The following is a 72,089-nucleotide window of genomic DNA, read 5'->3' as shown; positions in this document are numbered from 1 at the left end:
TTAAAGGTTGGTCGTCACGTTGCTTTTAAGTAGGTAGTCGGTGATGCAGGTGTAACTTTACATTGCATTGTTGATTATTCTTACGGTGCCTGTATATGTTCAAAGTTAAAGTAGCTACTCGCCCCCAAATCTTGTGATTTCGTTTTTACACCCACCACACTATTTTCTGTATTTCTCTAAAATGCCGATATTGAATAGAAGTCTGCGTTTTGGGGTTTAATAAATGCATACATCCGAAGTAAAATGTGTATATCGTTTCTCCCTTCTGCCATTGATTTTGTGTGCGCATGTAATACTCATAGCTGCAATTGACCTAATAAAAAAAACTATATAGTTGGACGTGGTACGCTTTTATAATCCACTGAGTTTTTCGAGACACACAGCCAATAAGATCATACGTTCTCTTTAGACATAGTCGTGATAATAATTGACAAGGCAGCTGCTTTCAACCAACCTTTACTTGGAGACAGATGGATCGGGACAGGTATGTGTCCATGCCAATGTGAACAGCCTTTGAATGTCTGCAGGTTTTCGCTCTCTCCTTGTTCTTGATTGACTAATTAGGTTACAAATTGGTTAGTTTCTACCCTCACCTGGTTGTGTAGGAGTGAACTGGGAACCAATTTATAGGGAAAAACCAAAAACCTGCAGACACATGGCCCCGTGGAATGGTTTGGACACCCCTGCCCTAAAAGTAGCCAAGGAAGTTTAGAAAACTTCTTTTGATTTCTGGATCGAGAACCAAGATCAAAGCTTGAAAGAATCTGCTGCATGTTATCAACAGTTATCACAGCAAATTATTGTCACTTAATTCCATTTGCTAAAACAGATCCACAAACCTATCTAGCGATTAATAACCATGTCTCCCCCTTCAGCTTCAAGGTATAAGTGTCCAGCAGATTTTGTGCCATTTACCCACAAACCCTGTGCCAGTACCTTTATTGACAATGTTTGCGATGACAACATTGAATTATGGCTCATCAAAGCTCCCAGCAGTTTCGACATCAACAAGTAAGCGGCCATCTTTCCGTAAACTTGAATGATAGAGGAAGCCACATGATTCCCTTCTTTTAACATACAGAAAATTGCTTTCACTCACCACATAATATCCTCTGTATCCCCCAGTTGCCGCAGTCTGAGGATGCCTCTGTCTCGGCTGCAGACTGTGCGCGCCCCGGCCCAGCAGGTGCAAGGCGGTAGTGAGCCTGTCGGGCAGATCTGCACTGTGCTCGGTGGGCCACTGGGGGCCGTTGACCTCCGCCTCCTCACCAGCCACTGCCAAACCCCCAACACCATGGTGTGTGCCCCGGCCTTCAGCGGCCTTCTCAACATCGGCGAGAGCTTCGGCGACTGTAGCACCAACCAGGCCCCCATGGCCATCCCGGCGACCCCGGCACCCACAATTCCGCCGGGGCTCAGGCAGCGCTTCCAGCCCTTTGGGAGCAAGACCCCCACCCTCTCCGGATCGGTGGAGGATACAGCCAGGGCACCGGAGACACCTCTCACGGTCATGCAGGAGCCAGGGGAGGAGAGGAAGAGCAAGAAGAAAAAGAAGAGAGACAAACGACTGAAGATTGAGGAGTTGGAGCGGGTGGTAGGAGTGAAAGAGGAGCGGCTAGCCATGATTCTCAGCCCCGAAGAGCCATGCACAGCTCCTGGACAGGAAGCTGATCTCTCCGAAGAAAGGAGGAAGAGGAAAAAAAAGAAGAGAGATAAAGACAGAGGGGAGGCAGAGGAGGGTGGAGATTGTTTGTTTAATGAAATTAAAGAAGAGACGATAGAGGTTAAAGTTGAACCAATAGACTTTGCGTACGGTGATGTTGGGGATTCTGGGAAAAAGAAGAAAAAGAAGAAAAACAAGTGTGATGACTAGTTTAATGTTGTTTTTAATGCTCATGTAACTGTAACTCAGTTCAAGAAATTACTGTGCTAATGTATTTTATTCATCTCTATTTGTTTTGGTGCGGGAAGAAGTCTAATAAAACCTAGACTGTAACACATTCTATAGAGGTCAGATATGTGCTGCTTTTTTTGGTAACCTCACTATTAGCTTGTGATGGCTGCCAGACAGTATGCCTGATTCTCCTGCAGTGCTCAGTCTCCGCTGGCAGATGGCGCTGTAGGTCAGCAATTACTCCCTGATTACTGGACACATGAGGCGGGCTGTCTTTCAGCCTGTTCTTGCTCTGCACTGGAGTGTGGTCCTGATTTCTAATGAGGTCCAAAACACCTCTGCTGCTCTCAGACTCTGTCTCTAACATTCTACCACTACAACACCCCCTGCGTGTATGCATCACTCACTGGCGGTGGATGACACATCTCCCTCTGTTCTCGCTCACCTAACTGGACTAGAGAAGCTTGTGTTGGTATGGTGTTGTGGGTAAACAATGGACCAAAAACATATCCATCAATAAAAATAAACTTTCAGCAATCTGCAGCAAAATATTTTGTTTATATATAATTTGTATCCCTTTGTAGTTAATGCTCTCCCAGTAGCTCAACTGCAACTGTATTTTATATCTAGTGGCTAAAATATTTCCAAAAATGGTTGGAGGAAACCTGATGAGATTTCTGTGTTTCCACAGATGTGTGTTCGGGTGGAAAGGGATTGGGCTGGACAGCTTCAGGTGTGACAATTTGACCCCTAGACAGCGGGTTTATGCATTCATTCTTGTGAAAAAAAGTGTTTTCGTGAAACGGGTTGTTGCAGGGATCGACATTAATTTTGTCTAAAAGTAAATAATGATGATTTTTACTAGTAAAACTTTTTGTTTGGTCAAATCAACACACCCTGAAGAATGCCACACTGGCTCCTGTTCTGCGTATTCCTCCATAGCTCTCTGTCCCCGGCAGTTATATGCCTCAAGTTGCTGGTTATTTCTCTTCTGTTTCACCCGTTTCAGGAGAGTAGTTTGTCCTCCAATGACAAACCACGATGGACTCTGTCATTTTAATGCCTGTTCCTCCCTCCGCTCTCACCAGCGTTCCATGGGGCAGCTCTGGGGTCACAGGTCATGTCACAGCTGGCGCAATGAAACCAGTGCCCTCGAATGAAGCACCTGGATGCAAAGCCGAAGTGCAGTTGAATTTTTCTGTATGTTTCTCAGCTGAGCATGTTGATGAGTGGTTCCATTGAGAGAGTTTTGCTATAGGCGCTACAGTTTGGCTGAACAGTAAATGCTGTCTGGCAAAGCAGATGAATAATTGAATGCAGTCTGAAGTTTATATACAACGTGTCCAGACTGCAGAGGAGGATTGGGCCATGCGCGCCCCAACCAATGCAAATGATAAGATTTACGAAGAGGAGGAGTGGCGCAGGGTGGGGGGGGGGGGGGGGGTGTAATGAATTGGAGAACCAATCTTGCTTGCTGTACCCACCTCCCCACTCTCCCCCTTTCCCTCCTCCCTTTCTCACTGCAGTGACCCCCCCCCCCCCCCCCGCCACTCTTCTGAACCGCTCTGCTTTTCAACCAGTGGGCTCCAGCAAGCTTGCGGCAATGTGAGGGTTTCCATGGCAACGCCGACCTGTGAAGGACCACGGTGCTGTTCTGTGGAGAGGGGGGTGGGGCGGGATGGGGGGAAAATCATCAATGTCTTTTACATGAGCTCCGCCACTTTGAGCATGCTAACACTGGTCTCTCTAAAAGCTGCAGTTCCTCCCCCACTCCCGCCCTGTCTCTTTCCCGTCTTGTGCTCCTCTGCCACTCTTGTTTGACCCTCTGATGAATGAGCGCCTTACCTGACATTGGAGCAGAGCCCCACCACAATGCCACTCGACCACATCAGCCTCCTGGTTAGACTCTGTTTCCTCATCGTGACACGGCTCTCCCATTCACACGGCATAGCTGGTGTGTGTAGTGGGTAGATATATATTTAATGTATAGTACTTACAGTCATTGAGCCGCATTGCTGCAGCCTTTGTGGTGCAGAGGAAACAACCCGGTACTACTGATATGGAGTCTTTTGGAGTGTGTGGAACGCACCGCGTCTCGGGAGGATGTCTTTTCAATAGACAAGCCTGTACCGTTCATCAGATCGACAAGGCTTTGGCAAGCAGTCCTGTGATGTTTTGGGCTTGGTTTATTCAAGTTGCTTTAAATGATCTCTTTTCTTATTTTCATGGATTAACTGAATGCCATGAACATACCTGTTCCTGCTGCTGTGATAAGCATTCTGCACAAATTATATCTAATTTAGATAATTGATCAGTGTAGAATCCCCCCACCCCCCCCCCCACACACACAAAAACTAAGGTCCAGGGTATTTCTTTTTAAATGTGAAAATCGTCAATGGAGTCTGATCTGAGTGATGAAAACATGTTGCTATGCCACTGACAGACTAGTCAAGTCAGACATATGCTCTACAAGCAGCCTGGGCTCTTTCTGCTGCCAGTCTCCATGACAACCGCAATGCTCTTACCCCTATTGTTGTCTTGGACTGGCGTTCAATGTCCTGAAAGTGTTACTAATTCGTAAAAGCCTGCAACTCTTTCTACGGGCTTGCATGAATTCTTGGCTGTCATCCCCAGATGGCAGTTTTGACTTTTAGAACAAGAAGGCAGTGGAGATAGCAGTCCCCAGGGAGAGAAAAAACCCTGGCTTTGACCTTCACAGCAGCAGAGAGGACTGAGAGATGATCAGTGCATCAGCCACATCCTAGCAGCTACTGTTAAAAGAAAATCCATATAGTTTACCAAGCTACCAATTGCTTCACGCTGGAAGACATTTTTGATATTGAAGTTGCTTTGAAATTGTTATTCACTACATCCAAACTACACAAAAGAAGGTCATATAGCTAAATAAGGCTGACCTTTGCTTTTAGGGGACGCAAGGTGAGATATAATATTTCTACATGCTTTCATGTGACAGAAAGACCTGAAATGACACTGTGCTACAATTCTCCCACAGGTGTACCCTATAATATTTTTTTATTGGGGCAGGGAGAAATGTGTGTTTTAAAGAACATTTCATTCAATACTACACATTTTGCCTTGACTTAGTGTGTTTTAATGATATCTGAGTGCGAATGACAAACAAATGAGAGCCTCATGGAGGTCCGAACCCCAGGACAGCCTGCATGCCTGTCCTTATACAGCCGTGACTACAAGCTTAGATGGCTCCCTAGACTAACAACCAATCCAAATGTGGTTTGCTTACATGGCTAATTGCTGGACTGTTAGCGGCAACCAATTTTAGAACTTGCACCTGCTGTGTGTTTCTACTTATCTATGCTCAATCGCAATTTGTCTGTCTGATTTCCCCAAAAATGATCTACATGGTATGGATGCATCTCCATTCAAGTGTTCTGTATGTTGTACACTCGTGGACACAATGAAATGGCCTACTGCAGCTACCTAAATTCAGTGGAATGCATATAGTCACTGAATGAATCCCTGAGCTGACAAGATGATAACAAAAATCTGTGTTGTGACCTTGAGCAATGCATTTTACCCTAATTGCTCTTGTAAATCCCTTTACAGCTGAATGACTGACATCTACAATGTGTAGCAATCTCCTGGAATGTCACCTGGACCAGATCAGGTGATCTGCCTTAACACAGACCTTCCATGTCCATAAAACAAGTTGGGTGCTCCCACAAAGGACATTGGAATTTTTATAAATTACTATCAATATTCCTTAAAACAAATGAAATTAATGTTAAATATTTAACCTTATACCTAACAGTATCAGATTCTACAGGAGTCAAACCCCCTACTATTAATATAATGGTTGTTTACTGAATCCAAAATGATTTGCTAGCTCCTTTATTATCCTCAAAATGGTTTTTGGTTTATATATTTTTTTGCTGTTGTTGCAAGAAAGCACTGTGCAAACTTTATGGCGGGCGAAGTTTGTTGCGGATAGTTCTGTCTGTATGGCCTGGGGGACCAAGCTTGTCGTTTAGTCAGAGGTCAGAGGTGAGGGGGCATGGTGGTAGATAAGAAGCTTGTAACCCATTGAGGATAGCCACCGCTTCCTCTGCCAACCCTGCGGTGCACCCTTCTGCCGCTGGGCAGCAATATGCCCACACAGCTATGTCTGTCCAGCAGCTTACGCCCCCCCCCCCCCCCCCCCCCACACACACACACACACACACACACACACACACACACATATCTTCACCCAGTGTCTCCATGTTTTTTTGGGGGGTGAACTAGATAAAACTGGGAGAGTTAGAGAAAAATGGGTCGCCAGGGCTTTTTATACCTCTGTGTGTCTGATTTAACCTTCAAGTGCTTGCTGCTATTGCGGTACCTGAAAAAGCATTTTATGACTCTTAAGTGGAAATATTACCACAGATTATTTTTCCTTTCAATTTCAGTCTAAATATTTGGTGGGAGATACGACTGTTTTTTTTTTTTAAGCAAATAATTATTAGAATTGATTTAAATTGGTAGGATTACAGTAGGCCATTTTTCACCATGTAATGTTGAGAAACCAATCGTTAAAATAAAAATATTTGCTGTACTATAATCAGAGGGTGTCCCAGATACATGCATGTCAGTATGACAGGGATGGGAGCAGAAATGCATCTGGACTCCAACTATAGTTTCTCACATTGAGTTCTCAGAAAGCACGACCTCTAATCTGAGTTATGTAAAACAGGATTATGTCTACTGCCATTGCGAAAATAGTCCGTTTTTGTTACCCTGTCACTAAAATAATATCTGCACGCAGTTGACCTTTCAATCCTCAACCTTAAAAGTCAGTTCAGTTTCTAATGTATTTATAATTATAAGCATTTCTGTCAGCCAGATGTCAATTGTCTAAGTATTTAGGCCATTTTGTGTTGTCTCTGTCTCCAGATAATATATAGCATCCGCTTTATTTTCCTACTCACTTTATCCAATTTCATTATCCCGAGTTACTGAATAGCCATAAAGCTTATAATAACTTGGAGGTATTCAATCTAATGTTATAGTTTCATTGCTCCACTAATTTTTATGTTTTACTTAATTATTCAATTACCTACCCCAGTCGATTAAATCATTTCCTTTAGAAATGTTGTCAAAATGTACCTTCTTGTCCCCTGAGTTGCAGTGTTCCTTTGTATTACACTCAATTTGAAGTACTGAATCAACCACACAATCAATTGGTGGAGGGGATGGAATTAAAGGGAGAAAACAGTAAAACGTAAAACTGGAGAAACAGTAAAATGTTTACGCCCGCTTCCAGTCGGATGCAGATTTCTTTACAAATTGAGCTTTTCGTACCTTCTTCAGAACGTCACATACATTACACTAAACTAAAATACAAATGCAACAGTTTCAGTGATTAGACACTTCTTATAAGGTAATCAGTGCTGGTTTTGAATTTTGAATGGTGATTGGCTGATAGCCGTGCTTTATGAGACTGTATTAAATTGCAATAAGACATTCTGGTTTGTGATATATTGCCAGTATACCCCGGCTACGAGCTGTACTTAGGCACAACGCACAAGACTAGCTCTTAGCTGTGGTATATTGGCCATATTCCCCACCCTTTTGTGCCTTATTGCTTACGTAATAACATCATCTCACACCTAAGCCTTGTTGCTTCCTGAATGCCAGCCCCTCCTTACCTGTTAGCCCATAGAGTAAAAAACACACAACGGCCCAAGTTTGTCTCATGTGGAGCTGGCAACTACCCTATGGTTCTTTAGATATATAATCTTCAGTCTACTGCCTTCCAACTGTGCTCCTTAGAATGATGACACATTTGTGACACATTTACAGAAGCCTGAATACTAATGTGTCCGTTTAGGGTTAAAAGGTCAACCGGTGTGCAGGATGAGGTCTGTAACTGGACAGCAAGCGGTCGGTTGTTATTAAGGACTTTGAATCTCACCATGTCTCTATTGGTCAGTGTAAAGTGCCTAGAGGAGTAGCTTGCTGTTTCAGGAATTAAATCACAGTGATCGATTAGCATGCTTAGGATTATGAGTTATCCTAAGCATATAGGTGAGTTCATGTAACTTTTAAAATTCCTGTCTGCCTTGTTTTGTAATTGTTTAAATTAGCAGGAACAGCAATGTTACAACTCATGGTTCATAATCAATTAGTTTGTGATATTCTCTTCGGATGTGGTAACTGAACAAAGTTCAAACCAACTCATATTAAGCTGTTATTTGTCACTGAACCAAAGATATTAAAAGGACAGAAATATATGATGGAATTATTTCACTCACAAATGAAAATGTTTCTACACCGCATTTTCACCGTAAGTTTACAGGCATTAATTTGTCCGTTATTAGATGGTATTACAGTGCATCCCTTGGGATTTCTTCACATTTTGCTACGTTCATTAGGTCATTTAGATTTGTTTTTTTAATGATCTACACAATATAAAAGAGTGTTACTGAAAAATTTCTATTTCCAAACCAAATTTAAACAAAGAACTCCCGATTGTTCTCACACCCAAGAGTGTCAGTCTGGAAGCACCTATAACACATTTCACAACTGTCTTTTGTGCATTATTCTGGTTATCCAGAAGCGTAAACAGCAGACCATATGCCGTCTACTGTTTGTGTCCAAATTGATAAAGCTCAGCATTTAGGAATTACTGAAGGACAGCAAAATTCAAACCTTGTCCCTGATTTTCTAACTAATCGAAATCACAAGGGACCGAAACCCTCATCCCCTTTCGGAAAGCCATTCAGGTTCGTCTGTACCATGCAACTTACTGTAATTGTCTTGCTGACTAATAAGGCTATGTGCCCTAGGATGGTCCAGTGTTCTGGTCAAGCTGCTGTGGTGCGGGTTTACATCTGACCTACTGATCATTCAGAAAAAAATCCACTGTATTTCACCATTTTACTCTCCAATAAAGCATTAAATGCCTGAAAATATTTTGGAGAGGACTGAGGTGGGTTTTTCTTTACATTTACGTAAAGAAAAATTCAGCATTGAGTGTATATACTTTTATGGCCCTCCATGGGAATGAAATTGACAATCCTAACTTTTTAACGGAATTTATCTTAGTTCTTCCAATCCTCACAAACATGAGCCAGTGACAAGAGCACGTAGCACATTTTATGAAGCTGCCACTATACTCTGTTCACCTGTTTTATTGGTTTCAAATGTGTTGTTTTTCTTATTTACCACCAAGTAATAAAATGGGTAATGATGACAGACAATACATTATAAATATTTTGTAGAATTTTCTTTCACCTTAAAAATGTGATGTTTGTGTTAGGGGTTGGTGTAGACTTAAACTGGATAATGTACATGGCCAATAAGCCGGGTGCATTGTTAATGGAAAGATTCACCCAAAAACAATTCTGCATTTAATTAGTCTTCTATTGATACTGTCCAAATTGGTGCATCTTAGTATGCATTCAATTCAAATCGAGAAATCATACGTTAGTTAACAAAACTGAATAGGCATTCTGCCAACCACTGGTGCACAGATGACATGTACTGTATATATTCGACCGAATGCTACCGAGCTAGCGTCAGTTGCATTAGTAACTAATGACTAACATGATTTGTCATCAATGACCTGCCGCCTCCACAAACCAGCTGTGTCTACAGCATAAACACCAAATATACAACACAGAGTATACAAACAGCAGGGATACGTGGGGATGTCATTAGCAAAAGTTACCTCGACATTTTCGCCATTTCTATTTTTACTTGATTACATTATTAAAATGTATAGTCAGTGCAAATCTGGCGACAACTCCTTTTAAGCTAAATGAAATTAGGAAATTTGCCCTAACTGGCTCAGCTATACATTATTAGCTATTTGGCTAATTTCTGTCAAACGTAGCTAAAATGCAGCCCATTCGCCCACAAAAGGCCTTAGCTTTGGGACGTAGTTATTTGGGTCTTTGTGTGTCAAAATTATATTAACATGCAAAATTTGCTTTGATGTCTTGAATAACAAAATCGATTCAGTGAGTGTCGATTGAATTTGAGATACTAGCTTTAGCTTTGTCTTGCCGCAAAAATGCAGTAATGTTAAATATTTTTGAAAAATATTTCAATATTTTTTTGGAATTCATTTAATAAACCTTGTGACTATATAGTCAGTTGTTCTATTGAAATCAAATTACAGTAGACGAAAATTACATGAAAAAAAACGAAACAAGCAAGCTAGGCAAGTAGGCTTGTTGCCTATAGAGAAACATTACATTTCGACAGGGTAAGCATTGTCAGCGCAGTGCTTTCCCATTACAAATGTAAATACAAAGATATATTTAGTATAAGTTATTGAAGTAGAAATGTCATCCAGTCCACTGTTACTATGAATAGACGTTTAGTTTTCAGACACTCACTTTGACCGACGTGGCTTTCATTAGCCTCCCGCCCGATATGCAGCAGTTACATATCTCTATTTCTGACTTGCAAAACATTTCAGAACTGCATGAATTGTGGATTCATTGAAGAAATAATTAAATGTTGTGTGCGTGAATCTTTTCTTAAAAATATGCATGCGTGAGTGTGTAGATATACACAGACACAAATGCGTACACATGCCAGATATACTCTCCAAAACCATTGTCGTTTCAAATCTACTTTCAACCCACACAGGCTCAGAATCATATTAACATGCTGCTTTGTGCAGCTATCTTATAGCACCATATTGATACTCACCCCACACAGGATACTAAAATAATATCGCAGCATATTGCCACTCACCCCACATACGGAAATAATACAGCACCATATTGATACCCAGCTCATATAAGACACCAAAATAATACAGCACCATATTGATACTCATCTAACATATGACCGCAAATTTCATACAGCTCCATATTGATACTCATCCCACATAGGACACCAGAATAATACAGCACCATATTGGTACTCACCCCACATAGGACTCCAGAATAATACTGCACCATTGATACTCATCCAACATATTACTTCAAATTTAATACAGCAATATATTGATATTCATCCCAGTAGGACACCAGAAAAATACTGCACCATATTTATACTCACCCCACATATAATGCCAAATATAATACAGCACTATATTGATACTCAACTCATATAAGACACCAGAATAATACAGCACCATATTGATACTCATTCCACATATGACACCAAAATAATACAGCGCTTGTTAGGTTTCCCTTGAATACCGTAGAAAATGTATTTATTAAAGCATTTGCTCAAGAACAGAAAAACAACAACTGCAACATTGCAGAACATATCATGTACCATAAAATTGATAAAGAAATCACTGTACACGCTACAGTGTTTTGAAGTCACAGCTTTTGCATCGCAATTTAAATGTATTTATTCTTATTTATATTTATACACATAATAATCAAACATTCATTAAATTTAAAATACTTTTTGGAATAGTTAAGAATAAAAGGAGTTTCTTAACATAATCTGTAATGTTGGTTAGAAATATTACAACTGCAAAAAAAACAAACATTTTTTTAAAACTCTTACAATCATTGTTCAGTATTTTGCCTGACATAAATTGTTGAATCAATTTGATTAAAATAGTGATCAACCAGATGGAATAAATAAATATTTTGGTCTGTGGAATAAATGTATATTAACTGGCCATGAAGCAAAGTACCATATTTATAACATCACTAGTTACACCTGTCATCCTACCTTTGGATCCTATTACAATGTAACAGACAATTAAGTTCTGTGTAATGTCTGTGTAATGTTAAGTGTTACCAACATACAATAGCCAGCCCAGTTTCCACAATAAGGTACTTAGATTGCTTGGATTCGGTTTGCATGGTTGCTCATCAAAGATGGACAGCTCTTGTACTAGAGGTGCCGGGTTTTAGGGGAAGAGAGGTCAGTTGAGGTTTTCTCCAACCTTGGGGTTTGTTGTAGCTCAGTGTTTTTAACTTTATTTCCAGGCCCAGGAATTTGATTTCTTATTTAAGGAAGGTTACTTGTTAAATGCACAGAGGATGGGTGCAAATGGATGACCGCAACAACTGAATCCTGAAAAACAAGTGATGATTTAGTTTCAAGGTTGCAGTCTCATGACAGTCTACATAGGTGTATCTTTCTTCAATCATAGACAAAGTATTAGTTTCCTGGAAAAACATGCAATAAAAGTTGAAAACATTATAGGAATAGCTCCCAACATTGATGTGAGTCCTCGTCAACTGTTAGAACACAAACTTGGTCTTCCAGAGGAACTGTAAATAAAAATAGCATTTTCTTGTCAAAAAATATACATTCAAATTTCAGAATTATGTATGTTACAAATCATGTCCTTTTTTCTCCACTACTTTAAAATCTGATATATTTGATTGAGAATTATACCCCCAATCGCTATACAACATATTGCATTGAACATATGTTTATCTATTGACTCAAGAAGAGCGAAGGGTGGAATTTATGTAAATAACACAAACCCTGGATTAGTGCAGGACAAGTCAATCATTCATAGTAAACATAATGTTTTTGCACCCTGCCAAAATCTTGGTCAGAAACTTTTTCTCTCTCTCTTCTTGTCCCAACACCTCTTGATGGAACAAATGGCAAATATTTTCTGTCACAACATATTGCAATCATTATTGTTATTATATATATATATATATATATATATATATATATATATTCTGTACTGTAGCAAACCATGCTCTGAATAGCTGAGCACAATTTTTTTAAAATTAACTTCAGTGAGATTCAATTAGACAGTATAGTTGGGCGTGATATGCCAGAGGTCTGGCATCAGGTCTGTTGAAGTTGTAGACAAAGTAGAAAGCGGCCTTTAATGTACACACATGCATCACATCAGCTCAGAGGTTTTGAGTTCTCATGTACTTCAGCCACAGTAAAGCAGGTCTGGTTTACAGTCTAAATTCTGCAAAATGCAAGTTGTACTGATCATTATTATTGCAAAGAAACTAATTATTTTACGCATCAATTAATGCATCTGTAATGTACCTCCCTCCCAAAATTGCCGACATCAACCAACAATGGTCTGCCTTGGCGTCACATTATAAATCAGAAATTCAGTGAGTGTTGAATTTGGAGAGTACGGGCACATACAATTTCATGTGTTTCTGTTTTCTTATACCACACTCTTGGGGTGATTCATGTCACATAGTAGGAGTTAATGTTGACATTAGTTCCATGGTGCATCTGTTATCATGTGGACCCTACGGGGTTTGGTGCTGAGTGGTCTTTGATGTCGTGGCTCCAAGGTCTAGGAGCAGGTAGAAGAACGTGTGACAGTCTAGTCTCTCCTGACATCTTCCCCTCTCACTATTCTCTACATCTTGGTAGGAAGGTCTGTCTGCAAGCCAACGCTAGCATAATCTAAGAAGCAGTAAGCAGGGAGGTGTACAGAGATCTCAGCAACCGCATGCTAAACCGGAAGCAACCAGGCATATAATAACATCTATCCTATCTAACTCCCAAACGAGACTGTTTCATTCCACGAAACAGCTGGTCTGGGATTTACAGGGATTCTTGGGCTCCGGAAGAACAAGGGAATGGAAATCGAGCAGCGAGAATGAGAAGGAAAATCAATGCTGCCTCCGGCAGATGAGATGCACAATTTGTGAGATTGGCTGCATTGGCAATAATGAAGCACAAGCTGTCCTGCCACTACTGTTGTTCCTTGGCAGAAGAGATAGATGGTAGGTATATTGTGGGGCCTAATCTTTTATTGTAGCGGCTTCACCAGATGCCCAGAGGTTTTCACAGAGCCACAAATGGGCTTTACAATGACTGAGCGTCATTCCCATGGTGTGAATAGAATAGTGAAAACAATCCCTTTAATGTTCAGTTATTCCCTATTCATTTCATAACTTACCTCCACACAACTCCTTGACGTTCTGGAAGGACTGACTAAAATCTATCAAGGAGATGAACTAAAACATCTACTGCAACAAAATGCGCGTCCACGTTCTGTGGTTTCTCTTTTCCGTGGCCCATGGGGCTCTTACAAAATGTGGACTGATATTGTCTCATCAGATCGTTTAAACAGACTGACAAATTGCCTTGAATCGATGGCCTGGGAGGTTTATTCAGTAAACCATGAACCCTGCTTGGAACCCTGGAGGTACTTCTTTAGTGTATGAAAGGTTTGTGAGACATGTTTGGTTTTCAGAACATGCTGTGACTGTTAATAACTCTGGAGACTCCCAAAGCGCGTAGAGGTCCAAGCCCATTGGCCGGCGTTTTGCTTGGATCTGCCTGGATTTGCCGATACTACAGATTAGCTGGCCGTGGAGGCATGGTGAATGCAGGGGGTGGTGTTTGCTGGTTGGATGAACTGGTTGGTGCACAGGGATAGGTGGGGGATGAGGATGTCGGAGAGGAAAACCACCCCTATCTTGATTGTGTAATTTGCAAAGTCTTATGTCTACCGACTGAGGTCCCAGTTCTTCTGATTGTCTGGAAAACCTCTGATTGCTATCTTGCAACGCCTCTGATTTCCTGACATTCGTTCGGCATTAAAGCATCATCATGTCCAACATTGTTATTCATGTCCCCATTACCAACCGTAAACCCTCTTCAAATATCATTTATGAGTTTTTAATGAAACTCCACAATATCAAAGTCAACTGAATTAGAACTAGGAGTGTTTAACTTACCTCTTTAGGGATATTGTTAAATAACTATACTGTACATTTTGTTCAATATTAACTGTTTTCCACCGCTTTGTGTATCAGTATGGCACACCAATGTGTATGCCTTGATAAATTCATTAGTAAGACTAATGATGTCTACCTGACAATTAGCTTCAATGGTTTATTATACCCATTTTACCATGTACAAACGAACAAAACCTTTTACAACATGTTCTTGCATTCATTGGTCCAAATCCTCTCTTCCTGTTGATGTCAACACTGACACCAACCCTTTTCTTTTAAAAATTATTATTAGTGTCTAAATCTTGGACTAATTTAACAATAGACCATCCATTCTAACATAAAAAAAAAGAATTATCATTGCAAAAGAATAGTAACATGCAATGACAGATTTACATAAACTCATGTCACATTGAAATTGTCGTTGAAATGTCATGGTTTAGCAATACGTAATCATTTTGTTTGTCCTACACATTCCTTTTCAACAGCATTGGTCTCATTTAAGTTTTAAACAACACAGCAAGTGCCTGCTCCTTTAAGTGGGTGGACATCATCCCTCAGAAGAATTTAAAAGCAGCCATTAGAGGAACGCAGACATTATCATGGTCTTTGGGCTCCATAGAAAGCATTAGGGCAGAATGAACTGGCTAAACGCAGATTGCAGGATATAAAGGTAGATCTAGAAAAACACCCTGAGAATCACTATTTCTCTGTCTGTCTCTATTCTCTTGTCATTAGGTGGATCTTTTTTTCTGGCCCCCGGCAGCTAGAGAGGATGGCTGAGTTGGGAAGCAGGTTGACTGGCAACGCGCTCCTTTGGAGACATGGAGGAGACAGGTTAATGTGGATCTGGTCAAGTAGTATGTTATCGATGGAGAACATCACATGGTGCTGGTGTGTGGTAGGGAATGGCTCAGGAATAGGGTAGTGGTGGAGAGTGGTTTGGTAGGTGGGTGGGTGGGGTTATGAACGAGTCGACTCGGGTCACACGATGAAGTTCCAGCTATAACGTCAGGAGATTCCATTGGTGAATGGAAGCTCTCCAGGTTTTAGCTTTGGTGGACACTGGACAGCCACCCGTCAAAGGCCCAGAGAGCAGCCTTCCCATTTACACTCTCACTCTCTCGCTTTCTCTCTCTCTCTCTCACACACATACATACACACACGTACATACACACGCCATTCATACCGTATGGCCCCGCCCCCAGACTGAGCACATGGTTTCAGGCACAAACTTGCAATGTGTTACTTTGATGAAACTGAGTGTGGTGGGAGGTGAAGAAAAAGACAACAGAAGACAGGTGATGCTAAAATGAACATTTATAATGACTGTTGCTGTCGGAAAATAATAATCCTTAAAAAAAGATTTAATATATATTAGCACTAGATTGCCGACTTCACTGGTAATCCACAAGTCAATAAACACAACTCACTACTTTTTTTTTTTTTTTTACAAACACAATGCTACAGTTACATTAAATATTCAATACTCTTTAAGTCAGTTAATGAATGGTGTTAAAAGCAACCACTAAAATACTAAAAACAAAACAATAATTCACCTTTCCAGTCATTCCCTTGTCTTGTTGTGTTGTCATTTATTAATATATAATAGGTTGAAAATAAATAGCTCATGAAGTGTTATCAGGAAATGAGGCCGGCAGCAAAAAACATTGTGAGTGGAGCACAAAGCTAAGCAATGGTATGGTCAGTCCAGTCTAGCTGTGTCAGATTAGTTCTCTCAGCCTTAGTGAGCACTACGGGAACCTTTGTCATGTTGCCATTAACATTCACCATCGCCCACCTAAAGTATGCCAAATTTACATAATCATAGTTATAAACTAAATCACATGTAAACCATATTCACTGTATTGCAGTAGAGAGGGTTCAACTACCTTTGGTGGTTTGGGAGCAACACTGGTCGTCCCATATGTGTGGCCCACATTTAGTGGAAGGTGTTGAGTCTAACAAGTTCACAACATCGTTTAGTCCTTATACACTACAAAGCGTTACAATAACTACAACTCACTCTAAGCGGAACAAAACTACTGACGAACACAACTATGGAAGCAAATGTAAACAATTCGATCACGAGGATGATTTTCAGCTTTAGATCTTCACATTGAATTCTCTGTTGCGTCTTTTTTTGTTGTTGCGTTCTTTAATCGGAGTGAAGCTAGGATGGCGATAAACATCAAGGAATACAGCAGGTCACACCAATGTCAACACCACAAGCTACTGGAGCAGAACAAATGAATACAAATGTATGGGGTGTATCTTTTCATTTCCTTCTTCCACTAAGTGGATTTTATGCTGCCGGCCCCATTCTGTTGAACACGCCTCTCTTTACAGCTCAACAAAATCTGACAGATATTTACAATGAGAGAAAAAAATGAAATTGTGGAGAAACAGTTGTTTCGTATATTATTATTTTTTTTTGTTTGTCTGTATTTTTTGTGTGGATGATTTTTTATTCCATATTTCTGAGAGTTGTCCCAATAATTAGAAACAAACAAACAAAAAAATCCAATCATTTCAACTAGAATTGCACAGTCTCAAAGAGGTTTGGCGATGGAATGGAGATTTTAAGTCCAAACAGTTTGATGAACATAGAAGGGGAAGAAGGAGGTTCAATAAAGTTCATGAAGGGTGAAAAGTTCAAAGTTCAGAAGACAGAGGATGGCTGCGCAGCGGACGATTACACTCCTCACACCATTCTGAGTGTGGTTTAATGTTAAAGAAAAAAAATCGTCATTAGAAATGGATTTTACATTTTTTTTCTCCCGGCGAAATCAAATGAAGAGGCCTGGGAAGGTGAGGAGAGTGACAAGTGCCCCCAACACTATGGCACACAATCAATGATGTCCTGGAGGTTGAAGAGATGATAGAGAATTAGGAAAAGCAGTTTATGAGAGGTAGCCAGCCTTTACTGGGTTAATCCAGGTCTGCTTTTAGCTCTGGGGTTTTTGATCTGTTTCTTTTGGGTAATGTTGAGGCGTCATGATTGACATCATGTTATGGAGGAACATGCTGGCTTCATGAGGGCGTCCAATGGATGTCCAACATACAAGAAAACTCAAAAAAGTTTGGAATGGTACTGTTTTTTGTTTGGCACTCGGGAGAAACTCTGGGAGGAGGAGAAGGAGGAGGGGGGGGGGCAGGGTTTGGTGGTGTGGGCAGGATCGGAGCAGAAGTGTGGGGGAGTGGTCGGAAAAGGGGGGCAGTGAAAGTGCAAAAAGGGGAGAAAAGGCGGAGTAAACAGGATACACATGAATGGCATTTTGTTATAACTGGTCTAGGTTAGAGAGCGTAGTACAAAGGAAAAACAGAAAAAAAACAAATAGGAACTGAACAGTGATATGACAAATGCAGTCTAAAATTGCTGGTGCTTCAATGGGTACACCCCCAACGGCGTGACTCTGGTGTCCGTGAATGCCTGGCTAGGGGTGGTGAATGCGGGTGAGAGGAGGTGACGGTTGGGGCATAGTCAGGTTTTTGTTTTTTGGGAGTCGAGTGCTAGTTGCCGCGTGCCCATTGAAGAGCAATGACGTCACTTTGGGCAGGTGAACCATAAGTTTGCATTCCTCTGTTGACCTGGCAACATGGAGACATCGCCATGGTGCTGACCTACTGCGGACACAGACAGGAAAGCGAGACAATAGCACATGCACGGCTGAACAGTAAGGCGGCTACTAGGCTAGTGCTCAGCCCCCCAACTCAGTGCACTCTGCAGGGCTATAATGTTCACCCCAGGCTGCACTGCTACTGAGGCGTTGTTGGGAACAGGGATGCAAATTTGGTTGTAATTTAGACTGGGTTACATCATGATTCTTGCTTGTCAAAAGCTCCAGAAATATACAAAAGGCCAATCATTTTTTTGCTTGGGCTGAAACTGCTTTAGTTATTTCCAATCCTTTTTTAACATGCCAAATAACACTATTCAGTAGTCCGGTAGTGAAATAATGTGTGACAACTGGGCAATGGGCCATTTCAAACTTTCCTTTTTTTTTGGGTTTCCCCCTTTTGTAGTCAAAATTATTCTCATGTAACAAGTTCAAATTCTGTAAATATATAGTGTCAGAAACCAAATTCTGGAGAGACCCAAAGGATTGAAAAATGCTAATCTGAACAGCAACAGAGCATAGCAGTCTCAAGTCAGTGTGGTGCTCATGAAAAACACTTAGCCTACGTTTCCTTTCAAAGGAGATTTTCCTTGAAGGTCTAAATGAGAAATATAAAGTGCATATTTACATCGAGACAAGATCATGCTCAGAGGGACCCAAAAGGGGAACATATGGTTAGAATGATACTAGGGCCTTATCTGGCCTACCTGATGTTAATTATTCACACAAAACACATGGACACCCAAGCCCTAAATTCATGATCGAAGAGTGATATGCAAACTTATGCTGGGGTGAGTACATTCATGGACAATATTTCTGTATCTATTGTAAAAAGCAGTACAACTGATGTGTAATTAAGTGATGCAGTTTTAGAGTTTTAGTAAAAGAAGCACAATCAGCAAAAAGGTATTTCTCATATTTGATCAAAAGTTTGTTCAGATCTCTCTAAGAATACTTTAAAGCCTAGACAACATTATGACAAAATATTCATCCTGCCATAAAATCTGACCTTGTTCTAATGGACCAGGTCCCTGCATGTTCTTAGTGAAAACCACACAAGTTTGAAAATGTGTCAAGGAAAATGATAATGCTTTACCATTGTTGGCATGCAAAGATTTGTCTTTAAAATAAACAACACACACCGCCTATTTTTTTTTTAACAGTTTTTGTTTCTTAGATTTTTTTGTCCACGCTTCACTTTTATAACATGCAATATAGACGTGCAAAAAAGATAACATCTATCTTCACAAAATACATTTTCATTACTATAAAAGGCTGTATTAAGAATGCTAACAACTGTTGTAGCATTAACCATGCTAACCTAGCTATATGTTAAGTCCGTCTTTCCCCGGAGTACTGTATCATTCAAGGAAATCTGGATTATTGGCAAACACTTGGATCACAAGATGGCTCCCTTCTCTCATGTCACAAAGTAATAAAGGTGGCATAACAGTTGAACTGAACAGCGGAGTAAATAAAAATCTATTTTATTCTATTCTTTAAATGTCACTTGTACTATATTCCTTAATATTTTAAATTATAAATATGGTTTGTTTGGCACTTTTCACATTTGTTCTTCTTATAAAAGTATGTTTCTGGTCATCTAATGTTCTTTATTATCTCACGCATTTACAGTTTCAATCTGCTAAGATCTATTTTGGCACAGGTTTATTTCGTCAGATTGTTATTACAGTAATTATTATCTTATCAGCATGTATTTCATTTATTACACTTCTTGGAACTAGAACATCCTGCTAAACCACTCCTGCTAGACAAATCAGATATGTTTTAACTTTATTTTTAGTACATCACTTATTAAATAGCAGCATTTTTACAAATGAAAAACAACCGTATTAATGTAAACCTCTTCAACACCTAGATAAATCCAAAACGTTTACAACAGACAGAATCAAAGGACAGGACAGGACAACATGCCACCACTACGTCTATTGCTTCCAGTACTCATCACATTATTTTTTTTTATCAAGATCCCCTAAATTACAAACCAAATAAAAATGGACACTAAAACCCCACCATTGCGGGGTCATTTTATTGAATTAGAAAAAGAAATAAAGCGTCCTTTGACAACCTTTGTTGGCACCTTCTCCAACTATGGGTATTAGATATTGTTCACATTGATTTGTCACAGTAGTAGTTTTGCTTATATCCAATAATCTCTGTCATTTCCTAAGGACTTCAACAAGCATTATTTCCCTTATTCTTCTCGCGGACCTATCTGCATGTGTTTAGTATGCATTTATGCATGTCTTTTAAATGTAGTATAATGTTTTTACTCCCTACCAGCAACATACAAAATAAATGATGCTTCAAGCCACTGGCCAGGGGACAGAATGAAGTCAGTTTCTCCCTCTCAGTCAACTGGTGGCGGGACATATTTCCTACTTACCTACTGATATGTTCTCACTGGCGCTGCCCAAATGCTCACTAACTACAGTCAAATGCTCAGCTCTACAATCAAGCGAGTGTCGCCCTCTCTGCCCTCAAAGCATTAGAAGATTTAGGCAGTCCTTGTTCTGGAGTAGTTGTGGTCTGGAAGAGCAAGCAGACATGCACTGTAACACCAGACGTTGTCACCCATGGAGAGATGTAAGAGGGGGGCTCTGGGTTGATGTGTCAGAATGGGGGTGCACGGAGGTACAGGGGTTGGGGGGGGGGGGGGGTGAGGAAAGTGGATGGTGTTAGATGGGAATAAAGAAGCCTCCTTACCAATCTGTCCAGATATGCGTTCACTGTCGCTCCAATAGACATGGAGAAAAAGCATTCCAATCTTGAGTAATAGTTTGAGGGCACACCATTAGATGGATCTCCTTCAGATTACTGGTCCTCACCAGAGCAAGTCAGATTGTTAAATGTTACGCAACATGTGCCCCCCTCCTCCTTTGGCATTTTAGAAAATATAATTTAAACTGTTTTTCGAAGACAGCAAATACAAAAAGGGAAGTTGGGCAATAGGATTATCTTTGTTTTTGTTCTTGTTTTTACTAGCAGCCCTGTCAGAATGGGGACAAACCTCTGCATACCTCCAACTACTGCTGTCTTGGACTAGCTGAGCATGGACACCTGCCACTCCCCATTCCCAGCCTCCACATCCGTTTCTACGACTACAGTACTCTCGATGCCAAGGCGAGCCAGTGCACATACATGACTACAGATCGCAGTCTCAAGAGCCGTGTTTGGAAATATGAACCCCCCCTTTCAGCGCGTGTCTGACGCTGTACGCAAATGGAGTCGGGACGTGAGTGGATATGATTAGTAGCCTGAAATTTAATATGTACATTTTACCTGCCTCAATCACGCATGTGCCTGTGATGGAGTTCCTGAACTACAGCACACAAACCTGACCGCCATGGGCAGAGAGAAGGATACCCACACTTCACAGTGCATTAACATGAACTTCAGTGTACTCCGATTGCAAAAAAAACAAACAAAAAATCTTTAGCAGCTTATGGCTCTGTAGTGGGCAGTATCCATTGCGTGGAGCGTAGTGGGAGAACCCCTGCTGTTTGCCAAATGCAGAACCCACAACCATTAGGGTTAAAGGGCACGCCCCAACAGAAACGTAGCACGTTACACTTCCCTCGCTCGTCGTGGGTAGCACGACGCTGCTCAAAAAAAGTGTAGGGAAAACGGCTTCTAAACATGCGCTGCCTTCAATAGCTCCGCCACTAATGGGACATGGCCAGGCTGACTGGATGGACCCTAGCGAAACCCTTTCAACTGACAACTTTCCCAGCTTCAGTGTTTGTTCATTTTTCAGTAGTATGTGTGTCTCCTGGCAGGGTCACCACCCAGAGTTTCTAAGTGCTCTTGTTCCTGGTATCTGGCCTGCTGATAGAGAGCCACAAGCAGAAGAGCAGAGCTCGCCGAATATCTGCAAGTAGACATATAGAGCTATAGCCCTGCAGTCCCGACAACACAGGTTAAGCTGGAGGGAAGAGAGTAATCTGAGCTTGGACAACACTGAAACAGCTTTGGGTAGACGTTATTAGAGCACTAAACCTCAGCCAAAATGCCCACACCGCTATTCAGCCTGTGGCGCAAGTGGCATTTTAATTTTGCAGATATGTACTGTAATATAGAGGCTTGTCTGCTTGATTGGACCATAATCTGCCATGTACTGTAGATATGGTATAATCCCATTTGAGCACTGAAATGGCATCCAAGGGAGTTTGTGCGTGCGTGTGTGTGTGCGTGAATATTTACTGTCCTGTTCTTCTCTTCCTGGACACCAACCCAGACGCTAAATCATCAATGTGGTGGTGCCAACGGGGCAGTTCTGGACTTAAATAAAACATATATTACACTATGTGACATACTATCAAATCCACTTAAATAAAAAAAAAATCAAATAAAAAATATAGTCTTTACATTCATGTCAACCTGAATTCACAGATTAGAAAAACAATGAAAAATACTGAACTTTATGGGTGAAATCATATTAATAAATAATGATGATGATATCTATAGTAACTGTAATAATATTAATGATATCGGACTGCAAAACTCGTCGAGAAAAATGCCACAGCCTCTATATCCACGCCCGTGCTACTCTCAACCTTTGACCCGATGAGGTGCACCATGCGTTTCAACCTTCGTCCTACAGAAGAGCCGCGAGCGTCCCGTGAACCAACACGCAGCGTGACATTGCATGCACCTGGTTAAATCTGAACCCAAGGCGCCAGGCTATTGGAAATAGGAGGACAGGCCACGTGTGGACTGCCTCAGGCAGCCACTCATCCCTCCCCTCTACTTCTTTGCCCAAACCAGGGGGGGGGGTGGCCGGGAGAGGGGGAAGGGATGGGGGCACGGAGAGGGGGATATCATCGACTACTGGGATTTTCCTTAGATCTCACACCAAGCACTTGTTTGCAGTCTTATCGGACCCTTATAGGGGAGGGCGAAAATTGGGGTTGGGGGGGGGGGGGGCAGGCTGAGGGACAAATTGAAACTGAAAGCATCTTAAGAAAAAAAAAATTGAGCTCCATAGGAATGGGGGTGGGGGTGGGGAAGGGGCTGATTCCATGGGGGTCGACCCCCAATACCCCCACCGCCCCCCTTTTCCAAACTGTAGCCCGGCAGCGTGCCAGTTTAAAATGGCGTTCACCACTGTCCAGAGAGCACACAAACAAACAAACAACAAAACAACACAAACGGAAACAATAAAAAAAAAAATCCAGAAAGATCAAGACTTAAGTAATAAAAACATATTTACATTTTACACATTTTTTTCTTTGTTTTCCCAACTGACACTTTCTCTTCTCTGAGCAGATTTCTCACTCTGCATTACTTTCAGAATACTGAAACACGAAAAAACGTGTGGACGATTCCTTCCAACATTCTTGCTCTCCTCTCCCTTTCTCTCTTTGCATTCCTCCCCCAGCCCCCACTCGTTTTCCTCCTTTTTCGTTCCCTTTGTTTAGCCCACCTTCTGTGGATTGGTGGCGCGCACACCCTGCTCATACGTGATTCGCTGGCTGATCAGATACTGGGCTGCCTGTGTAGCTGCCGGTGACCCGGTTATGGTAACTTTACGGTTCCGGGTGCCGGGGATGAACTCTCCCTTTTTGGAGATCTGGATCCGGGCTCCGGTCAGTTCCTGATACTCCACTAGCGTCTTCCCTCCTTTCCCCAGGATGGCTCCCACCAGGTTTTCGGGCACGGCGATCTCTACCACGTCCTTCGCCCCGTCCTGCATCTGCTTCTCGGTGGCCATCAGCGAAGACGCCATTAGTGGGGACGAGGCGCTCAGGTAGCCGTTGGTGGCCCCCGTGGCCGCGGCCAGCGAGCCCAGGGTGAAGCCTCCCAGAGAGGCTGCCTGGTGGCTTGCACTGGTGGATGCGTCGCTGGCATAGGACGCCAGGAGGTTAGCTGCGGCGGCAGCGGCGGGATTAGCGCTGGCAGCTACAGCGGCCAGGACCCCCGAGGCGGCGGCGGGGTTGAGCCCCAGGCCCAGGGAGTTGGTGTTGTAGCCATAGCTGGCTAACGTGTTGAGGGCCGAGGTGATGGTCAGGAGGTCATTGCCTGAGAAGCTAGCGCCCATGGTGGTGGGGAAACCGCCCATGCTCTGCATGGTGGCCTGACCCAGGAGGCTGGAGGCGGTTGCCGCCGCGGCGGCGGCGGCTGCAGGGTTCACCTCGGCCGAGTTGGCGTAGGGCGAGCCGGTGGGGTTGGAGTTGGCCACCGGGCCGGAGATGTTAGAGTAGCTGATGTTGAGGCAGCTGCTGCTCTGCGGGTCCTCCTGGATCTTCTGGACGATGATCTCCACGGCTTTCCGGTTCTGCTCGGGCTCCCCGCTGATGGTGACCACCCGCTCCTGCAGGTTGATGCCCTCGGGTTTCTGGGAGAGCTGCACCCAGGCTCCCGACTGCTCCATGACGGCCTTGACCGTGGCTCCGCCTTTCCCAATGATCAGGCCCGCCGTGCTGTTGGGGACAATCAGCTTGGCCTGGGGGAGGGGCAGAGAGAGAGGGGAGGGTTACTGCACTGACCTCACACCACTTTGGTATGGGAGCTCTCCATGACAAAAGGCTCATGTCAACTGAATAAAGGCAGAGGAGGACATTAAGGGAAATGGATGCTCTTAAATTTACCCAGAGCACTGGAGAAGTGAACAGAGGGAATATGATGGAAATACCTGACAGACAGATAGAAAGACAGTGAATCAAGCTTCAAACAGAGGGGATGACGAAGAGAACAGAAGCATAGAAAGGGAGACATGTTCAAGAGAAACGGTAGGCTGCTGTAGCATCGCTGATAAACAAGAAAATGTTGTTTTCATTTCTCGAAACCTAACATTAAAACCCTGAAAGAGTTTCTGGAGAACAGGGAGACTGTGGAGCTGTGAATCACTGGTTAGAAAGCGGATCCTGGTGAAAAGCATTGAGTCCCAGGGGTCAGTGTTACCATGGAAACCCAGCTCCAGCATTCAAGGGGCACTGAAAGGGAGTCAAAGCAACGCGTAGCAAACAGCCCCCCCCAACACACATACACACACATATTCACACAAGCATGTGCGCGTGTACACACACCGCACAATATACAATCTCCATGCAACCATGTGGGTATAGTGTACACAATAAACCCACTGTACACAAACACCCTAAAAACTGACCAGAATGTCTTTAAAAAACCCAGTCTCACAAACACCCCAATAACTGACCAGCATGTCTTTAATAAACCCAGTCTCACAAGAACCCCAATTACTGACCAGCATGTCTTTAATAAACCCAGTCTCACAAGAACCCCAATAACTGACCAGCATGTCTTTAATAAACCCAGTCTCACAAGAACCCCAATATCTGACCAGCATGTCTTTAATAAACCCAGTCTCACAAACACCCCAATAACTGACCAGCATGTCTTTAATAAACCCAGTCTCACAAACACCCCAATAACTGACCAGCATGTCTTTAATATACCCAGTCTCACAAACACCCCAATAACTGACCAGCATGTCTTTAATAAACCCAGTCTCACAAACACCCCAATAACTGACCAGCATGTCTTTAATAAACCCAGTCTCACAAGAACCCCAATAACTGACCAGCATGTCTTTAATAAACCCAGTCTCACAAACACCCCAATAACTGACCAGCATGTCTTTAATATACCCAGTCTCACAAACACCCCAATAACTGACCAGCATGTCTTTAATATACCCAGTCTCACAAACACCCCAATAACTGACCAGCATGTCTTTAATATACCCAGTCTCACAAGAACCCCAATAACTGACCAGCATGTCTTTAAAAACCCAGTCTCACAAACACCCCAATAACTGACCAGCAAGTCTTTAATATACCCAGTCTCACAAGAACCCCAATAACTGACCAGCATGTCTTTAAAAACCCAGTCTCACAAACACCCCAATAACTGACCAGCATGTCTTTAATATAACCAGTCTCACAAGAACCCCAATAACTGGCCCCACCCCCTTCATGTTGTCATACAACTCTGACACCGACTGTGAGAGTGAGGAAGTGTAACTTTGTGATGTGTTCAGGACAATGAGCATGTATGAGGCATTAAGCTGGTACTGCAGCAATGTTTAAAAAAAAAAAATTACAAAAAGTTCACCAAAGCGAGTCACAAAGTTAGTTCCAACGTTAGGAATAATAATCGAATTGAAGGCAATATATGACGGGAGGCTAAGATATACAGGATAACTGGGATGTTACATACATGTCAATAGTATCCTAAGTGTCTAAATTGTACAAGTTTACACAGTGGAAACGGTTCTAAAACTCTTTGAATATGTGCCGGCTGTCACGATGACAAAGAGAAAGCAGAACATCCACCCAAAATGGTAAAAAAAGAAAACCCACTGAGTGTGAAGCGAGGGGGGGGGGGGTGAGGAGACGTGGGAGGAGAAGGGGGAGGAGGAGAGGTAGGGAGGAGAAGGGGGAGGAGGAGAGGTAGGGAGTGGGATGGAGGACAAGGCAAAGATAGGAAGGAGGCAAGGACAAAGAGAAAGAGAGACTGTGTGTGTGTGTTTGTGTCTGTGTGTGTGTGTCTGTGTGTGTGTTTGTGTCTGTGTGTGTGTGTGTGTGGGGGGGAGGCTGGTAATTGGCATAGCCTCCATGTTCTCCTATTGCGCGACTGGGTTTTGATCTTTACTCTTTCTCTCTCAATGTTTGCCGCAGTTCCACTGAAGCCATCAACACTTCTTAACAGAGGCTCTGCTGTAACCTTGATTCTGTAGCATGGCTGGCTGTGGTGCACTGCAGGGAATTTAAATAGAAATGGGACTGGGTGAAGATAATACCTCGATTTCAATCTATTACGTTTTTATGTAAGTGCTTGTAGTCTTTTTAAAAAAAAAATTTTTTTCCATATTTAGTTATGACAGTAATGAAGAATGGTATCACTGGTATTAATGTTTTGTTTGTTTAGGGAATATGAAAGGGTCTTGTATTAGTCCCTATATGGATGTGGACATGGAAGTGTCATCTAAATTGGTCTTGGATCAGTGGAATTCCTCATCCATTTTCTCATAACCGATTATTCACACCACTCCCCCAAAGTCTTTGTGGGAGACATATCTGCCTCCTTTTCATTCAAGCACAAATTTTGAGATGGTTTTATGGAGGTAAGTAAATGAGTGGGGGAGTGAAAGAGGATGAAAATAATCTTAATATATTTCGCATTGCACACACACACACACACCCACACAGATTTTGCATGTTGTTGGATTCAATATACAGTATAACAATTCCAGTCTGACTCCTCTGACTTAGCTTGTAATGATTAGAAGTGTAATAAATAATAATGAATAACTGTATGATATAATACAGTGAAACCCAGGACTGCTGAAGACCAGGAAAACCCATTCACTTCATCTGCAATATTTACCAGACAGTTCAACACTGCAACACCCCTCTCAGCTTTTCCGTCGTGGCAACCTATCTATGTCATGGGCGGCCATTTTAATCTGAAGCAATTGTATACATAAATGTAAGTCTATACAGCTATCTGATGTCATATCCATGGCATACGTCCTCATATGCCACGGGGGTCAGCCAATCAGCATTCAGGATTCAAACCCCCCGGTTTATTAATGTATATACGTGTATATGTGTGTGTATATATGTGTGTGTTTATATATATATATATATAAGGATATATATATAAGGATGAACATTTGGTTTGTGCGTCAGAGCATGCTGCTGATTAAAATGTAGGGTTAAGAATAGAGCAACGCACAGATAATTCTAATAATTCTGCTGAATGTGTCTAATGGTTGGGAAAAGGCTGAGAGAATGAAGCCTCCTTCCTGTTACTTATAAGAGACACAGATAGAAGGACAGATAGCAGGGAACAGGAGTCTGCTGCTGTTTCATCAACTATGGCCAGTCATTCATTGTGTGCTGTAGGATGATGTTTAGTGACTGGGGTGGAATGGGGGGCCAGGACGGTGTTTGGTTAGGGGGGTGGATTGGGACAGGATGGTGTTTGGTTGGGGGGGTGGATTGGGGGACACAATGGTGTTTGGTGAGGGGGGTGGATTGGGACAGGATGGTGTTGGGTGAGGGGGTTGGATTGGGACAGGATGGTGTTGGGTGAGGGGGGTTGGATTGGGACAGGATGGTATTTGGTGAGGGGGGGTGGATTGGGAAAGGATAGTGTTTGGTGGGGGTGTGGGTGGGGACAGGATGGTATTTGGTGAGGGGGGTGGATTGTAGACAGGATGGTATTTGGTGAGAGAGGCTGGATTGTAGACAGGATGGTTTTTGGTGAGGGAGGCAGGATTGTAGACAGGATGGTTTTTGGTGAGGGAGGCAGGATTGTAGACAGGATGGTTTTTGGTGAGGGAGGCAGGATTGTAGACAGGATGGTGTTTGGTGAGGGGGGGGGTTGATTGGGGACAGGATGGTATTTGGTGAGTGGTGGTATAAAGGGCCAGGCAGAGCTGATTGGGAGCAGAGATAATAGGGACAGAGATTGCTGAGGCACAGAAATATGTCAGAACTAGCTTTCAGAGATACCGCACATTAAAACAGACCAACATGCCCTAGAAGTGAACAAAGCCAACATTCGCTTAGCAACGCGATAAAACAGCGTAGTTTGCTAGACCACTACCATCTCCGACAGAGCACTTGCTTTCAGTTGTAGTTTTCTGTCACGACCGTAGCTTGACAGAATATACTTAAGAGAGCTCCACACCCGCAGTTCATCGCCCTGCTACAGTTTACTGAGGGGGCTCAGCCCACATCTCTTGTATGTCAAGGGTGAAGGTCTTACAGTGAGGATCCGGCTGGGCCGTGTTGTCTGTGGATGCCAGAACCACAGCACCCCCACCCTGCCCGGGCCCTCCATCCCCAGTCACTTCACCTTGGGACATGGAGCAACTGTTGCCCCCCACCGCTCCCAATGTCCACCCCGAGACTGGGGCCTGATCCATGAGCGGGGGTCTGATCCGTGAGCGGGTACCATTTGCACTTTGAAGTCTTAAGCGCCAGACTTTGGGTTAATCGCCTGTCTCTTGATCCCCAGGCTTAGCCGCTCCTCGCTGCCTCATCTGCCTTTCAGTGTGTAGCTTTCTCTGAGGCTGGACAAAACCCAGGTTAAAAATAACACAGCGGACTCCTCATGCAGCCGGCAAGCCGCTCCACTCCAACGGCTGACAGCCAGAGTTTTGAGTGATGGACCTTCTTCCTTGGATCCCTGATGCTCAGTACACAATCCAAATATGATAATGAAAATAAAAATGAATGAGCCTCGAACTGAAGCACTGAGGCACTCTGGTATGCTAGCCTGATGTATGTAACTCTTGTCATTCATCTTTAAAGGGATGTGTTTTTCTTTAAAAGGACGTGTTTGTCTTTAAAGGGATCATTTTTTCTTTAAAGGGATGGATTTGTGGTTGTGGCTGTAAAGATTATCGTTGGTTGTCATCTCAACTCCTTCCTGTGTCAGTAATGCTAACCCGCCCATTCATCCTCCATTTCACTCGTAATCACACTAAGAAAGCAGCATTTTGACATTTGGATGAGTATTATTCAGCATCAGACCCTATTTATTTCTTGTGGTTAAACCAAACACACCCACTGGGTGTTTAAAACCCTGACTTGCTGATATTTACATATAATCTGAAATCTTTGACAATTTTTTCTAAGTGTTGGTAATCCTTTTCTAATGCCAATAAGGCATCTCAGAGGTTTACGGTATATTGACAAAATGCCTCGGTTAAAGGAATTATTCGTGCCGGGTTTAAGAACAGCTCTTAGCTGTGTTATACTGCCCATACAACACAAACCTGTGCCTTATTGCTTAAATATATTTGAGCAGAACACCTCACTGTTTTAAGAAAGCAGAGCATTCAATATGGAGTGTGACGTGAAACCGTAATGGTAATATATGTGGGTCAGTATATCCTAGTTCTTTACCTTAAGCACCCCCACAGTCAGTCTATGTTTAGAGACATGGCTGGCTTGGATCCCAAACGTAGGACTTCCATCATGCATTGAATGACCTCCAGAGCCCAGGCATCTAACAATTGCTGATGAGGCCCAAAATAGCCTGTCCTTGTGGAGCTGAGGTGGGACCACGTCCGTCCGAACGAGGAACCTCGGTGTGCTGCTGAGCCGGGCCGACGGCCCACTCCGCCAGGATGTGTTCACTCACAGACCTTAACGTGCTTTGACAACCCGGAGAAGTGGAGAGAGAGAGAGAGAGAGAGAGAGAGGGGGGGGAGAGGAAGACCTTCCCTAGCCCAGTCTAATGAAACAGGGCTGATGCTTGGCTAAGCGTGTTCCCGGGTTTTAGGGTTGGAAGTACCATTCAGCTTTAAGTAATACAACACCTCTGTCCACTTTGCCACCCGAAGGCTTTCATTAACATGAGAATTCTGGACTGGGGCATGGCTGGTTGGGATTGACAGCTATTTCATTTCACTGTAGGATTTTGGACAGTGGGCTTTGAGGGAAGGTTGGAAAGCCCAAAAAACTAACAAATCAGAGAAGGCGATGGATGGCTCACTGAGAAATGTTGATGGTCACAATCTTATCACATTTTTGTAGATTAGTGGATTACAACAACTCAGGATACTGGTGCAGGAAAGTTAGTCTTTCCTACCTATATTTAGAAGATGATTAGTAATTAAAAATATTCTGGTAACCATGGCAGCTGCTGACCTCAATCATCCATTCATGTCCCATACACACACATACTGAAACCCAGATATGTTAGTATTGCTTCCACAAGAGCTGTACTTTCTAGTCTCATACCTGGTTTCACCCCTCTCAAAGCAGCAAATGGATAAACCTGTACTTCATCAACATAAAAACCTGTTATTTAAATTACCTTTCTGTCATATACACACACAGCCAGACACAAACACACCTCCATCCACCTGATTGGCAAATGTGTCCTTCCTTCCTAAAAGATTTAACCCAACATTAGCTTGTGCACATCCTTGTCAGACAACAAATATCTTGTTGTGCCTCTCTCCACCCGCTTTCCACCAAATGGGATCGATACTTGGCAGAGAAAGTGACCCTTTTCTGAGCCAGCTGATGAATCTGAAGGTTAAAAACAGCATACAATATTCCTGCCGTCCGCAGGCCCCCTCGAGACTTGCCTGGAGGAGGGGATGCAGGCCATGGGTCTTTCGTTTAAAACGTTACAGCAATTTTCCTGATGTCGCTTTTAATTTAGGAGACGAGCGACCCAATCTGCCTGCGCTAGGCCCCGGCTGTATAGATTAGCAAGCACTGTGTGCTTTTCCAATGAGAACTGTTATTAGATTCAGGATGCTGGTTAATTAAATAGACTGGGGTTGGTGGTGTTGCAGAGGAAGGTGGGCTGAAACAGCACAGCCACTTAAGGGAATCACTTATGTTGTTACAATGGAGGAGACCCTCTGCATAACTACAGTACCACAGAGGCAGTAAAGACCTGAGCTTTATTGTTTACTAGATCTCCTCAATTCCCAGTGTAGTCTTTCTAAATGTATTTGTAAATCATCAATATTAAATCACTGTGTCTTTATACGCTGAAAATAACTTCAGGATATCTATTTTTATGATGTTATCCTAAAATGTATTTAGCCCAAGAAAATGTTCAGTCTCGCTGTACATACACAGCCCTGATTGGCTGATGGAATGTTCTAGACATAGAGGTAAGAATGCACATAACAGGATTGGAACTTCTAACCCTGGAAATTTGGCTAGTAAATTCCCAATCTGACTACCATTATTTTAGCTGACATTCCAACAGGGCCGGCCAGCAGCCCAGGCCCTGTAAAAAATATATTTTACTCTGTTCCTTAAAGCAAAATTACTATAAATTCATGAAATGCCTTATACAATTGCAAATGTTTCTCTTCGGCGTGTGGAAACATTATTACAAATTCACTTTTTGTCTTGGCCCCCAAAAAAATGCAGCTTGAACTTCAAGTGCTTTTTTCCTAAACCATCCCGAGAGACATGATGAAACTCCTGTCAGATTGGTGAAAGCCTAAGTTTCTCCAGTGGATAAAATAAAAATGTTCCCCATAATTTAGCTTCTAAGTTGTTTATGAAATCAGGAAATGTGCCGAAGATAAGACTATAACATTTCATTTACATTGCATTTGAACACTGTAAAAATAACAACATTTCAGATCAGCCAATAGGCAAATTGATTCCATGCCAGGGTTCCAGAACACATCCATCTTTCATCCTGACAAACAATTCCATTCAAATTTCCTCCAACTACACAATTTGCCTACTGATTCAAACAACAAATTGATTATGTTGCTTATAAACTTATTATTACCATGAAATAAAAACTCAAAACATCACTACTCAAATCATTATTTTAGTATTATTTAATTGTGTAAAATAATAATTGAGAGATATGTTAGTTAATTGCATTTTTTTAAATACATTTTACACTGGAATTTGATGTTAACACTAGAGTGTTATATGCTGGCCATAAAACACCATCTTCTGTGCATTAATTTAAATGATGGACATCCTCTCTATTCATACCAATTTCTGTGGTTGTAGAGACCACTCCATTTCCCAAATAAATTGGGATAATACAATCAGATCTAATTTATGAAATCATGACTGGCTAGTACTAGAGATGCTAAGAGCTTACACTGAGTTTGGTAAAGATCACTTTGGACAACCATGCAACGCTTTGCACCTATACATTGGTGTCTATAAGGCAGTTCAAATCTTGTGATACATGACCATTTTACTGTTAACTGTGAATGCAGTTCACAAGATGCTTATACAAATACATAACCTAAAACAGCAAACAACTACAAAAGATAAATTGACAGTGGCTAGGAAAAACACCCTAGGAGGGTCGGAACCTAGGATGGAACCTAGAGAGGACTCCTCAGGGTGACCAGTCCTCTTCTGGCTGTCCCAGGTTTTAAGCTCTTACACAAGGGCACTATCATCACTTTGATATTGCTACCTCATATTGTGGAACTATCATTAGAAAAGTAAAATATTTTTTCTGTGTTTCCTGGGCCTTTAGGAGAAAAAATACTGTTCACTGTGTAGGATCTTGATGGTCGCTTACACGTAAAAGCTGGAAAATCTGTCGGGGAAACTGTCCGTTTGTGATATTAAACAAGCTACTGCACACAACAAACCCTCTAACATCCTGGCTCTTAACATCACTGCCTTGGACGTCATGGCCACACGACAGAGCAGCAGGATATGCACTGCTTTCTTCCTTTACGCTGGCAGAACTCTCCCCCAGCGTTTTCCACCTCGGCCTTGTCAACAAAACGAAATGACAACGGCCATTGGGTAAGACACTGGTGCCATTTCCCATACTGCCGCTTCCATGTAAAGAGAATAAAAACATACTGCCTCATTTTAACAGAGTAACATCCAAAAATCAACAGCTAATATGCTATGGCCCTAATGCTCCGCCACCGGCAGACGTCTACAAAATGTGTGTTATATCAGATGATCACAGCGGAAACTAAATCAGGTTTGACATTATTAAGGAGTTCTTAATTCTGAGCAGAGAGGGAGGTCTGCTGTGTTATCGTTGCTTGTATTGTGACGTGTCACTCAACCGTGAAAGATAACCCCTGCACCACAACAGCCCTCACCAGACAACTACACTGAGGGTAGAGCAGGATTCATTTTGGGAGAAATTCCAGAACCTACTTTTGCACTTTTCCACTCACGTCTCATTCCAAATGAACACTACTCTTGGTTTCCTTTACATGCATGGGATCCTTCCTGTGTGGACAGGACAATAACAGGATGTAGGAAGCAGGTGTTCCTACACAGGGTGAGAGGTCACAGGAAATTGCAATCGGCCACAGGAAACCACCAGAGGGAGGATTCTGAAAACACAGGCCAAAGGCAGCGGGGAGCAGCTTAAAGTAGACCCAACTCCCCTGTCGTGATGGCACGGATGACGTCGCAGTGCAGGCCGTGTGGGCACACGGTGCAGCCGCGCGATGCCAGATCAGATCACAGTTAGCCAGCAACATCCTTCGGCAACTTTAGCTAAACCAGGCAGCTTTGAGCGCTGAAAGTCGCTCCGTAAGTGACATTCTGAGTGGGTGGGTGTGGACGGTTTTCGGTGCCTGTCTGTCTGTCCGGAGTAAAAGCTGTGGTTGTGATTGAGTTAGGTGTTTGCCGCCTGCGCTCCTGCATGCCCTGTCTCCGTTTGGCGAGTGGAGATTAGCGGATGTAGCTCACAGAGCCGGCCTGGCAGCTGTCGCTTAACATGACTTCACATCTTATCTTACATCTCTCCTCTCACGCTGCTCCCTGGGGCATCCAATAATGAGACACATGCCACGACAAGCCGTGCCCCGCGACAACAACCACGTAGAAAACAAAAAACACATGACCAAAATAGGCCCTGGAAGTCTGGAAGAGCATGCTCAGTGCCTTTGGGTTCCGTTTGGCGTGTGGAAGTCCATTCATCATATGAAATAAACCCCATCGCTTTCTTGCTTTGTTTCAGCTCCAGCCGTTGTCTGAGGAATGTTGACCCTGCTCTTCACAGCCTGCAGAGAGTAGTGTGTGTGTGTGTGTGTATGTGTGTGTGGGCTTTTGGAGGAGAGGTAACGTTACTAATAGCCCAGCAACCATCAGCCTGCGTTGTCTGTGTAACTCAAACACAGTTCATGAAGCCCTCCCAGACTCAATATTAATAGTAAAAGAGAGGCAGGGGAATTATTTCGGACTAAAATAACCACCCCAAATCTGATGCCCTAGGAGCTGTTCCTTTCTCCAGCTTGGCCATCAATCCATCGTTATGTTCACTCAAAAGCTTAAAGGAGAATGTAACTTTTTTTCAATTGGATTTTAGATCCCTCACTCTGAAAGTCGTCTATGGGCCAAGAGAAACTGTAATGCATGATTTAGTTCTTCAAACAGCCATGGCAAATTGCAGCTAACTTTAGCCATTGCTAGCTAAAAAAGCAATAGTAGTAATGTATGAGCATGTTTTTTTTTAATGGTTGGATCTTACTTTAAGTAAGTATGTAGTTGATTTTAAGTGTTCTTCTTATGCTTACAAAAATGATTAGTGATTACTTTTATGGATTACTAGCTGTGGTTAAATCTAGTTTGAAATGTGTCTTGGCCCATACATTTCTTTCAGGGTGGAAATGCTAGTATCTGTTTGTGTATGAGTGCATTAGCCCTGACAGGAAAATTATGTTTGGTGATTGCATACACAGGATCTACAGAGCATGTGTGTGTGTGTGTGATTGTGTTTTTATGTGTGTAAAATAAGTGCATATTATGCATGTATATTTATTGCTCGATTTGGGCTCCATGAATTCACTGGGTCTACTCAGTCTGCACAAAGGGGGCAATGCCAAGATGTATAACCGGGGCTAAGAACACGGCACAGACACCAAAAATATAACCACAGTTCCTCTGAATTATGAACACGCAGCATATGGTGTTTGTCCTCGGGGTTGATTGAATTAATGGGACGATAAATAGAAAAGCAGAGTCAATGTCGTAGATGAAAACAATGCGGGTGCACCCTAAACGATCAATGGAATGCAATCACGGAGTGACCAGAAGTGATAATCACTTAAACAGATTGGAAAGGGAAATCAATGGCTCTGGCTAATTGCGCCTGGTCCATGGGCAGTATGATGCGGTAGACTCCGGAAAACCAAAAAATAACAGCGACGATACGTCTTGTCATTTTCATGCCAGGCCGCGGCTACGTTTGCTTCTGAAAAGGCGTGGTAGGGCGTTGAGACGGCCACTGCAGTGGCACCAAATTACCAGCAGGTCTCAAACCCTAATGTGGGTCTGTGTGGTTTCTTCGGAGCTGGTCTCTGCCATTTCCAACACCTCATCTACGTGTGTTCTGGTTCCCTCCGGACCCTGGGCTGTCTAATAAGCGGGTGACAGGTTGAGGGTAGTGAAGCTAGCGACCCGTAGTTAATTTCACATGTGTGGGTATAGAATCCACCAACCCAGACCCCGTATCCTGTCTGAGTGGGGTTATATCACAGCCGGAGGATGTGGTCTCTCCTGTCTGTTTACGTGGAAGCTGGGAACGACGATCAGTGCAGGGCCACAAAATCACAATAAAAAAACTGGGTTGGATAGGGGCACTTCTTTGAAATACCAAAACCACACCAGAATTGTGCAAATTATATGTTTCTATATTTGAGTCGTGAAAGTGCCTTCTAGCATCATCATGGCTGGAAGAAATCTTTTTAACTTTTATTGTTTTCTAACAATAATTGATGTGCAGGAAGAGTGGGTGTAGAAAAGAAGGTAGCTGATAGCGGATGGGGCTAGCTGATTAAAATGTTCCCACTGAATGCGCAGTGAACAATAATGGACTGGCGCAAATGATACAAAACATTAGACTGAGGAAAGAAATCCTTAAAAAAAATGATATTTTAAGAAAAATAATTGTTTGGGTTTAGCAAAACTCTCAATGGGGTAAAACAATTTTATTCACCTAGTCAGATATTCTGAATACAAGCTACACAGTCTAATTCAGACACAACAACAAATCTGACCAAGTCTGGTATTCGTGCTTTCTTATTTCAAGATGTACCTGAATTAATGTGACTTATTTTTGTGAAGGCATTTTCTTTTGCTGTTTAAAAAAAAAAAAAATGTAAACAATTTTGGTAGGGCCAAAACACTGTTTTGTATCGCATGAATAAGGATCGGTGTGTCACTGTTACACCATGCAACACTAGAAATATATCATGACATCCACCCCATCGCCGCCCCTTGCCTTGTTGTGCGAAGACAGCTGCCAAAACACAGACAATGGAGTGTTGCTATATCCAAAGTAATGACCTCCTGGGATTAGAATCATCCATTTTGGTCTGACTAACTCTGGGGTCAACATTTTGGCTTAGCCACCCCCATGACGGATGTTCCTCCACAATGGTTCAGTCCAAGATTGTCAGGAAGTACTATTCACACGCCTACAGCCGCAGTATGGCTGGCCAGTGCAGACAGACTGTTGTATTCCAATGTAAACCTGTGCTATGAATCATGAATGCTGACTGGCTGATAGCTGTGGAATATGAATATGTATGCCACGGGTATGACGTCACATATATTTCATCTCTCACAGAAAAAAATACACAGGACTATACGTTTTTCGACCATTAAATCGCCCCAATCCGGCCCTACACGTCAGATTGAGGTTACATTCTGTAAGTATGGAAGACAAGGAACGTTCACCTTTGGCATTCGAAAAATCTTCCCTGAGTGAGAAACTCTCTGGTTGTAATTCAGGGGAGAGACTAATTGTCTCAACGCTACAGGGTCTCCGGAGAGAGAAGAGAAGCAGAGATTCAGGACTTCACCTGTTTGATGCGGTCTGGGTTGACAGTGGTCTGTGGCTGCAGTACGCTGACCGGCTCTGACTTCTGGGTGCTCTGGGGCATCTCCCGCACCTTCTCAGCGATGAAGTTATGGACTCCGTTCAACGCCTCAACTGTCCCTTGGATCAGACACACCCGCTCTGTCGTGCCTGAAGAACAGAGGAATGAACATCACTTAATAACATAAATAACTACAGAACGTAATGCAACATGTATTTGTAAGGCATTCTGGTAATGTACGCTTACTGGCATCTTGAGAATGTATGGGTATATATGTGAAAGCAGGCCTTAAATTGCCAATAGTTAAACTGTGAAATTCCTGGTGCTTAATCGTAATAGGCTGCTAACCAATCATCTTTCACCAGATCTTCCCCACCGTGTTTGGTGCATCGAAGAACCAATCACAGTTCTGTTGTGGGACAGCTCAATAAAATACTCAAATAAATAAATAAAATCATGAGCCTTACACAAAAGATAGAATGAAATGCCAAGAAACCTATAGGCTGTTAAACCATTACTTTTCAGACATTCTGCACTTCAGCTGCATGTAGAATTTGGGTGAATTTACTGAAATGGGCAGTATACCCTCTGAACAGTAACATTTTATGTTATGAATATCAATGTCACTAAACATAAATTATAATTCTTTTTTTAATTCACCAAATTCCAGACACACAGTGAAACAACATCCGCCCCTGAGGGTACCTAAATAAAATACTGACTTCTGTCCTCTGTCATGTCATTTTGACTGGACACAATGGTCATATACCAAATGAAACACATTGTAGTTAGAATGATTACTGAGTAATTGAAATGGTCGCGGGTCAAAGTATGCCAACAGTTACTCTGCAGAATAGGAATCAATGTCACGCGATACGAAATATGGTCTGATATACTGGGAATCTGTCCACTATATTCATTATTAACATTTGGCTTGACTGTTGCCTGTCTACGTCTAAGTGTGATTAGCAGTGATAAAAATGGGTCCACACGTGACCACATCTGTTGAGCGTTATGACGTCCTGTGATTCCAAGACAGGATGGAGCTGAACAGACAGTCACATGGCTATAGTGTCTTTCAAATAATTGTAAACAGTACACCAATGACCAGTATTGACTGATAGACTCCATTTTTGGAGTCAATAGTAATGCAATTAGTCAGTGAAAAGGTTCCTATGCAATCTTGGCCTCTGCGTTACAATGCATTACAGTAAGCACTTTCAGGTCCGGAGTGTTTACCTGGCAGCAGACCCTGACTTCTCGTTTTCTAGTGCCACGGTCAGGATCACTGGGCCCAGGCATTCAGAACCTCAGTGTGTTTGGATCATGAAAGGAAAACAACCCACCTAAAAGCCCTCAAAATGTGGCAGAAACTAGGCCAACCCCGAGCCCCAAAAACAAAAAAACTCCCTTTCTGTCCCGGCTCGCGTTAGGGTCGGGACTGAAATATGGCCTTATCGCGCCCGACCAGCGGCAGCTTCCTGCTTCCTCCATGAACCCCACTGTTTTCCGAGACCAATGAGGTGGAGTTTGGTGTTGCCATTAGTGGCCAGCCACCAACCGTGTAACTGCGGAATCTCAGACTGTGGGATGGGATAAAGAGCCTATGTGAGCTCATGACAGCTGGTGTCCTATGGGTAATCTGGGCCCGACCAATCAGCCAGTGGATTATTAAGGCAGGGATGGTCATTGTTCTGGCGTAGGGATATGGGCATGAGGGAGGTCAGACTGGATACACAGCAGCAAAGGGCATCCTATCAAATCCTATCAAGTCGTAGCCATGTTTGCAAATGTTTTCCTGTCATTTCTATTCTATAGGTCATTCCTGTAGATAGACTGTGGGTTGACAGTCAGCCACGCCAGTCGAACAGTACGAGAGATCAGTTTACATGAGTGAAAGTGATGACTATTGAAATGTCCCTCAAGTGGCAACAGCTTCAAAGGGTGTGTGTGTGTGTGTGTGTGTGTGTGTGTGTGTGTGTGTGTGTGTGTGTGTGTAGCAAGCTGAACTTACATGGGCTAACCCTGCGTGAGAAGTGTCAACTGTTTGACAAAACAAATATATTTTTTCCCAGACCTCCCACACAAAATGTCTGGTAAGCTTAGTACATATTTTATATATTGTGTTTTTAGGTTTGGAATCGCGCTTGAAAAATGACTGTTGACTTCCGTGCCTGCTACACGCCGTAGAAACAACACAAGTATGTATTTTGAAACACAGTCTTTCCCTGCTGCGCCAAATGGAGCCCACGGAGCATGTCGATTGGCCTTCCAATCCCTAAGGCTTGTAGTTGTCTGAATCGGAGCATGTCGATTGGCTCTCCCATCCCAAAGGCTTGTAGTTGTCTGAATCGGAGCATGTCGATTGGCTCTCCCATCTCAAAGGCTTGTATTTGTCTGAATCTTCCCCACCTTGTTACTGTCGTACAGGTTTTACTGTTACTGTGGCTGAAAACCTTAACATATTTCCTTATTTACCATTCATAACAGTGAAGGACTTCTTTCTACAAAAATCTGTACATACAGACATTGTGAAGCACTGCCTAGTCCAAGAATTGCCTGGCTGGCAGCACTCAGCTCAGTCACAACAGCGATGCTGAAGAGCGATGGGTCATTTTAAGAGCAGTTGTTTTTGTGGAATCATTAATTGTGTGACTCATTCATTCCCTGCTCTGATAGGCAGGAGAGACACAGAGGAGAGCTGCTGTTCACCTGGCTAGAACAGCATCATGTGGACGTCCAGTGCCACATCCCACCTATATACTTCACTCTGAAGCATCTGGAAAACAACCCAGGATTTAATCAAGTCTGGATTCACCATGGGATAACCATAAAGGGGTAAAGCCTGGTAAAAAATTAAAAAAACTATGTTGAAGAGTGAGATATGGTTGGTAGGTTTAATGTAAGCTCATTAAACAGAGCTCCTTAGGCCCAGGATAAGCCCGGTAAACTGTGTACCTTTGATCTAATAGCTGGATTATCTGCATATTATAGGTAACACTAGACAGGGGAAATGTGATGAGGCACTGGGATAACTCACGTCACTGAACAAGAAACTCTTGGATAGAACAAACTCTCAGATAATCAACGCTTTGCTATTTGTTTTTATTTTGCTTCCTATCTTTTCCGATTTCCCACTTCCAGCCTGTCGTTGGGACGTTGTCTCTTTGTATAACTCTACTGTCAATCCAGCTTAGTTCTGTTATTCTTACCTCATCCTCGTGTTGATGTTATGGTGGTAAACCTGTTAACTCTGAATCACACTAAGTCAAAAACTACAGTCTCCGAGGGGAAGACTTTCATTTAGCAAGGACTCACCACAACCCCTCCCATTCTACCAAAAAGAGATTGGTTAATTTCTGTTGATTGACAGGGCACTGAAGCAATAGAAATGATCCCAGTCTCTTCAATAACCAATGAAACTGCTTATTGACCATGGCCAGCTGCAGGGTCAGAGGCTGTCCTATCTAGTTCTTAACCTACAAAATTCCCCAAAATGTACAGAAAAATACACAAACTTGTTGAATTATTCTGTAATATACATTTGGGAAATGCTCACTCTTATTGCTCACTCATAAAAGGTAATAAACGTTTGGGAAATGGCTCCATATATGTCTGCTTATGACAGAGCTGCAGGTGATCAGGGCGGAGGTTAAATTACTAAAATAAAAATGTCAAACTTTTTCAACCTCCCAACCCTCTCCCAGCACTTCTCTCTACTTTAAAGTGAAACATTGTACATTATTGTGTAAAATAAGGATACTGGAGCAGAAAACTGTCTCTCTGCTTTGACAGGCCGTCTCCTATAGCCAAGCATAAGGACTGGCTGCAGAAGGTTTTGGAACATGTATTGTAACCCGTGAAAGGGGTTACAGATGTTTCCTGGCTTGGAGAGAGAGGGAGAGGGAAACGGAGAGAGCCCATAAGAGTGAGACAGAGAAAGAGGGATGACGGGGACGACTCAGGACCACGGAGAAAGGAGGGAGCATAAAAACAGGCTTCACCCTTCCTCTGTGACTCGTATTTTCCTGTCCGCCCAGCGCCGCGTACTTGATTGCAGTTTTGAAACAGATGGGTCCCGTGAGAGTCAGGGACTCATTGTCTGAAGCCTGGGAGCAGCAGTCCTACCCACAGAGCGAGAGAGAGGTGTGCTGGGGGCCTCCAGGGACCCAACGCTGTGTGTGTGTTTTGTTTGGGAGGTGGGGGGGGGGGGTTCAGTCCAGGCCCATCACTGTTCTCCCTCGTCACCCAGGCAACCAGCAGGCCCCCCCCCCTAAATCATTGCGGGGCAGCTGTTGCCTGTTGGGTGATGTAATGTCATTATTTCAAACGGAGAGGCCACATGTGAGGCCACTGGATGTGGACTTTTTTGCATGTTCTTATGCAATCACGAACGATAAGGGAGGAGGGCCCGGGGGTCGGGGGAAAACCTGGTAAAGAGTTTCTGTCCAAAAATCCCTTTTTATTTTGCATTCATGTCAGTCAGGTTTCAGGGAGCGTGTGGACGGAGTAAACACTACGCAGCTGTTTGAAGCCACGGAGTCCAGGACCCAGTTTTACCAAAGGCTTCTTAAAGGCACAGTGCGGTCAGACAACTACATTTTCCTGTGATGTAGTGAAAATGGTGATAACGCACTTCTGGTGTAAAAGCTGTTTTGGCGGAATGGAAAGTTGGCCTGTCTGTTGATATCACCAGACTATTGATAAGGTACTAGACCATTGGGAGAGTTCTATACCTTTAAGCCAGTAACCGCTAGTTTTCCCCTCAACCCCCGGCCACTCCCATACTGTACTCTTCCTTAAGAAATTGTTAAAAAGCTAAGGTTTGTAAAACATTTTGATAGTTTTAATTAAAAACAATCACAATAATTACAATTACTGAATTGGTACATAATGATATAGCACATCTCTAAGATGTTCTTGAAAGCCACAGCTACTAAACAGCACTTGAAACACGTGTTATTAGCAGACAGCTTTAGACCACTTTTAAAACAGATGTGTGTATCGTTAGATACTTCTTTGTCATGTCACTTAATACACAGACGATCTCTGCTAATTGATTACATCAATTAGATGGTCATCTGTCGGTACGATAAAACCGATCGCAGCTCGGTCAACTACAACGTTACAAACAAGCATAGGTCAAGAACGCACGAAATGAAAACCGAAAGTACTGAATCATTAAAGCCCACAGGACTGCAGGGAGACTATAGAGAACGGGCCTACACGATTTTATAATAACGTGTTGAAATCGGAACTTCATGATTAGTCCGTAGTAATAAATACATTGAGTTTTGAGTCATGTCTTTGGGTGAGACTCAATATAATGCATTTGATGAGGGTGTAGAAGTGAACCGTGCACTATGGCAAACGTGCAAAATGTAGTTTTAAGCACCGATCCATTGTCAGTATTGTGGAATGTTAACATACAAATAGAGAACGCTAGGTTCTCCCTGTCTTTATCCTATTAGTATTCGCCAACTTTCTCTTTTGGGCTTTTGGTAACGCATACTACATTTCAGACCGTTGCAAGAAAGACGCGTCATTAAAACACTTGTAAACCCGAGTTCCATCGTCATGGGGTACACCCAGGTCCCCATGAGTACAGCCGAGGGATCCATTTATGTTACTTTAGGAAGCTGTAATAAAATAGTTTATGGTGAGGACAACTGGCCCGGAACTTTCTAGAGGCATAATTATATACCAGGAACAGCAAATCAGCACAAGATGATTAACAGCCTCCTCCCTCCCTCAGCTCTGCAAACAACTGAGTCCACCAGAGAAAGAAAAACCTTTTAAAAGAATAACAAACAGGACTTGGAAGAAAGAGTGGAATTCCTTGGTAGTGATGTCACTTCTTTTGAGCGAGTCCTGGGTTTTTCTCTCGCCTCCCCCTCCCACCCACCCACCCCCCCCCGCCCTCCTTAGTCCGACCTTAGCCAGCAAGCAAGAATGATGTCGTCATGGATACAGGGGCCCATGACCGTGCAAAACAGCTGAAAAGATGCCACCCTCTCTGTTTCATTTCCTCTCACACACCCTCCCAAAGCCATCTTGAACACCTCTCGGAGGACCTTGTGCAGCAAGTCGACATACATTATTTCTTTGGGGGGGGGGGGGGGTTGAGGGGCGCGAGTACAAGAGACTGAACTGACCATAGAACACAGCAGAAGCCCTGCCAGTTTGTCTTAAGTCAGGGAAATGTTCAGTTCTAAAGACATCTGTCATTGTGTTCCAAACTGCCTGTTTTGTGGCCTTAGGGACGTGCAGGGTCTGTTTGCTGCTCGTTCTTAAGCCAGCGGGTTTACTCTGGAGACGACTGGAACTAAAGGACCATAGAAGATGTTGGACGGAATCATGGAATCTGGACATTAAAAGGGGATTCAGCAATACTGAAAATATTTTATCAACCTTGCAGGGAATTAAAAAAAAGTATAATCGAGGGATTTGGCGGTGTGATGTAATATATCAGTTAGAATATCTGACCAGTAATTGCAAGATTGCTGGACCGAATCCCAGAGCCGGAGAAAAACCTGCTGTTCTGTTACTTAGCAGGACAGTTAACCCTAATAGCTATGAAGGAGAATTTTCTCAGTCAACTTACCTGTGGATGTACAATAAAAAAAATACAATTGCATCAGTAATTTCAATGTCCTGTAACTTTCTGAAAAGGCAAAAACAGATTGTTCTGGTGGTAAATGGCTTCTCCAAAAACTGTCTCAATATACTGCGAACAACAAGAAATTAAATGGTATTTGGGGAAAACATTTTATGCAATCCACACTACAAAACATACATACAGCACAAACACACACAAACCATTTGTCTATCTATGTGGAAAAACAGGTGCAAAAGCATCACCACATAGGTCTGTATCCACACCTATAATCACAAAACATGAACTCTGCTTAATGTACACATACCAGCTTGAAGACACACAGACCAAGAAAAGACTGGCACACCAGCAGACACACACACACACACACACACACTACACGACTGACACACATACCCAGAAACCTCTTCCAGCTAAACAGTGCACATTGGAAAAACAACACACATACACATTTCAGCAGCTCATTTGTGTCTCTAAGGGCTAGTGTGGTAACTGGACCTCGTGTGAATTCCTGGTCAGCCCAGATGAGTCTAACGGTGACTGATTATCATCCGCATTGGGCTCGGATTGAAGGAGGGATGGAGGGAGTTGGGGGGCGGGGGGCAGGGAGGGAGGGGAGAGGACCGCTGTGAAACCCTGTCTCATCAACCACGAGGGCGGGCTGTACTGCACAGACGGCCTAATTATGATACACCCACACTCTCCTTCACACACACACACACACAAACACACACACCACCCCCACTATGAATAATGAAGGAGTTACTTGGCTTGTGGGTGATGGAGAGAAATGAAAGAAGAAGGGATGGAGAGTAGAGGAAGGAGACGCTAAAGAAGGGATGGGAAGTAGAGGACGGAGACGCTAAAGAAGGGATGGAGAGTAGAGGAAGGAGACGCAGAAGAAGGGATGGATAGTAGAGGAAGGAGACGCAGAAGAAGGGATGGATAGTAGAGGAAGGAGAGGCAGAAGAAGAGAAAGGGAGATGAGAGAAAGAAGAGAGAGAGAATAAGAGGTCAGAGGGAGGGGAGGCTGAAGATGAGAGAGGAAGAACAGGGAGAGAGAGAACAGGAGGAAAGAGGGTGGAGAGAAGGAGAGTGAGAGGAGGAGGAGATGGAGAACAAGGGGACAGAGGGAGTAAAGGAGGACAGAGGGCGAGCGAGGTAGAGGAATGATGTAGGGGCAGAGAGGGGAATCAGACAGAATCCTTTGCTGAAGGAGTGGGCAGCACGCTGTGTTCCCTCTCCTAACTTCACCTCCCCCCACCCCTTCATCTCCTCCCTCCACCCAGCTGGGTGACAGACAGCTCCTTCAGATCTCCTCACCGCAGATCAACAGGAGCAGTGTTGAGGGGCTCTGCTTCACTGTCACTGACCCTGGGCCAAACCACCCAGGATCATTACATCGACAGGAAAATGGGTCCTAAATCAGGCCAAACACTACGCCATGCCCATAGCTGTTAGTTTCATATTCACAAAGAGTACCTGCAAGACCATTTCTAGGATGCCAAAGCAGTGGGAAAAAAACAACAAACAAAAAAACAGTAATCATTGGGTGGCCCGAAATAAGAACACGTGGATAAATCAAAATGAAAACGGTTTGTTTTTGGCTTCGATACTATGATTAGTTGGAGATGATGCGATCGCAGATGGTTCTGTTTTCTGATGTCACATGAACCACAGCAACTGAAGGATTCTTAGACTGCTACACAGCTAACGATAGTGGAGCAAACAACCTCCTGCTGTTAACCTCTAAGAGGTATTTCTGTGTCCGTGTGTGTGTGTGTGTGTGTGTCTGTGTCCGTGTGTGTGTGTGCACATATGTGTGAGGACGACAGTAATGGAAGTCCCTGGGCTTAAGGAGGCCAGAGAGAGTCTACGACCTTCCCAGCACAGGGTGTTGGTAGCACGATCAACCGTGGTGGCCCTGTTAGTGGAACGAGAGGAGGGCCGAAGGCGGTGGATCAGGGACCTAAGCCCCTACCCCTCCCCAAATGCTCCCTGTCCTCAACTGATTTTGCACATCTCCCCTGGTGGTGTTGGGTATCGCACAACTGCCTGTCTGAGGTGGCTGTTGTACACCTGTCCCCAATAGCCCCGCGTCCGTCAACGTTTTCTAAACATCCGTCAGGTCTCGACTGCTATGTGTCAGCTGGCTTCAAGCGCCCCCACACGCCCTCCGATCACCCCCAAACCCACCTCTGGACCCGTTGTTCCTGACAGCCTGCTGTCCCCTCAGTGTGTCAGCCGGCCCTCTCCCCTACGCCCCTCTCCTCGACGACTCCACCCACGTTGTCCCCCCCTCACCCCGCACACCACCTCGTCCTGCGGTCGGCCGCGTGGCTCGTCTGCTTGGCAGCAGTCTTTGTTCGCACAGCCGCCTAGTTTACCACCGTTTTCACTACTTTATAGGAAGCTCTGACCCTCCCGGCACCACCACCAGCACAGACACACATGCAAGCACACGCACACACACACACACAGCAAGACTGCAGCAGAACCCCCCCCCCCCCCCACGTCAGACTTCCACCCATTCTCCTTCACCCCTCCTCCACCCATGTCTCCCCACCACCAGGGCCTCTCATCAACCCCTCCTCCACCCATGTCTCCCCCTCCTCCACCCATGTCTCCCAAAGCACCAAGGCCTCTCATAAACCCCTCCTCCACCCATGTCTCCCCTCCTCCACCCATGTCTCCCCAGCACCACGGCCTCTCATAAACCCCTCCTCCACCCATGCCTCCCCTCTTCCACCCATGTCTCCCCCTTCTCCACCCATGTCTCCCCCTCCTCCACCCATGTCTCCCCACCACCAGGGCCTCTCATCAACCCCTCCTCCAGCCATGACGACAGAGTCCCCTGAGAGCGGCGCACTGTGAAACCAGCTCTTTTTATTGTTTCCATGGCCACGTGTTGTGAGCACTGTTGTTCCATCTAAACGCGTGTTAATCTGCCGCACGGCGTTTACTCAACAGATGACCTTTTCCATGGAGACGAGGGATGCTTGCCGATTTACATCATGCACAATCTGTTCCCCATTTCATCCAGCTGCAAACTGCAGTGAGGCAACCGAGCCTGTGGACAGGCCTGCGCCAATGAGTCCGGACTCGGCGCCGCAAACTTACACAGGCTGCTATTTGAAAAAGCACGTTGGCCCGGAGAGATCACAAGAAACACACGGTCGCTGATGTCGACGCGTTCTTTACCTCCAGCGTGTGTTTAGTCTGCATTGACCAAACACAGCGAAACAACGGTCTGGTAAACCAACACACCACCACTCTCTGTAGCACCATAGAGACCGGAGAGCTGTGGCACAGAGTGGTAGCTGTCAGTTGACATCTTTGGAAATAGTTGAAGGACTTCATGCTGCTGGACTGCATGTGGGCTGCATGTGGTATAAAACATGGAGCTGTTCGTCACATGCACCGCTAGTCTGACAAAGAGATGAGGAGAGACACAGAGGAGCGAGCATCTACTAAAATGTAGAGAGACAGGCAGAGAGAGACATGCAAAAATACAAAGGGAGACAGGAAGAAAGACAGGCAGAGAGACATTCCCTTCTACAATGTAAACAAATGTTTCCCATGCCAATAAACCAGCCATGAACGTAATTTAATTTTAACTGAGACAAAAAGAGAGAGAGACTCTGGGCACTAGCGAGAACACAGTTGAATGTGGATCTGTGGATCAGACGTGTTTCCTTTCAAATGTGGTTGAGGATGAGAAGGATTGCGTTTATGGTCCGGGAGTGTCAATCTGGCCTTCCTCAGGAAGCGAAGGGGTTTATCAGGGTTGAAACGGTGCCTTCTGCCCTCTCTCTCCCTCTCTCCCCCTCTCTCTCTCTCTCCCCCTCTCCCTCTCTCTCTCTCGGTCTCTCTCTCTCTCTCTTTGCTCCATCCCTCTTGGCAGGCAGACTAATGATCAGCCCGTGTGTAGGTATACGGTGCAGCGACGCTTGCTCCAGACAAGGTCTCTAAAAAGCAGCCTTCTCTCCTCCCGCACCTGCCAGAAGCAGAGGGTTCAGGGGAGAGTTCAGGGGAAGGGGGCGGGGGGCACTGAGACCTGGGGTTGTTGTCCAGAGAGAATGGGCCAGCCTGGTCTCTGAGGCTCCACTTAAGTATGTCTGTGTTTGGACTGATAAAGACATGATAGGCAGCACTGTAATTATGCACAGGAGGGGGTGTGGCTTAACAGACTAAATGCATAGGAGGACACCGGTCCCCTTTATCTCTAACTGCACCTCCTCCTGGTGATCTCCACATTTAACTCTCTGTCGGATTTATGGGTGCCCTTTCAGTCAGTGTTTTTGGGGCACGGTGTGTGTGGTGCTAACAGTGGGCTGAGAAAATAGTAATTAGCTATCAGGAAAACAGTAATTAGCAATCTCCTTCAGTGTCTAACAGGACCAAGGTTTCACACGTCTTTCCGAATGCGGCGGCGCTGAGCCTAGTGCTCTCTGGGAGCGTCATGAAAAACCAACTGACTGGGAAAGCATTCCCATCCAACCATGATGTCATTCTCGTTAATCAAAACCACATGCCGTTGGTTGGCCATGATTTCAACTGCCCCGAAATGTTTTAAAAAACAGCCTTACTGTTTAAAAATCACCAATTCACGCCCTGGACTCATTAGGTACATTACTGCCTCCACACAGTGTCCCTCCAGAAACTTGTCAGGGCCGCATCCAGAGTGTGTCACAACAGTGTGTTGTAGTGGGCGTCACGGGAGAGCAAAGATCCCGGAATCTATGGGACACCATCCATCATAAGACACAGGTCAAAGGTCGTTAACCCCATCAAGCTCTCATCACCAGCCCTCTCATGGGGCCAGCGGCTACGTCTCGATGACCGTGTCCGGCTGTCTCATGACGTGGCCGGACGCCAACCGTACAGACCCACCCAACAGGCTCACAGTGCCGCTCCCCTGTCCCGTCCCCCGCCAACCAAACCTCTCTGCCAGGTCACGGGTTAATTAGCGAGTCCTGATCTGCCGCGATTAAAGCGAGAGTTCAGGCTGTGTGTTGAAGGGGCCGTTCGGACAGCTGACGGTTCACTAGACAGACATCGGGGGAATGAATCACAGAGAGGGGCTGAGGGGATTTCTGAGCGAGAGTTTGGGGGGCCGGGGTGGGGGGTGGGCGTTTCACTGGGGATTAAAGATAATAGAGGGGCAGGGGGCGGAGCTAGAGGCAGCTGTGGAACCAGGTCTTTTTGGAGATGGGGAGATGGGGGGTACAGGGGGCGAAAGGGGGGAGGGGCACAGAGGGGGAGCTTTGTCCCTATGCAAGGAACTGGGTCTGTAAAGAAAGAGGAAAAAAAACACTACCGGGCCGGCTCTTTGTCAATGAACTTCTTTGTCAGTGCTCACCTTCCATCTTAAAGGGAATGCAACCTCCACACAAAGCAGCTCTCCATTGTCCAGCAGTAAAGCTAGAACATGCTCCTTTAAGACCTTACATTTCTGCCTCCTGAGAGTTGCGGTGTACACTCTCTTTTTTTCAAGTCTCCACCCACGACAGAGACATTAGGAGATGTAGACCTTTGCTTCTAACCTCATTATGCAACGGGGGGGGGGGTTCCATGGCAACTACAAATGCTAAGTGTCATTGTTAGTGCGCAGGAGAGTACGGTCAGGGCCTTGGGTTCTACCTCTTGTTGTATCTGCAGCAGAGAAAACAGGCAACCCAGTTGCAGCACAGATGGCTACATTTGCATATAAGGATCAGCCTTTTCTCCCTCATTCTGGATTTGAATTTAGCGCTTGTTCCTAAGCACCGAGCCAATGACCCTGAGAATTATTATTAAAAGCTCACCAACGGTCTATTGTTCCTGTCATTTGTGCGTCAGTCCCAATAGGCTCAGCCAGTGTCAACAGTAGAAAGAACATTGTCATCGAATCCAAAAAGGCAACCTACCACCCTGATTTGTTTCTTAACAAGGTAGGTTTATCCCTTATTTAATAGGTCATTGTGACCTATGGTCATTGTTCTGTTTTTGCCGCATCTATTTTCGTCAGAATCATAGAAAGACCTGCAGCCCCGCACACTACCGTCTCCACACCCCCTTCAGGTGAGTTGCAAACGAGCTGCGCAGACGCGAAACTACTTCAATGTCCTCCAGACATCTCCTACTTCCTGATACACCTGCTAGAGGGGGGAGAGGACAGGCGGGGGCAGGGAGGGAGGGAGATGGGGGAGGGTGAGAGGGCTCCACTGCTCAGGGAGCTGTCACTTTGATTCCCATCACCAAGGCAACGGGGTGTGCAGTGCAGTCCTACAAAACCTGCTTTGTCTTGGAAGATGGAGGCAGAGGGGAGGGGGTAGAGGGCAGGGGGGAGAGGGGCGTTTCCTCCGGCTCTGTACCTCAGAGAACACTTTACACACGTGTGCACATGCATACACACAAAGACAGACACAGACAGACAGACGTAGAGAGACAGACAGATAGAGACAGACAGACCTACAGACAGACACAGAGAACGATAGGCCAAAACCGAGAGACAGACACAGAAAGACAGACAGACACAGACTGACAGACAGACACAGACTGACACACATATACAGACAGACATAGACTGACAGACAAACAGACCCAGACTGACAGACAGATACAGACTGACAGACAGACACAGACTGACAGACATATACAGACTGACAGACAGACACAGACTGACAGACAAACAGACCCAGACTGACAGACAGATACAGACTGACAGACAGACAAAGACTGACAGACATATACAGACTGACAGACAGACACAGACTGACAGACATATACAGACTGACAGACAGACACAGACTGACAGACATATACAGACGCTAACCAACAGACTTGGACACACAAGGTCCTCATATCCACCACACATTCATTCCATCAGCTCAATTCATCTGACAAAACAATTCCATTGTGGTGCTGCTTCCAACTCATCAACAATGTTGTCTGTTCAGGAGGTGGGCCTAAGACAATATGTTTCAGGAGAGAACATGTCCAGTCCCCTCTCCTCTCCCAAACCCAGCTCTGGTGGTGAAGCAACCGTGTTTATCATCTCTGGCACTGTCAGTCCTGGCTTCTTCCACAGCAAAAAAAACTAAAAAACACTTTTTATCTAAGGAGGCGAGCATTGTTGCTTAGCTAAGCTATCCTAAATAAAGACCAGTGATTTTTCTGATGAGCTCACAGAAAATGTGCAGCAGATGACACGATAAGAAGAGAGGCAGACGGACATCTGAAGTATCCATCAGCTAAACCCTGCTGACAGGGTAATCCACAACAGCAAGACGATATCAATCATATTCATGTCATTAACAGGACGTGGAGAGAGATCCAGCAGCATTCTGACATTAACTGCAAGGACAGTACAATGCATCAAAAGGAAGGGATTTACATTTCTCTTTGGGCATTACAAAAGTCAAACCGATACAGTCAAACGTGTCCAAACCAGCAACCCAAGCAACACACACGCAGAGATGCTATAGGGCAGTTTTAAAGGACCTTCTAGTGCATGCATACACACAAACACACACACACAGACATGACCCTCTTGAGGCAGATGGAGACCTCCTCGTCTCCTCCCAGCCCCCACCCTTAAGGGGCTGAGCAGTCGCAATGTCAAAGACCCTATTGTCATTAAGAGTGCCCCCCCCCCCCCAACACTCTCTATTGTCCCGGACAGTTTGGGGGCCTTCACTGCCCATTCACACCACTGGATATTCAACTGCTTTGGTCCCTCCCACTTTCTTTCACTCTCCCATTCCCTTTCTCCCCCGCGTTCTCTCCGTTCCCCAACCTGTCACACATTCTCACCACCCTCATCGTTTCATACAGCATCTTTTTCTCTCTCAGAGAGGAAAGGATCCACAGCCATAACATATCTGCTCAAACCTACAACCACAGCCAATGAGTGCGCCTGAGCCCCCCCACCCCCTCCGCTCGGCAGGTTTAGGCCTCTCCAGGCCAGGCCGTGGCAGTTGTCGCGTAGCCGGAGAGAAGAGGCATCACAGCTGTGGGAGAGCTTTGTAATGGCAGCACAAAGGGAGGATTGAGGCCGGTTATTTTCGACTGTCCTCGTACGTAATCGTCCCGTAACAAAAGCCCCCAATCCTGTCCTTCTCTGTCAGCAGGCCCGCAGAAGAGTTCTGGCCAGGCCGTAGCACTGGCATACAGCGAGGTTGGTCATGATTGGTCGCAGGGCCCGATGATGTGATTGGCAGGATTCACAGGACTCTAAAGAATTTGACACTGGATTCCTTTCTTCGGTGCCTTATTTCACGAGGAGATATTAGAAACATTAGCTTTATACAAGCAGGGCTGTCATCATAAGTTTTGTAATTCCATATTTAATGCCATACAATTTTAGCTGGCGGCGATGAAACACGCATCAGTTTGGTTTGAGTCTTTTAAGAAATCATGGTGTCTGTCTGTAACTATGGTGTATGGACAGGTAGCCCAAGGCTAGAGTGTTGGACCAACAGCCAAAAATGTTGCTGATTTCAATCCAGAGCAAAAAAGTGAAAATCTGTTTATATGCCCTTGGACAAGGCTTGTGACCTTAATTGCTCCGGTAAGTCGCTCTGGATAAGCTATTTAAAATCCATCCGTTATCAGGCTGACTGGCTGTGTTGGAGAAGCAGCCGTCTGAGGGGAATATGAGAAACTGTGTGATAAAACTCAGCTGTCTGGCTTCCCCTTAGCCTGCTCACTTCACCCGCCGCTATTGTGATTTTACCAGGAGTGAACTGAGACACAGCCTGGTTAAACCAACAGAGGTGATGCAGGGAATGTATCATAAGGGAGAGTTTGCCTGGACAGACGCGGAATGGCGCAATGCAGACCCACAGCCGGATCCCACATCCATCACAATTGATCTGTGGGATGTGTTCACGGAGCTCTATTTATGGCTGGCCCCACCTAGCTCTTTTATTGTATCTGATTAAAAAGACCGGAGCGCACTGGAGATACTGTACCCCAGAGACTGGACAGAGAAATAGAGAGACACAGAGGGAGAGACAGGGAGAGAGAGAGAGAGATAGAGAGAGAGTAAGAAAGAGAAAAACATACAGGATGATTGACCAAAACAGTACGAGGAAGATGAAACAGGTACAGGCGGCTAATGACGAAAGGGAGAGTGAGCTGCAAAGGGAGAGAGCGACAAGGATCCCTCAATGAATGCATGTTGGTATCCTTCTGCTGGTATCTCCCATGGCCTGCAGGCCACTCCAGATGTTTTCAGTCTGACTTTACACTGGCAACCCCATTCTGAAGACCATCTTTACATCCTATATTTTCACGTCAGTCGGTCTGATTGGTCGATTGACATATCAGTGGAGAAATATAGATCAGACCTGGACTGCCCTGTGTAAATGTGGCCAACCTGGTCAAACTGAACACATGACTGGAATAGCTGTAAATCTACAGTAACAAGCGGAAGTGGCCGTCTTGACTAATCCCGGAAAAAACTATTCCGCTCACAACGACGGCATGGCGCGGATAACACGACGAAGGCAACGTGGCTAATAACTGACATTTTACTCCTCATTCTAATTGTTCCTGTGAGTCTGTGTGTGCTGTGATGAGACAACCGTGGCCATGGGGGGGGGGGGGTTGGCTGTGGTCGCCCAGGCAGTGACTGGCACAGAGGCATTACTCAACCCGTGGAACTGTCCATTGGCCTCCAACAGTGACGTCACACATGATGGAAAACAAAACAAAGCCACTGCCAGTGGGATTAAGGGCACCTCCTCCCCCCACGGCGAGGGGAGTGAACCCGGATCCCCTGTCACTGGCGCGGTGTCTTCGCTCAGACCGCTGCCTCTACGACCGCCGGGACTGCTAACGGTGACACTTTTGCAAAAAGTAATGGCAAGCACTGACCGGGCATTTGCCAAGGACTGTGAATGTCCGTTTTAACTGGGAGGATGGAGAATTGGTTAGAACTGTCGAGGTGCTATTGAAATTCGAATCATTGCTTTTAAAAGCCTGTCGGTGTCCTGCGCACTACATGAATGACAATGGCATGATGTTGGCAGAGGTGGATTCAGGAGTGGCTTACAGCAGTATGGTGTCTAAGAATAGAAAACATGAATAGTTTAAGCCGCCACCACCCTTGAACTCAACGGTCCTTTGAGTTTGAGGTCACAGTGTTGAACTTTAATAGTGGTGTCCTGCTACCATCCGTCCTAAGATGCCCCATCGCATATCAAACTATTCGCCTAAACAGGCTCACTTCCTGGAATGAAACCTCTTCCTCATGTTTCTGGATTAGGAAATGGAAAAAAAGAGAGGGTGTTTCAGAGAACAACAACGCATCTTTAAATAAACAGTGACGCTCGTGATTAAGCAATATGATGAATCAAACTATTATAGAAGGAACAGTATGAGGAATCAAACTATTAAAGAAAGAAAAGTATGAGGAATCAAACTGTTAAAGAAAGAAAAGTATGATGAATCAAACTATTATAGAAGGATCAGTATGAGGAATCAAACTATTAAAGAAAGAAAAGTATGAGGAATCAAACTGTTAAAGAAAGAAAAGTATGAGGAATCAAACTATTAAAGAAAGAAAAGTATGAGGAATCAAAATGTTAAAGAAAGAAAAGTATGATGAATCAAACTATTATAGAAGGATCAGTATGAGGAATCAAACTATTAAAGAAAGAAAAGTATGATGAATCAAACTGTTAAAGAAGGAACAATAGGAGAAATCAAACTATTATAGAAAGAAAATTATAAGGAATCAAACTATTAGAGAATTAACAATATGATGAATCAAACTATTAAAGAAGGAACAGCATGAGGAATCAAATTATTACAGAAAGAACAGTATGATGAATCAAACTTTTAAAGAAGGAACAGCATGAGGAACCAAACAATTAAAGAAGGAACAATATGAGGAATCAAACTATTAAGGACCAAACAGTATGATGAATCTAACTATTAAAGAAGGAACTGTATGAGGAATCAAACAATTAAAGAAAGGACAGTATGATGAATCAAACTATTAAAGATCAAACCGTATGAGGAATCAAACTATAAAGGACCAAACAGTATGATGAATCAAACTATTAAAGAAATAACAGTATGATGAATCAAACTATTAAAGAAGAAACTGTATGAGGAATCAAACTATTAAAGACCAAATCGTATGAGGAATCAAACTATTAAGGACCAAATAGTATGATGAATCAAACTATTAAAGAAATAACAGTATGATGAATCAAACTATTAAAGAAGAAACTGTATGAGGAATCAAACTATTAAAGACCAAATCGTATGAGGAATCAAACTATTAAGGACCAAATAGTATGATGAATCAAACTATTGAAGAAGGAACTGTGTGAGGAATCAAACTATTAAAGAAAGGACAGTATGATGAATCAAACTTTTAAAGAAAGAACATTATGAGGAATCAAGAAATTAAAGAAAGAACAATATGGTGAATCAAACAATTTAAGAATGAACAGTATGATGAATCAAATTATTAAGAAAGGAACAGAAATAACATTAGTAATTAAATGTAGATGTAACTAGAATAATTGAATAGAAAAATAAAAACAGGCAACTAATTTTACCCCAATGAGTTCAAAATGTAAAATCGCAGCTTTTCATCTTTCAGTCAAAAAGCTTAGAGCCTAAGCAGCTTAGAAGAGAGAAATCAGTAATGTCGAAAATGCGGGAGGGGTGGGGTGGGGGGTGGGGCGGGGGGTGGGACTTGGTTGGGAATTAAATACTGAAAACCGCAATCATGGCGGAGGATTAAGACAAAGCTTTAATATGTTGCTATGCTCCACCAGTACGTACAGAGGGACGGAGAAGCCAGAGGGGAAGAACCCTGAGAGGTCAACCGGACAAACCAAGCACGGAGGGGGTTAACAGATAGGAACAAACATGAAGGGTGCGGTGTCGTCCTGAAGGGTGCGGTGTCATTCATGAAAAAAAAACATCTATAATTCGACGGGTGCTTATGATTGTCGTATTATTGATAATAACTGGATTATAAGACTCTCACTGTGGCGTATCTGTCAAATTTGTAGCAAAATGGATGCTCTCGTAAAGTCCTCAGGTTTAAGGAGGCATTATCCTGACCTACTTCCATTCTCCGGAGACAGTAGACTGCTTCAAAAACATAGAGGTGACCCAGAACAAGCCAGGTCATCCATTGGATGACAACTGGGCAGGAAAACATCTAGCTGTATATTCTCATATTCTCAAGTCGGCAGCTAAAGTGTGAAAATGCTTAAGTCGTTTCCTGCCTTATTCAAACATCAATGAAGAACCATTTTGAAAGGGAAAAGCCTGGTCAGTTCCAACTACGGTCCGGCTGCACCAGGTAAAGTTCTTCCCATACGCATGATCCCCAAAGAAACAGAGTAACAGGTGACGTCCTTCAGCTCCTCTCCCAGAAGATCCAGACAACTCCAGGTGCGACCAGTGATCCTGGATTTCTTTTTGAAATCTAAAATCTACCCGCCTGGGTACCACGTAGCACAAGACCTCCGACATGTCACCACAAGGTCGCTGAAAAATATAGCGGCTCCTTTCCAGCAGTGGTTGCAAGGCCCTGTATTTGGAAGGTGCTGTATGTAATAAATCTCGGTCCTGTAATAATTAATGGTTACCTGTCCCTGGCCAAAACTGCTGTGCGGACAGCTTATTGGTCGGGAATAATATGCCGCTGAGGCGTTATCCCGGGATGAATTGACAGACCAAGGTGTTGGGTCGGAGTCTCAAGCACAACACACTATTCTTTTTTACCCTCAACCCCCACTCCCCCTCCACACCCCCCCCCCCTCCACCCCCCCCCCCCCCCCCCACGGGCGTCTACTTCGCCGGCGCCTCCCTGTGGGATCCACCGTGACAGGACATCACAGCAGGTGGACCTTTTGATTTGTCACCCAGGAAGAGCCGGCCGGTGCTCATTTGCATACAGATGCCTCCTTCACTGCAGAGGAAGGACAACACCCCCCCCCCCCCCCCCCCCCCCCCCCCCCCCCCCCAAAACACACACGTTCCTCTATACCACAACCTCCATAAAGCACCCCCCTCAGCGGCACTCCTCCAGGATGGCAGAAAGGGACTCTTACAGCCATCTCTTTCTTTAGCCTTCTTTCACTCTCTTCCTCCCTCTCTCTGCGGTTCCATTCACTCCCCATCTCAATGAGGCCGTTCTCAACATCAGATCGTAGTCGCTGCCAATCCCAATAAGGAAGGAGGGGCAGGGGAGGGCTCACACCTTGCATCTGCTAAAGCTGGCTCTGGTTTGGGGTCTTAAGTCCCAGTGGGAATGGGAGATGGAACAGAGATGGCCAGTAGAAGGGCACATATTGAATTACAATGCTCTTTTATTGAGGAGCCCAAAATCTGAAACTGATTCAACCTTATTCCTTATAGCCGGAACAATAGTCACATTGAGTCCAGTAGAGATCTGACATGTACAGTGATACAGTGGTCCATTTCATAATGCGCAAGTATCTCCCTGTGCTTTGCGCCGCTCACAACAAAGTCTAGTAAAGCCCACAAGCTCCTTCAAGGACAGCCTGAGCACACGTCTGACACAAATAGGGTGTGTCCAGCTTGGACACCAACGCCATGGGTCTAGCTGTGCAAAATGTCACGTTGTGTCATGCATTCCTGAGAACTTTGTTCTCTGTGGATACTTTCGTGTCACCAGGTGACCCACAACGCCGTTAAACCCGGGCCCTGCGAGAGCTGACGTCCGTTTGGGAAAAGGAAAGCCTCTTTCAAAAACGTATGTAAATACTGATTCCGGGAATAAGTGTTGTTCACATGAAAACGTTATCTTAACTGCAGCAGCATGGAACTACAGGTCGACGAGCACTTACCTGGGTAGAAGTCTTTGGATTTGGACAGCTTGATGGTGGCGCCTGTCTCTTTCTGCAGCTGCACGATGGTTTGGCCGCCCTTGCCGATGATGGAGCCGGCGGCATAGCTGGGAATCAGCACCTTCAGGAAGTACTCACCTTCCTCTGCAGGCAGGAAACAGGAAGAGGAAGTCAGAATGTACTGCAGCCAGGCAATCAATTAACCTACTTAAAACATAAAGCTGCTGTCATTCATCTAGACTGATCCTAAAACCATATGATCACTGTCTTTCTCCCTTCCACCGATCCACTCATTTTCCAGGCATTCATGAACTCAACAGGAAATCATATATGTTCAGTATTAGATCATGATCAGTTTCCCACGGTCCACTAATTGGGACTTGATGTAATCTTTGAATGTCTTCATATGCACTTACAGCTCTCAATCATTTTCCAAATTGATCTAATGAAATGTTAGCTTTTCACAGATGAATATGGCATTTGTCTTCATCTTGGCAGACTCTTATGATTGCAGTGCTGCACGCTTTGTTAAATCTAGTGAAATGTATTTAATGATGCTGGTATCCCAATCGCATATGGCATAACCCCATCCCTAAACTATATGCCATCTTCCACTAGAGTCTGATTTCCACAAATGTGCCTTAACTTTGGCCAGTTTAAAAGCTGCTGTATACATAACAGAGAAAATGTTCCCAGATCTCTCTGAGCTTCTATTCTTCCACCCACCCTCCTCAGATGTAAAACCATACACCAAGGCACACGGACCGGGGCAGTAGAAACACGAACCAAACATCAAACGCTTCAAGACATGGAGGCGTCGCTTCAAAGCAGGCCAACGGGGGTTCAGGCAGAGGGGAAGCAACGATGCCCCCCACCCCATTGCACACGCCACAACCACCCTTTCGGGAAAACAATAGGGCCTTTGTTTCTATGGTGATGGCTACCTGCCATGCTGAGGTCCAGGTCAGCTGACCTTTGGCTCTCGTGCCTGGCCCCTTCACGGTGACCCTGTGTTACCGCATCTTAGCTAGCCCTCTGGCTCCGGACTTACGACACGCGCGAAAGCAACCCTGATGTGTGCACTACACGTAGTGTATGTCACGTGTCAACGCAACGAGAACCCACCCGCCGATCAGGATGTAGAGACAAGCAGGGTGTGGGGCTCATGAAGTGTGACACCACGTCCTTTATGCTGTCGCTAATTATAATAGCTCCTCCCACCTGCTTTTGGCTTGAGTCGCGGTGAAAAGGTGAAACCCACTGCGGCGTGTCTGGACGCCTTCCTGGCATTTCTGAGCAAGAACCCAGAGCAGGATCTGAACACGGAGAGTGTTGCCGAGGGGCTGTGTTATAGGGGTACACACAGGAGAGGACTTGCCCTGGCCAGCTGGTCGTGCCGGGAGAATCACCAGCTAATTGAGAGAGTTCATTATCTCTCCTCAAAAAGCCCAGTCGTCCTGATATAATCTCATTATTTGAGGCACCCACACTTGTGTTGTGTGGGAGTCAGTGTTTGTGTATCTGTCAGGAAGACTGACATTGCCAAGTATGCTCCAGAATCCATGAAAAAAATGGCACCAGTGTCTGTGAGCTTGTCTGTTGAACCCACCCCAGGGCAATGAGGAGAGAGAGGAGGAAGGAAGGAAGCGCAATGCTCTCTCTCAGTAAGCAACATTACGTTGAAGTTTGGTTCATTTTAGGTTCTGACGGAAAGCTGAAAAGAGGCAATTTAACGATGTTGAAAAGATGCCTACTCAGTCATTTATTCTATAGTTACATTTCTACTGCAAACACACATATATACCATTCTAAATAGAGATCATCATATCAAAACAACAATTTCAGCCTATCAGAGGGCACCACAGCATCAGGTTTATTATAAAACGGGTTTTCCGGATTGCGGGCGGTGAGCTGTGTTCATAGTTGAGGTGTACAGTCCGTCAAAGTCACACCTCGGCCCGTTTCACCTGATAATGAACAATCTAATTTAACCATTGATAATGTTCAGAACAGTTCAACCTAGAGATTGAACCAAGAGACCACTTTAACTATAATAAAACTCTCAAAGTAATGGTTGCATTCTCATATGTACATACAGTGGGGAGAACAAGTATTTGATACATTGCCGATTTTGCAGGTTTTCCCACTTACAAAGCATGTAAAAGTCTGTAATTTTTATCATAGGTACTCTTCAACTGTGAGTGACGCAATCTAAAAGAAAATCCAGAAAATCACATTGTAAGTATTTGATACATCAGAAAAGCAGAACTTAATATTTGGTCCAGAAACATTTGTTTGCAATTACAGAGATCATACGTTTCCTGAAGTTCTTGACCAGGTTTGCACACACTGCAGCAGGGATTTTGGCCCTCTCCACCATACAGACCTTCTCCAGATCCTTCAGGTTTCAGGGCTGTCGCTGGGCAATACGGACATTCAGCTCCCTCCAAAGATTTTTTATTGGGTACAGGTCTGGAGACTGGCTAGGCCACTCCCGGACCTTGAGATGCGGAGCCACTCCTTAGTTGCCCTGGCTTTGTGTTTCGTGTTGTTGTCATGCTGGGAGACACAGCCATGACCCAACATCAATGCTCTTACTAAGGGAAGGAGGTTGTTGGCCAAGATCTCGTGATACATGGCCCCATCCATTCTTCCACTCAATACTGTGCAGTCGTCCTGTCCCATTTGCAGAAAAGCTTCCCCAAGAAATGATGTTTCCACCTCCATGCTCTACGGTTGGGATGGTGTTCTTGGGGTTGTACTCATCCTTCTTCTTCCTCCAAACACAGTGAGTGGAGTTTACACCAAAATGCTCTATTTTTGTCTCATCACACAACATGACCTTCTCCCATTCCTCCTCTGGATCATCCAGATGGTCATTGGCACATGACATCAGAATGGCCTGGACATGCGCTGGCTTGAGCAGGTGGACCTTGCGTGCGCTGCAGGATTTTAATCTATGACAGCATAGTGTGTTACTAATGGTTTTCTTTGAGCCTGTGGTCCCAGCTCTCTTCAGGTCATTGACCAGGTCCTGCCGTGTAGTTCTGGCATGATCCCTCACCTTGCTCATGATCATTGATGCCCCACGAGGCAAGATCTTGCATGGAGCCCCAGACCGAGGGAGATTGACCGTCATCTTGAACTTCTTCCATTTTCTAATAATTGCGCCAACAGTTGTTGCCTTCTCACCAAGCTGCTTGCCTTTTGTCCTGTAGCCCATCCCAGCCTTGTGCAGGTCTAGAAATGTATCCTTGATGTCCTTACACAGCTCTCTGGTCTTGGCCATTGTGGAGAGGTTGGAGTCTGTTTGATTGAGTATGTGGACAGGTTTCTTTTATACAGATAACGAGTTCAAACAGGTGCAGTTAATGCAGGTAATGAGTGGAGAACAGGAGGGCTTCTTGAGAACTAACAGGTCTGTGAGAGCCGGAATTCTTACTGGTTGGTAGGTGATCAAATACTTATGTCATGCAACAAAATGCAAATTAATCATTTAAAAATCATACAATGTGATTTTCTGGATTTTAGGTTTTGAATTTTAGATTCCGTCACTCACAGTTGAAGAGTACCTATGATAACAATTACAGACCTCTACATGTTTGTAAGTAGGAGAACCTGCTAAATCGGCAGTGTATCAAATACTTCTCCCCATTATATATATATATATATATATATATATATATACATACACACACATATATATATATTTATGCATGTATGTATTGCTGTGACTTAAATACCTTGCTGTTGTTTATACATGACCTAAATATAAAAACAGATACTTGCAAAACATTATCAGTATTAAATAGCGAGTAAATTCAGTTCAGTGTCAACCAATTACAGACGTTGGCTTCTGTGGGGTTTATTTGGTAGAGCATGCCGCTTGCAATGCGACGGTTCTTACGTTTGTTTTGCTGGGCCAGGATGAATAAATAAAAATGTTGCTGTGGATAAAATATGACCAAAACTCTAAGTCAGTAGATGTAGAAATCAAGGCTTGTCCTGACCATACCAAAACAAAGACTCGCAAATAACAGTTGCCCAAAAGGCGTTGCATTTGTTTTTCATTTTAAAGCAGGTTATAGAATTGTTTTCTATGCACTGTCTGACAGTGAGCCTGCCTGCGCTGGATATAAGAAGCTGCAGAACTGCCTGTGTTCTGCATTGACCCAGATTCCTAATAAAGCCAAGACTGACCTCATTTTGATTGGGATGAGTCTAATTTTAACCAGCCTAAATTAATAAGGCAGGGCATCGATAAATAATATCAAACAGCATATTCTGCCACTACATGTACATATACATACACACACATACGTGTATTTATATAAACTATACATTTTAGTTTGACAGTGGACCAGTTTCATACATTAAGTCAGTATTCAAATTGTTTAAAATTAATTACATTTTCTTGATAGAGACCAGGCGTTTATTTCTTTGCATTGTCGCAGTCACCCAGATGATAATGCTGCATTCAGCCTATACTAATCAAACATGATGACTGTGCACAGCCGCTCAGCTACTCCTGTCTAGACCAGCAGCATACATCCTACATCGATCTCTAATAGTGAACACAAACACCTCGCTTTGACCCTGTCAGATGTATTTCACCAACGCTGCCAGAAAATAGCCAAGGCAGGCTGGGGCACAAGGAACTTAGATTGAATTAGTAGTGAGCTCTGCGAGGGGAGTCTACGGTCTGAACTCCCGTGGGTTTTGGGTCGCCGGGCTCTGATACGGTTCTTCCCAGTCCGGGTTGTAGATGGACTGAGGTAAATGAGTTTGGATCTAATGGAGACCTGAGCATCCGGAGGCCGCCGTCAGGCAACTGTCCGATTGTAGTTCTGGGTTGCAGGAGGCCTTGTGTTACTCTCAAACTACACAGACAGGGACAGAACCCAGCAGTGAAAGTATCTACAGGAACAGTGCTTTCCTCTCACACGTCAAATCGAAAGATTTAATAGGAAAAATGTGTTGCCCATGTAAAAATTGTGCGTGTGTTGTAAGAGAAATGCTTTCAGTCCATCACTACCCATGTGTTCTACTGGGGAGACAACAAAGAGGGCCAATTAGGTCAGAATACTTCCTTCATGTCCAAGTATACTTTCTGTACTGACATTTTTTTCCTGCTTTTGAGAAACTAGGGTGAGTGTGTCTGTTTGTGTAAAGGGGAGCCACAATAAATAATGAAGAGGCATCTGACATATTAAACTAGTTTGTAAACACAGCAATCTGTTGCTAGGGGCTCCCAGGAGTCCTGGAGCCCAAAATAGGCTCGGTCAGCCTGGGGATTGACAGTCCAAATCCGGAGATCTGGTGTCGAGGGCCTGGTGGGCCACTGGGCTAGTTAACAGCAATGGACTGTTGGAAAAATGCAGTTCACTTAAGCTGGACGGGTTTGTGTGTGTGTACCTTTCCATTCTTTTGTTCAAGTCGAATGTCTCCAGCTGTTAGTGGACAGACAGTTGTCTTGGGGCTAAATGGGGGGTAGCTGCTGCCCTATTCACACTAAAACGCTGTGACTGAGATTAACGAGATTTTCTGTGAGATTTGTGTCAGCAGTAAACAAAAACATTTAAAAGTACATTTATGATAACAGAAATTGCTGCACGTCACCTGAGTCACAATGTGTTCTGAGGTGGCGTAAAGGACAAAGGTTGAAAAGTCAAAGGACGTTCACCAGATAAGCTAATCATGTTGCATGACATAAGTTAACCGGTTAGATAGATTAGCTAGAAAACTCTTCCTAAGCTTGTTTCATAAACGTTGCACACCGCCCCAAAATTAAAGCAATTAGATTCACTGTCCTCCCCCCAGCGTGTCTATATCCCAGCGTCTCTGTGATATGTTTTTATTCTTTCGGTGGAGTTCCATTATTACAGCATCTATGTCTGATTTAAGTCAAGACACATATCGCCAAGCTCTGCACTATATGTTCCTGTCAAAAAATGTTTTATAGAAAGACTGGATTTCTGTATTATTTAAATGCAAAAAAAAAATCTCAATAACATTTATTAACGTGAATAGCCATTGAGTCATCAAACCTAGGAACATGAATAAGGCAACCAGAGAACGTGAATGATGCAACCCCATGACAGACATTTTTAAAAACACAGAAAGTAGCCATTTTCCTGTCTGATGGTCTCCTTTCAAGGTGCCCAATGTATCAGTTAGAACCCCCTGATGGCTGTCCCCTGTCTCTTATGTCACCAGGTGCATAATCTCCCTGCAGACAGACACGAGTCGTTGCGACGTCCCCGGTAACATCAGAGGGTCATTTACCGTTCCCCCGGACAACCTTGGGACATCCCCTGCTTACTGGGGTCTTTCAGGTCGTTGTAGCCTGTGCGTAGCCTTCTCAAAACGTCCCCCCTCCCCGTGTCCGGATCGGAGTGTTTCCGGACGCAGCAGTCTGAGTAATGCTAAGGCTTACACCGAGCGTTGCTCTTTCTCCAGCGTCGGTGAAAGGCGGCGTGCATTGTTCGCCGAGAGCGGCTGTTTCGAGAGGGGGGCAAGATGTTCCCCTCCGCATCGCTCTTTTCAGTGCTCTCATCCATATTCATCAAGAGGCCTCCTGCAGGCCGCAGGAGACGGACGGCTTCCGCGTCCAATCGTGAGTCGCCATGTCAGAAGCATCACACACCCTCCGGCCCTAACCCCGCCCTGTACATTGGGATCTTTTTTTTTTTTTTTTTTGACGCAGTGCTTTAAAAAAAAACAACAAAAAAAATAAAAACGAGATGATCCAGAAGAAGAAGCAGCGCCCCCTTCATGTTCACCGTGATGGTTGGGGATCAATAAGCAGACAAGGCTGCATGCGGTCGCTGGGAGAAGGTATTCAATGGCAGCTGGCGACTGATGAGGAGGTGGGTGGGCGGATGGGAGGGTGGGCGGGTGGAGGTGGAGAAGAGTGAGGAGTCGTGATGGGCTGAAGGAGAGCCATGATTAGCATGGACTGAGAGAAAGAAAGGCCTGCTGCTTAGAAACACTCTGCCGAAAAAACACTGCAGAGAAGTGGGGGGACGCACCGTTCGGGCTAACTGCGCCTGGGCTAATACAAACCGGGTGGAGGCTACAAGAACGGTGTGTGTGTGTGTGTGGGGGGGGGGGGTCTTAAAACTGTCCTTTGTTTATATTGACAAATTAATGGGAAGACGTTAGCGCAGACGCTCTGTAAAAATCGTCCGTGCTCTCTTTCGGAGTTTTTATTTTTTTACGCGGTGAAAATATGACGCGTTCTCCTCAGCACCAATGGATTGGTCAGGGGAAGGTAAGTCACTTGAGTATGCGAGAGGCGCCTAGCTCCTTGGCGGAAGAGCAACACAGAACACTAGCAACGCGATCGATAACGTCAGTCCCATAGATGCCCCTTAGACTGACGGCTCAGTGCTGTGTATGGTGGTGATGGTGGTTGGGGGGGCGGTAATAATCCGACACCATCCCCCTCCCATGACTGGTTCTTCGGGGTCCTCAACAACCCCCCCCCTCCCCCAACTGTTCTCCTTCCACACAGCCAAGACGTATTTACGGTCTAGTCACGTCAATTGGCAAGGGCATCCGGAGGCCTCCTCACCACTGTCCACTGAAGCTACTTTGGTGCCAATCCGTCCATTTAGGAAATGACCACATCCTATCAGATCTTATGCTTAGGGGGCGTTCGCCTGTGCTGCGTACGAGAGGGGTTTCTGCTGAGTCCCGGTGGTAGGTAGTAGACGGTAGAGGCTAGCCAAACGGGTGGATTGAAAAACAAATCAGACCAAGGGTGTCTGTGATTTTTCCTCTGATAAGAATGTCACCTCATGTAACATAAAATAATGATTTATATCCCCAGTAGGCCACAGCGGGGGAAAGAACCCTGCACTCTCATCCCATCTATTCTGCACCAGGTCTGACAGGTAATACACTTTCAGTACGGAAACGTTCAGAAAACACAACATTCAGAAGGACCCAAATGTCTAAGCCAGTCATTCCATCATTCCCAACCAATGAACAATGTCATGCAAAAAGAAATGAAGGAATAAATGTTAATTACAAAACCATTAACAACCATTTGAAAATAATAATTACAACATATCCAGTAGATATGATCAATATGATTGATAACCTTTTTAATTCCAGAAACATGAACAGCATGGCAAAATAAGCATGGCAGTTTAACATGAAAATGAATGTTATGGACTTAATTATATTTATTTAAAAAATGTAAACATAGGCCTACATTTTCTGCAGATGATATGCTTAAAATCAAAGCTATATAGCTCATAGGATTATAATTGGAGGTTTCTTTAATCAGTTTAGATCAATAAATGTAAAAATAAAATTGAATAATAAACCTTGTATACAGTATTTCCAAAATACTTTCAGACCATTCAGCTATTGTAGTCTGCAGACCATTTTGTCTTCTTCCCTTATAAGCTAGACATACAGTTAGTGACTATGCATATCACCATCAAACTGCCAAAGCAATATTTGAATTATAGCGAATAGCAACAGAAAGTAGAATGATAACAAAATCAAGTGTCTCTCTTACCATGTGCCTCAGAGTGTGATTCTTGGTGAGGGAATACAATGCCTTCAGTTTCAAAAAGGGGCTGCAGGAAGGCCACTACAGGAAGAGGAAGCACATTGTGTGTGTGTGGCAAAACTAATGTTATCACAAATGATTAGGAGGTACTAGCTGTACCCTCTTTTAACTGGCTTCAATGTCCTATGGTTTACTGCATTTGTCAAAGCACAACTCCCACGTGAGGACTGTTTCTTTAGGTATATAAGGCTGCAGCAGGGACAGGCCACTTTCTAACCTAGATATAGTATTACTGCTTGCCCTGCTACAGACACATTCAATTACTTTGGGGTATTTTGATCACAGGGGTAATGGTTAAAATGGTCCCAGTGGATCTTAAGTGGCAAATTTTTCTGATTCTGTATGTATGTGTGTGTGTGCAATTTAAACTCCAAGCCTTTGTAGAGGCAGATAATTATTTACTTGTTAAAACCAAGAGCTATAATGATTTGCTACTTTAAAAAGCATTTTTTAATGGCTTACTACTTTCCTAGACATTGTTTCTTTATGTCATTTTCAATAATATCATTTTTAAACAGTGACAGTCATTTTAATATAATTGATTAGACGGGGCTGATCGTTCGGGACAGTTAACCACTCCACGTGAAAAATGTGGCGTTTACTGTACGTCAGCCGTTGTCATAATCCAAACCATTTAATTTGGTCAAATGGATGAGATGTGTTTGAAGGTAATGCCTCCCAAGTGTGCTACTAGGTTTTAAGATATGCGCAGCTTTTAGTGCTCCGAGCATTGATTTCTTTCAACCAAGTCGGCTCAGTGAATATATTAAACTGTACATAATCATTTCAGTGCGTTTTAGAAAACCACCTCTTTGTTCACTTCATCTCTCCGGTAAACGATCTCGGCATGTAACGGTGCAGTACACCGGAATGCTTATTGTGACGCGTTTGTTTTACCTTCAGAATGGTTTGTATAGGCCCATTAAAAGTCAAAGAAGTCAGCAGGCCTAAAAGTGAAATATGGTAACTCATAATGATAATGTCAGTAGAGGGTGAAAATGCCTGACGCATGACAGCATGTAAACAAAAACCAAATGGCAATTACTTCGAGTCAGATTCAAATTTGATCCAACCAATGAATATAATCATGACTGCATCAATGGCAATAACATATCATTTCTTTAATGAGAGGAATTTTGAACGCTACAGTGGTAATGAAGTATAAACAAAGACTTCATAATCGTAGAACACAATTTCGCAATGAAAAGCCTACATAGGATTACTACTAATGGTGTATGTATAAATGTGACCGTATTCTTGAGTAATTGCACACAGACAAGATACTACAGTAGCCTTTGAAGTGTCAGATTTGCACACAAGGTCACCTGTCAAATGTCAAAGGTATGTGATCTTGGTCAACAAACAATTGTCCGAATTTGGAGACTGCTTTGATGTTTTAGACTCTTAATTTATGTTCCACACAACTCTAAATATGTCAGTTGGGCCTAAAATAACGCCTTGGCTTCAAAATACGATGTCATGAATTAGCGTGTCAGGCTACATAAGACCCGAGGGTTCCCTCCAAATAAGCAGCCTCTCATTCACCTCCATTCATTGTCTTTCATTCCATCGACACAAAGGAATTTCCTTATTTTATAAATAGATATGTTGAAAAAAGACTTCCAACAGGTGGCAAGATACCCACCGTGGGCTGCTATTAACAAGGATTCAACGTGTGCTTTATCGATAACACTAATTTCAGGTTTGTGTTGAGGCATGCAACGTCAAGATGATAACGAACGTGCCACCCTTTCCCTTTCTCGGTGTAGGCATAACGATAAACAGGATTCACACATTCGAGATAATCCCTCGCATCCCCATCTTTTAGGCCTAGGATGCTTACCTCCCGTGTTTGTGCGTTTAGTGCTGCTAGCCTCGGTTGGGGTCTCCAGCGGTCTTTTACGCGAATCGGGGGGATCCGACTCCATGTGCGGCTGTTGATTGTGATGGTGAGGATTCGAGAAAATCCCGTTTTGCTGTACTGCCCCGCCGGCCATCATTTTAAAAGTAGGTTGGTTGAAACTGCGTTTATCCCTTTATGCAACGCAGCCTACTGAAGAAAGAGTCTTTGAACAGACGAAGCGATTAAGAAATTGAAAATGCGTATTTTCTTGCGAATGAAATCGCTTGCGCGTTATTCTCGCCCCTTCGGAGAACACCGAGATGCTACGCAGAGTAGGGGTTATTTGTTCAAACCGAACAAGACGATGCGTACGCCGCTTATGGAACAGATAACCTGAAAAAAATCCAATGAACTGATCAATTATATCCCGTTCCACAAATACTAAACGTGAAGTCGGTAGGCTAATTTAATCTTCCATTAATTTCTTCATGTGTGTTATTTCATTCCACTGCAACAATAAAGCGCGTATTCCTATCAAGCAATGCAGAACGGTGGCGCTCCTCTCAATTGCAGCTAGGCAATGGTCAACAAAATAAAAATTTAGAAAATCATATAGCCTATTCGACAAAAGAGGTTAAATAAATAAAGGGTAAAGAAAGGTGGTGAAATAAAAATGTGATGTTTTATCCGGTCCTCCTTTCGCGCATGAAGACACCCTGCTGTTCGTTGTTCGAGGGCAAGGGGTGGGTTTTCAGGAGGGTCCAGTGGGATAAGAATGCCGAGAATGGATACAAAGCAAGAGGGAGATGAGATTTTTTTCCCTAGTCTCTCAGGAAAGATGCTGCAGTCCTGCGTTCAGAGCATCCCTACGCTGACTGACTGTAGGTCAGGGTATCGGGTGACGTCATGACGATCAGAATCCATCCCTGTCAAATGTTGAAAAACCGAGCCGCCCCTCGTGAAACGCGATTGGATGATACTGATTTTCTCCGGCAAAGGAAGTATACATTTACTGTCACATGATTAAAGAGGAGGTGGCGGTGACAAAAACGCGAGGGTCGCGCTGCACTGGAAGATGTGAAAATAGACTGACTGAAAAGATGCTATTTCGAAAGCCGCTCCTGTGCCTCGTTCAGTGGAATTCTCTCCGTGAAAGTTTAATGAAAAGAAAAAAACAGCCACGATGAAATGGTTTAGTCATGGATTGTTATTATATTTCTGTTTATATTTTGTTATTAATGCCCATGTACTTGGGAACTAATAGTTTATTGTGTTACATTGTAGTCTATCATTAACATAGCAGTATGGACTAAATAGTGAATTAAACAAAGACTGCAGAAATTACACTCCTTGAACGAAAAAAAAATACATTTAAAAAAGAACTGCAACACCGACAGGAAAGGAAACCTGGAAGTCTATAGTAGGCTACTACCTGTGCGGAATCCAGCCATCTCCGTGCGGAAGAAACCAAATGGAGGGATCCTCCGTGCGCGCGATCTCTCCTAGCCGGGCTTTACTGCCTCTCTCACACACATACACACTTGCCAGCACACACCCTCTCTGCCTGTCCAGTCCTAGACAGATGCTGAGCGCCCCTTGTGCTCCTTCAGATTCTCGTCAAGGTGACATTGCGCCGACCGTGGCCTATACAAGCAAGAATCTCACCCAATTTCACATTGCTGTGAAATTCTCAGCGGCGAGCCATCTAGGTCCTCTCAGAGAATACGCCGCTTGGTGTGTTGGAATACGTGGCAAATACAAGGCCTATCAGACACTTTATTGGACACGCGGACTTCGGATAAGCAACAATTGCGCAGTACACTTTTTTTTTATTTCAGACCATTCCGTGGAACTACAGCCTAATGTGTTGCCTGCTCTATTAGTACGGGAAATGTGAATTAACCAGGCTCACACACCCCTCCATTTTTTCCCCTTTAAGCATAATAACATTCTTTAGGATTTTATAAGGTGTGACGTTCAGGCTATAGGAGTTAACAGATGTTGTTGCCTGCACTATTCTTGGCTAAAGGTTTCCTGTGGTAAATGTATGCATATTTCCCTGTTGATAGAAATGCAGATTATTCATTGCAAATGAAAGGTAAAACAGTGAAAGGTATTGGAACTGTAAGGGCATCTTCTTTTGATACTATTGCAACGTTTGGATTTTAAAAGGACTATTTTAAAATGTATTAATACACTTGGTATAAAGTGGGGACAAAGAGGGTTTAAAATATCAATATGTCAACATTAAAATGTTTATAATTTGTTTTAGATGGCCGCATCATCACTGATGTAGAAATTATTGGAAATATATTCAAGTTTACATTTAAGTAACAGAAATAACAAAGGACATACAATCATTTACCAATAATTTCTATTTGCACAAAATAAACAGGAACACATCCAAAAATAAAAAGCAAACGCATCCTACAAGCTTTTACAGTCAAAAGCTTATTGTTGTCAATGTGTGCTAGGAAAATGGGACCCAACACAAAACTTTTGACCTAATACACAAGTGAATAGGTTTCAAATATTATTTATCAAAAATGTTGTCATCTTTGAATTGTAATACCAATGTTGGCACAAATGTCCTCAAAGAAAATAAATAATTACTTGTAGTAATTGTTTAATTTCAAATACAAATTTGATGGTGGGCCAAAAGTAGAAACAAATTATCTCTCCAATACTTATGCAAGGCAGGTTTCCATTGCTTCTTTATCTGGAAGAGAAAATGTAAAAGTGTAGGGTCTCAAGGTCCTTAACTCCTATAAGAGCTGCCTTGCTGAAACAAGCAAAAGGTGTTTCTATAGGCTACTACATATTCTCATGGAATTTATGAGACTTCCACATATAATTAGGTGTTGATATAGACTACTTTATATTATTAGGTAAATATGATTATTCTGTATTGACATAGGTGACTACATATTATGGAAAACACAAAAAAACAGAGTGAAGAGCTATCATTGGTTCTTCTTCTATCACCTTTACATACACATACACACTGAAACACACGCTAAGGACCTACAATTTTGCCTGATGACTTGGGAGAAATGAAGAGCACTATTTACAGCTGTGACCCTTTGGCATTACTCAGAAGCCTGGAGTGGCTGGGCAGATGTGGGCAGTAAGGCTGATTATATCAGTCTTTTTGTATTGCAGATGGAGCCTGTTGGTTTAGCGCCCCCTGTGGTAACTGGTGTAGAAGTACGCAAGAATGGGCTGTAAAAAAAAATCAGCGGTTTTGTTTTTGTCATTATCATCCTCTGTAAGCATTACCGTTTTTGAAACCACAATATACTATCAGTCAAAGTGTAAATTGTATAACCAATGTTATCAGTAGAGCACTTTTTAATATTTTGATAATGTAAAAACAGTAGCATATAGAGAAAATTCTCAGGTGTCAGTCAAATCAGTTTTACACTGCCCTTTTCACACCAGAAATGGTTACATGGTGTCCAGTTAAAAACCATAGTGGCTAGAAGATAAGCGCCCCAGGAAGCAGGGACATTCAACCTAGGACAGAACCTAGAGAGGAGCACGACTGGAGGGCATGACCAGCCGTTGTTTGGCCAGGCCGGGCGAAGAACACAACGCCATGCTGGGAGATAAGGACCAAAAGAGCAGATGAGACTGGAGGAATCTGGGACACGGCAGGTATCAAAGAACGGGGAGAATAACAGAGAAAGTGAAAACAAATCATGGAACGGCACAAATGGGCTTGCATGAGGAGGACATGAGTGCACACATTAA

General features: G+C 43.9%; 2 protein-coding genes across 5 annotated transcripts in view; one reads left to right on the top strand and one right to left on the bottom strand.

Annotated features, from left to right (window-relative positions):
* polr1g (RNA polymerase I subunit G) overlaps positions 1-2,003 on the top strand; it is a 2,295-nt gene extending 292 nt beyond the window's left edge. The window contains exons 2-3 of the mRNA XM_010891949.3: positions 876-1,011; positions 1,126-2,003. Of these exons, the coding sequence (XP_010890251.1) occupies positions 876-1,011; positions 1,126-1,873 (884 nt within the window). The 3' untranslated portion in view covers positions 1,874-2,003. The remainder of the gene's footprint in view (positions 1-875; positions 1,012-1,125) is intronic.
* Positions 2,004-15,822: 13,819 nt separating this feature from the next.
* nova2 (NOVA alternative splicing regulator 2) lies at positions 15,823-70,080 on the bottom strand. 4 transcript variants are annotated; one of them, XM_020048512.3, is made up of 5 exons: positions 69,769-70,080; positions 66,440-66,514; positions 57,907-58,050; positions 37,441-37,607; positions 15,823-24,606 (listed from the first exon to the last, which is right to left on the bottom strand). In XM_020048512.3, exons 1-5 carry the CDS (start codon positions 69,785-69,787, stop codon positions 23,578-23,580), a joined length of 1,434 nt encoding a protein of 477 aa, XP_019904071.1. In that variant the 5' UTR covers positions 69,788-70,080; the 3' UTR covers positions 15,823-23,577. The 4 variants fall into 4 exon arrangements, with proteins under 4 accessions (XP_019904071.1, XP_012989161.1, XP_019904074.1 ...); XM_013133707.4 differs by lacking the exon at positions 69,769-70,080 and adding an exon at positions 68,337-69,244; XM_020048515.3 differs by lacking the exon at positions 66,440-66,514.
* Between the last annotated feature and the right edge of the window lie 2,009 nt (positions 70,081-72,089).

Source organism: Esox lucius, chromosome 1 (genome assembly GCF_011004845.1).
Source record: "Esox lucius isolate fEsoLuc1 chromosome 1, fEsoLuc1.pri, whole genome shotgun sequence".
NCBI classification, from domain to species: Eukaryota; Metazoa; Chordata; class Actinopteri; order Esociformes; family Esocidae; genus Esox; species Esox lucius.
Note: the sequence above shows the minus strand (reverse complement) of the source record. Positions and strands in the feature narration are given on the sequence as shown.

Coding starts and splice junctions, on each gene's coding strand:
- nova2 (XM_013133707.4), bottom strand. CDS start 68,493: ATGATGGCCGGCGGGGCAGTACAGCAAAACGGGATTTTCTCGAATCCT. Junction 58,051..66,439: donor ATCACACTCTGAGGCACATG/GTAAGAGAGACA, acceptor TCCTGCCTGCAG/AGGAAGGTGAGTACTTCCTG. Junction 24,607..37,440: donor ACCCAGACCGCATCAAACAG/GTGAAGTCCTGA, acceptor CCCCTCCCCCAG/GCCAAGCTGATTGTCCCCAA.